Raw genomic sequence first — 64,975 nt, 5'->3', positions numbered from 1 at the left:
TCCACAATTATCTCATTCTACAAAATCTTGAGAATTTACAAAAATACAATTATTTATGATACGTACAAAAAAAGCATCAACAATAATTGAAACTAATTTATCCTTTTAAGTTTATTTTCATACGTTGCTTTAAATAATTGAATGTTCCTTTGGATATCTACTTGAAACTTGCATCATGGATGATAGTTGTTTTAAATATGATATAGTTGGCACAAGTATTATTTTTCAACATTTTACAAAAAACTAAACGAATTATTCACTCTGAGTAGAGGGTTGAGTTGGCAGAAGAAGTCGGAACAAATGATATTTTTCCTTTGAAAATAAATTGAACTAGCTTGGAAATGATTTGACTAAAGCTATATATTTTAATAGTTGCATTGTAGTTGGAAACACCCTTATAATTAGTCTTATAAAAAGTAAATACATTTAAAAAAATAAGCTACATGTATTTTGAACAAAAGAGGGAATCATTTAATTTTTTTAACTCTTAATGATATTTTTCCACAATTACACTGAATCCAATAATTTGGCAACCTAAAATTAATTAAAAATGTTGATCAATGATTAATTGAATAAAAACTCAAATTTTTGTGTGATTTGTAAAATACCTGGAATTTATTTGTTATGTACAGATACAAAACTTAAACTTTCATCCAATTTGCTATTATTTTTGAAGGTATACAATTTTTATCTAATATTAGTGTGAGTTCCGACAAATTTGAAATGCTATCTTCTAAAAAACTTTTCACTCCGTTTAGACCTGACCTTAGCCATTTACATTATATTAATATATGGTTTAATTGTTGGGTATGTATCTAATCCTAGAGATTTTATAGCATATTTTCATAAGATATGTCTTTTTATCTTATTATTTTGTCCATCCACTCTTCCTGAACTTTCATGTTTAAACGAAAAATCAAATAATATTTTTAGATATATAAACTGATTATCTTCTAATGTATACAATAATTACTCATCAGTTATTATTAGAATTAATATCAAATATTTCTAATAAGTATCTTATTTCTTCATATGGTTTAAAATAAAAAATTTGAAATTTGTACAATGCTTCTATTTTAATTTTGGGGTTAACAAGTATCAACATAAAGTGTGATACCATATTTTTACGTCTATGAACATTTGCCTTTAATAATTTGTTGAATCCATTTGTAATATTTAATATTAATAACTTCTTTGTCGTATCATTTGTCCTTACTAATTTGTTTGATTTTTATGTATAACTTTTACTAAATTATCTTATTAATATTTTTTGTAGTAGTTAATCATTATTTTAGTTGTTTAATATTTTACACATACTTTTTAAGTTAACATCACAAATATACGTTATATACTTTAATTTACCAATTTACAAGTAATCTATTACTATGGCTAAAATGTTAGACATTAGTTTATGATTACTCACTGTATAAGCGACTTTAAGGGAAGAAATTTCGGAGATGTTAATAGATCTATAATATATAAATATTAAAGTTTTTTTTTATGAGTTTCACATAGTAAATCAAGTATTCCTGAATTTGAAAATTTGACTACTTTTTATATTAACAGTTCTATTGATGCTTGTAATAAAGAAGATTATCATTTCAATAGCAAAATCAAGTGACATTCTGTCCTCCAAAACGTTTACTTTAATCAATAGTAATATATGTCTTGCTCCCGCGTTTTCCTCGTACTCGCTCGATGCTCAACCCTAATAATGAGTTACACGAATATAATATACCTACTTCTCTCCATTTTTCTCTTCTCTGTTCTAAGAAATTATTTAATGTGATTCTTCCTTGTGAGCCTGATTTTCTTTAAATTCGTTGTGAATTTTGTAGATATTGCAAGACAGTATTAAATCTCTTTCCCCCTGGATTTGTTGGACAGGTTTCTGAAGACTGATTTCTAGGGAAGGGAAAAGTGTACCATGTTCGGTTATGATTTTATTATCCCTCTCATTACTTAAATTTGGTTTACTGTGATAGATAAGTGTTTCAAACTCAAAAAGACCTCAGTTGTTTTATTGAAACGATTCCAGAGTGTTTCAGTAGTTTGTCTATACTATATTTTGCAATAATTTTCTTTTTATAATGCTTTCAATAGCTCTATTGGACCCATGGCGAGTATTTCTTCGATTTGGTATCCTGTATTTTCCTAAAAGTACTTTTGTATCTTTCTTGCCTAGAAATCCTGGCTCGTTCTTAGTTTCTTATACCAGAAGAAGTTTTGATATAACTTTCCTTGTCGATATTGTACAATTCAATTCCCCAAGTGGTTATTGAAGTCAGGAGTCTTGAATCTGCCGTTGATTTTATGGTAATTGTCTTTACATATTAATCGAAAAACCTGGATTTACCATGACTTGCAGACTTTCCTCAAATACTTTTTTATATTTATTGGGTCCTCTAAGAAGAATATTGTGAATATGTTTGCATATAGTAGTCATTTAGGGATTAAGTCTCAGTCCATGTATCTTTTAATAAATCTATTGGTGTAGATATCTTCTTGGTATCATGGTCAGTGTTAGTCTTTGATTTAATGTCACCATAAGTATTATAAATGAGTTATTTAAATGGGATATTATCGATAATCATTTTACTCAAATCAATCCCTTCTTTTTATGAATTAACTTTGATATACTTGAGATTATAAAGGATGGAGCACATCCTTTCCGAAAAATTTCTATACAAAATGACTAAATAAAATTAAACAATAAAATATTTCTACTTCTTGATATACATATATTTGCTTTTCAATAATGTTTTTGACATATTTGATAAACTATCTATCATGAATAAACAGTTTAAAGAAAATGAAAAATAAATCAATTTATCAATTGAAAATTGTTTTATTTTCACTTTAATATACTGAACTCATCGTTAATAGAATATAAAAAATACATGAACAAATATATGAAATATATATTTGAACAATTGACAAAACATTTTACAGAATCAAAATTTGTAAGTATTTTACTTGTATGAGTTTCCTCTGATTTGCCCTTATTGCATTCTAATAAAGCATTGTTTTAAAAGGAATACAATTAATGGTAATTAATGTTGTACAAAAATATATATAAATATAAATAATTATTTTTACAAAACTATTTTCATCTATTCTAAAGTTAAAATATGATTAGTCTTAGAGTTGTAAAAAACGGACCTAGATCTATGTGTGGGCGAGGGAACAGAAAAGAACGTGCTCACTCTGACAATTTGTAGGAGAAGAGCAGATTATCTATGAGAAGAAGTAAATACACACATACACACATTTTCTACTCCTTATCTTAAAAAAATAACAAGAATTACTCCAATGTGGATCCTCAATTGTAATCCGAGTCTATCAAGGACTTAGAAGTAAAACTCCCCAACATATCATTTCTGTTTCTCTCCGTCATTCAAGAGAAAACATACTTCATACTAAGATGAACTTTTCTTATTTTTCATAACTTTTGAGTTTACAGTTTTTTTTTTGTCTGTGGAATTATAACATCTAACGACAAGTTTGGATTTGAAAAATATCTTAATGACAATGAGTATGAAACCAACACCCATGATATTTCCATAAAAATATAGTATCCTTGAGAGATAGGCTATCTGCAGACAGGAATCACAATAAACATATTGCTATTGTGCTTGAATTCTCAAGATAGGGATCAATAAAGGTTAAGATAACTTTTTTGTGAATAAAGTAATCAATTTATGCAAGTTTTTCTATATGGACGTCTGTTATTTCAGTTTTGAAAGAAATATTAAAATAGAAAGAATTTGCTTAGAAAATGCTTCGGATGTCATATTTTAAGAAAAATATATAATAAAAAACCTGCTTGGAGACGCTCTGCACTTCATATTAAAAAAGAAATTGATACACATCTATTGTATTTAAGCAAAGTTTACTGAGGCTTAATGACTCCGAAAAATACCTGATACTCCCACTAGCTTATAACATATGGTCTGATAAATTGTTACGAGGAAACAAATTAGACTAAAAATTGTTATTTGGTGTTATTGACTGTAGACCAACTGAGAAATTAAATTTTAATCAAATATATAAATCTAACTTTATGTTTTGAGCCCTTAAAGCCAAAGAGGTTATTATTTGGATGAATTTTGATTATCAATAAATCGTAAACCAATGCAATGATAAGCAAGTATACATTAATATAAAGCTATGAGTAATTTAATTTGTAAAGTACTTTCTTTTTCTTATTTTGTATCTTCCTATAAATGCTATGTACAATGAAAGTTTTTTAAACTATATAGACGTATTTAGGATTTTTATTAATCTCATCATTATTTTTATTTCCATAATTTAGCCTTCAACGGTTTTTTTAAATTTTATAAGGGCTATTTTTTGATATAAGGGCTAAAAATAAAAAGTTAAAGTTAAAAACCTTAAAAAATTTAATGTCAAAAACTAAATTCATGCTTTAATTGTTTTCTTCGTAACAAACATAAGTAAAGCATATATTAAATGTTTAAGTTTTTTTGATAGTTTTCCAATCATATTTGCTACTGCCTTATCATTGCTTTGGTTTACGATACATCGCTAAACAAATTATCATCAAAATACTGACTTCTTTACCTTTAAGGGCTCAAAAAACTCAGAGTTGAATGGTTTTGAATTTTAATAAAGTTATACGAACTTATAGCAAAGTAATCCAAATAATATAAATAACAGTAACAACAATAAAAACTGACTGCAATATTACAAAAATATTTCACTTACAAAATAATTTTTACTGCTCAAATCAGTTTTAATCAATATCTTGAAGAAAAGTTGAAAGAAAATATATTATTTTTTTCTCAATAATTTATATTTGTAATGTAAAGTTTTTGGTCGAATCTTTTTTAACATATACAAAAAGTGTTTTTTTTTTTTTTCATTACTAATTATTTCCCTTTAAAATATAAAAATCAATACAAAAATCAAAACATATTTTAACACAATTTGTAAAAAACAATATGAGTTGAGAGATCCTGCTGTCCTTTAAAGGAAATAATTTTTTGGAAGAACAGACGAAAAAATCACTCACGCAATGAGGGACAATTATATAATATATTTGACAACCCAAACAAAACTAGAAAAGTGATATTTGTATTTACAATCCTGTAACTTCAGACGCGATACGATATATATTTCAGACCAAAATTTGTTTATAGGTATAACAACTAATTATAAATACATTTTTATCTTATTTTTGTATAATAAAAAATCAATCTGTACAATATTCTATTAAAAAAGTCATATTTTCAAAGTTATGTGAGTTAGTGTTTAAATACACCAATAAATAAAGTAATATAATTTTTTCCTAGATTTTTGTTCTCAATTTTCAATTGTTTGTTGCATTAGTTACTAATATTAAGGTAAAATTGAATTTACGTCCACCCTAAAAACCCTTTAATTTCTTAGTCCTAAGAGATAGGGTCACGTTATTCTGATTTATATAAAAAGGAAGACACGTGGTCAGATATATGTAGTATTTAAGAAGGGAACAGGTCGAGGGTTGTTATATTTTGACATTCAAAAATGAAAGACACCACTTTAATTGAAGTTTTTCTTTATTCATTATTTTGATTTAATCTGAAAGACGATTTTCAACTGCTTCTCCCAATTAAATCTGGACACTTGACTCTCTGGTTTTGACAGACGGCAGTTGGCCACCTTTATCACAGAATACTAAAGAGAAAGACTAGAGACCGTATCCATACAATGTTAACTACAGTCCTCCAATTCAATTTCTTTATTATTTTTCCTTCATTGATTTTTGTGTTTCCGTCATAAATTTCACTTTTATGACTTTACAAATAATAATGAGCAGTGAAAGAAAATAACTATAGTCAACAGCTGACTAGTTCTGTCTTCATTCTTTCAATTTATGATTCCTTTTTCTAGTTAAGAGCAGTTATATAATTACGAAGCAACACAAAGGGTTCTATGGAAAGCGACTCCCACGTACAATTGTGGAACGACCATGGATATTATTCATAAGAATCTTGGAAAGAAAACTTTTTAAGAATTTACGTGACCCTGTATCTTTACAAAGAGAGGCAATTACAAAAATCAGGTAACAATACACGATATTGGTATTCACTCAGTTTTTTTGTTTTTTTTCCCCCGGGAAGCTTACTTTTCCTCTCATTAGACATACCAAGCTACACAATGTGCCCGTTCCTTGGCATTTGAAAATGATATTTTTTCTAATTCAAAAGAGGTATCTGTGTTGTCTAGGTGTGATTTCAAATAGCCACATGATTTTTGTTTTTCACCACTCCCTGTAAGGATTGTGGTAAATTATTCAATATTATTAAATACATTTTTTGGAATGTCCACAATTACATTTTCTGAGATCATTTATTAGTTTAAATCTTATAGTCTGGAGGACAATAACGTTAATATAATAACAGCGATAATTTTATTCGGCGTGTCATCAAAAAAGAAATAAAGTACTCCTAAAGGTCGATAGAAATGGTTTATTAATTATAAAGAGTTACCTAGCTAAGAATATAAATGTAGGAGAACCCGTGGTTGTGGAGAATATTCGTGCTATTTTAATTTCGGCAGTGGCAAGATATGGAGCGTTCGAGTTGAAAATCCTATGGTTGATGAAAGGTGATTGGAACTGGGCCTCTGATATCCTTAAATATTATAGATCAGACGCATCAAGACATTTTTAAACTTTGCATAAGATACTAAAACTTTTAGAATGAGCAGAAAAAAACAAAAAAAAATCCGAGTAGTTAATGTTTTAAAAGCAAATTTGCTATTAATATTATGTTTGTATTTTATTGACTTTAGATACTTATGTTTTTATGTTTGTGGCCTTAACCTGGTGAAGAAATTTTGAACTATAATGTTTAATTTTTTTAAATGCATCGTCACCAGCAAATTTAGGATAGTTCTAATTTTTATAAATTATTTGTTGTCTAAATAAAGGTTTAAACAAAAATTACAAAAGACTATAATACAAATTTTAGGGGTAACAAAAAACGGATAACATAATTTGAGTTGACATTACAGTTTTATGCTTTGTTGCGATTCGATATTTTCATTCATTGTTGGATCACTTGCATTGGGGAACGTCTTTTGCATGGGTATACCGATTTTATCAAGAACCATTTGTTTTTTAAACTATAACAATTACATTGATATAAGTAAGATTTGAAAAAAAAGAGATACGACAAAATAAAATACCTCCTTGTTCATTATTATATAAATAAATGGATTCCAACATACTCCAGACTTTGCAAATTGGACTGGAAATACTGTATAAATAACTGGAACATCTCCTATAAATACTCTGTACATTGAAACGAAAGCATATGGAAACCAACAGACTTGAAAACATAGAACCATTAGTAACACCATTCGATTTATTCTAGCTTTTCTGTCTTGAGCATTCTTTCTTTTTGGAACTCGATGTTCTAACATTGTCTGAAATTGACAATGGTATTAATTATTATTTTCATGCAGATATATCTTTAATTTTTATTATAGAATGGATTTGTGAGTTGTTTAGAGATTCATACTAGTAATTGTGTGGATCAATATTATAGAATTATGAAGATATAAATAATTATCATTAAAATGTATTCATATTATTTTGCATAAATAATTAAAAAGTGGGTGCCTGATAAATTTTATACAACAGTTGTACTTAAGACTGGTTCTCAAATGTGTTTTTGTTTTTAAAAAGAGTTATTTTCCATATTTTGAGATAGCGCATAGCCCCTGAAATATCTAAATTTCATAATTTTTAGATGGTATAACATTTTTACCTGAAAATAATCAAATTAAGTAAAATCAGAGCTTTGAGTAGACAATTACTTTTTTGAACGAGTAAATAATCTTATAAAAGATTAAGCATATCTTTCTTTAAAGCGTTTTTTTTCTTATAAAATAGTTATATATTAAGTAAAATGTACCTAAATCATTCTTCATTAATTATTACAATATTTCGACCTTACTTAAGTGTATTATAAATCCATATATTGAGGGAAAAAGTGCAATATGCCCCCAATTTCATGCCTTTTCAGCAACTTCTTCTGTTTGCACAATTTGCAATCCTATATTATTTATTAAAGGTTGTTGTACTGAACAGAGTAGTAGGTATAAATATGATAAGGGGAAGAAGTAAGCAACTTAATTGAAATCCTTTAGACAAGTGTCCACAAGACCGACTACGTCAGGAAAACTAATAATCCTCAAATAATTGAGAGCCTTAGAGGCTCTAGCGTAGGAAAATATAAAGTTGACGTTGAAGGATAACAATGAACTCTTAATATTTTATATTAAGGAATAATACAAAGAGAAAAAAATTACTTTGCCAAAGAAATATAAAAGGATTTTATATAAATTGATCATTTCTAAATTTTCATTTGACATTGTCATTCATTTCACAGGTCCAATCACGGATACTTTTTCAGTAAAGAGATTAAATTTTGAAACTAATTTGGCCTCTGATGATTTGTAAATGTATAGTAGAGCTTGGATTTTGAATGAGCAACTTGTCACTTTTACAAGAGAATACTTTAAGCCTATTACATAGATATTAAATTTAAATCCTGATGACTTCTGCTCGTAGTCCATGAGAAGAGTAGATTTGAGAATTGAAAACAGGTGTTTTTGTGCCTACAAACAATTAAAACGACTGGGTCCAAATTCAGTACTTATATGGATAGACAGGTACTCCAAGGTTATTGATGGTTACTTCAACTACGTCGTAATTCAGGAAAACATTCTTTTTTGAAGTACTGTTGTCTAAATAATTCATTTGTAGTTTAAATAAGGACTATAAGGAGGATTTCGGTAAATATATGAAATTGAAAGACCTCAAGAACTTTTTTGGTCGCAGGGGGAATCGTTATTTTTCGATATAATATGATCTGAGATGTTGCAAAGATCGAGGATAAAGACAGTGGGGTTTCTCCTCCTCTGTATCAGACATCCAATTGAGGATGGATTAGCCTTTGAGTGTTATTTAGGCGGCCTATTATATTTAGTTTAAGATATTGATTAAGGTAATTTATCAATAATTTAACGAATTCAACAAGAGGAATAAAGAACGTGTTTGTTAACTTACATCACCATAGATTCACCCTCTCATATTAATTAAATTCATAGAAATTTACAATAACCACAGCAACTTAGTACTGGGTCGGAGCTTTTAGACATTCCCTTGAACGAGTGCAGTGTATTAAGGGACAAAAATCGGCTTCAGAGATGGTCTTGGTGGGGTCTCACCACCTGCGGAATGAAGACGCCTTTGATCTTCATTACCGAGGGTGTAAAGGGAATCAACATGTCTATCATCCCCCAAATACTTCTCTGGATCAAGGAACATCACTGGGCAGGGTTATACAGCTTCTATCAGGACGGAGTACATTCACATAATGTAAAGTATGTGCAAGAGTATTGCCAAAAAACTTTCAAGTACTTTTGGAGCAAGATTATGTTGAACCTTTCTTCCCAAGTCCTAAAAGTAATAGAATTCTCCATAATATAGTTTATTCTAGAGAGGGAGATTAATGTGATTTCCTACCGCAGGATCGACAACTTGGATGCCGCCATAGGGTACTCACGGGACAACTTGTCCGAGGAGACTATTTGTACAGCGTGTAAACCAGTTTTGAAGCGTCTGTGAGCTATAGTTGCCGCAAATAGTGACCATGTGGAATGAACTGAACTTATTTTAAAGGAAATTTCACGCTGATTGCAATGGTGTAAAAAGATGTTCCGAGAAATAAACTATTTTGGGAATGTATTGGCTGTTAAATTATCACCAAATTATTGGTCAACCTGTATATGTATATATAATCCAGGATGTTATGTGAATTAGTAATAAAGTGTACCTACAGTTATAAATAAATCACAATGGCTCAAGCTTCTTGGGGTTCATTCTTAGAATCATTACATTCACTTAGTTAAAATATAGAAACACATAACAAAAATTTTGTAATTTTAGATATGATTAAAAGTCATGGGTTTGATGCCACCTTTAAATGTAATAATTGAATAATTGTTTAATGAACTTTGGACCATAAAATAACATCGTCATATCGTTAGTTATCTCAAATATAATTAAAAGTCTCAAAATTGAACAAGAAAAATGTTTCAATGTAAATTTGCTCAAAATAAACATGATAGCAAACTCAAATCTTTAATCGGATTCAAAAATCTTAACACCAACTTCAGCACTATATTGACAAGTTGGTTAATGATTATAACAAATGTAAAAATCTCATTAATTTTTGTATTTTAATTACTTGTTTATTTGAATAAATGGTAAAAATAAATCTTGTGATTAATACAACTATTGTATAAGCCTTGGAAAGAATCCACTTCTGAATGCAGCTCTCTAACTCTTAAAATTGCATACTTCTGTCTTAAAAAATGAAGATAGTTAATTTGGTTGTACACTAAGTATTTATTCATATCTTTTTAACAATATAAACTGTTGAATTTTTTAAAATTCCTTTTAATACTCATTTACAATTTAAAAGATTGAGATTGCCGGTGAAACTCTGCCTCACCAAGTCTATTAACCAAATACAAGGTCATTTTCTTTAGATGGTCGGAGTTGACTTAAAAAACTTGTAATGTCATTTGTAAAGTGTTATTACATTTAGAGAAAGTATTTTTTACTATTTTACATAATCATAATTAAATTTATCTAATTATACTAAGTTTGCCTGAAACATGGAAAAAACTGACAAAGTCCAGGTAGTATATAAATAAATTAAGTTATTTTATTCTTTAAAACATCCATCACACGATTACTTTAATCATATATTCTATTTAATTAAATAACCATTCTACTAAACAAAATAGACTTCAGTTAAAAAAAAAAAGAGTGCATGTTAAATGTAAAGATTATTTTTTGTACAACTGCACCACTAATTATATTTCATTTTCTTAATAATATTAAATGAACACATGAGAGTATTCTAAACATTAATTGTGAATAGACAAATTAAATTTAAAAGAAATTGAAAAAAATAAACGAAATGTAGAAGACATCAACCCATGACAAAAATAATGATCTGAATAGACGTAAAGAAATGGAGGACCAGGACAAGGATTGTCAAGTACAAATATATTATAATATGTACATTATACATAGGTATATCCCTATTTATGTACATATTGTATATAAATGTACTTTTGCAGTGCAATTAATATAATAGAAAATATGGACTTTTAGAAGAGTGTCTAAAATTGTGTGATATTGAGCAAAGTTTATGGATAGAGACGTGAGTAAAAACTACATCGGTGTGTGTGTGAAAAAATATATAATTTATGTTAACAGATTCCTTATTCTAGAGTAGTGATTTTGTTGGAGCCTATATACTTCATAGATATTTCAAGGGCCCTGGGACGGATAGATTATCTAAATGACAAATAATTATTTATTATAAGGTAGGCTTAAGGCTCCACAGGGTACTAATAAATGATGACGAAGTCAAATTTAAATTACTCCGTAGAGTCATTTGGAGCTTAAGTTTTTCTCATTTCATTATGTTTTCAGTCACAATTATATTCTAAAATAATATTAATTTTCACCGTGATACCAGCGTTGTACATCTGCAAGCAAGTCGTGTTGGACGATTAACTGTCCTTAAGGGGTTTGATGTAAAAAAGTTTGAACTTATTATTGTAGAGAAAAATATGTTTAATTTTTTTCTTTTTCGGTGATCCATTACTCGAATCAAAGCCAACAAGAAAACCTACATACATTTATAGACAGAAAAGGCAGTGATCGGGAGTACACCTTTTTATACTTGAAAGTAACAATAAAAATGCATTGCCGTTATAGCCATTGTCTAACACTTTGATACGACTTGTCCACGGATACATTTTGCCAGTGTCATAGTTACTCAACACTTTGGATAAAACAAAAATTGAAATCAATTATGAACTAAATTTGATGTTGTTCTACTCCCGAATTAAGTATTTTCTATCTTTATTCGACAGTGACAGAGTAATTTGAACTTTTTCACGTAAATTCCGCTTTCTTTTTGTATTTAAATTTTTGGTATTCTATGAAGAATTGCAAATTGATTGAATAGAAGGCGTTCTATTGGCTATTATTGTTCATCAAAAAGTATCTATGTAAAAAAAAAAGAAAAAAAAAGACTAAGCGAAATGACACCATAGATAAAATTTTATAACACAAAATTATGACATTGTTTTGCTTTTTTTAAATACCTACCGATATTACTAATGATTCTAACCGTTTGTGTGGGAGTGTAATGCAAATTCCCAACTAAAATTTGATTATTATTTTACACAGTCTGGGAGAATTTTTTATTTAAGTATCTACTTATGCATACATAGGTACAAGTGTTGAGACTACTATTATGTCCAGCCTTATTTAAGACTGAATACTTCAATTTTTTCCAGTTCAGTTCAGACCCACAAGTTTGGTACTTAATTATGTCACTCAACTTTACTACTCATTTAAATCAGTTCTAGAATGGACAATCCTTAGCACAACACAGTTTTAAGGATCGATCCCAAAGACTGATAGGGTTGGTCATACGAATGGAGTAAACTAAACCGAATAAATAAGGACCGACATATCACTAGTTGAGACTCTGTCCGAACCCATTTTCTTCCCGTTTCGTTCTTAAGTGATTTTTTAGACCCGTATTTTGGTCCAGACTGTTGTTCGAAACCGTGGACCGATTTTTTTTGTGAAAAAAAGTCATACATAACTTTTTTTCTCAATTTTTTCCGAACCACTGCGAAGAATCCCTCACAACAAATTTTTGCAAAACAAATCATAAATATGTCAACAATATTAATTGACCAATAACCGTATCTTTCTCAAGTCAAAAATTAGGAAGATCTTTTAACTGAAAAATCTGTGCTAAATTTATTCAAATATTATCTATTGTTTGATTTTTGTATCAATTTACTATAGCATCAACGTCATTAAAATTTGTAAAATAACATCTAATAACTTTTTGGTCTATAAGTCTTCATTTATTTGGAAGGACCGATCAGGACCAAATCAGAAAAATTATATAATAATATTTAATGCTGTTCAAGAAAATAGGTTGAGTTAATTGTAACGAAATGAAAAATAAATATCTATCTAGATAATAAATGCGAATGTCTGTGTGTATGTATGTCCCTCAATAATGGCTGAAATGATGATTGGGGTTTCCTAATTAAATTATTGTAAGTTCTTATTACTCGAAAAACAGTTCTAGTAACATTTTGTTTGTCCTTTAGGATAATGACATCCTTAAAATAGCATTTTTTAGTACTCCAACCATACAACCTGAGGACTGGGTATATTTTGTATATTAGAAGGGTATTTTGATGTTCAGGGAAGCGGAAGAATTTAACCTGCCACAGGGATCAACAGCCCACATTCCGTGGGTGGGAGTGTATTATAGTCTATTAAAGGGGTTCTTGGTGCTTAGAAATACGGCGGCGGTGGTGCAGTTTAAACTGTCTTGAAACCCAGTACTTCACCTGCACAACTTGAAAGCCGGGTGTATTTCGGAATATTATAAGTTTTTTTTTTATGCTCGGGGAAGCACTGTGAGATTATCTATATAATCCCAATATATTACTATAATCTTACTTATAAAACAAACATGGGAATAATTCTTAAAATTTTACAAGTTATATATATATATATATATACACAAGAGTTCCCATTTAAGAAAAATGTTATAATGTCCCTGGCAACGGTGGACAAACCTTCTGTAGTTACTTATTTAACAAAAAAAAAATCCAATTAATTATATTTACTTTTGAACATTTTTCGCAACATTACATTATTTCAAATCTTGAATTTTGTTGTATAATGTGTTTAGTTACTTTTTCAAATACGTATCAATGTAGCAAAAAAATTATTAATTTACTAGATATTTTTATGAATTGACACTTTTTTTTGTTAACATAAAAAAGAGCATAAAAATCATGAACCTTTCATATTTTGCAATTTTTTTTTTGATTTGATATTAAATTTTATTTTCATCTACGAGTGTAAAGATTTTTTACCACAAGATAAGACTCAGAATATACTGTAACAAAAAAAATAATAATGAGGCTGTCAAGGCCAAACCTATGCATAATGAAGGTTTTAATAGTATTTTTCGTGTTTCTACGGATTAAATAACAATATTTAATGAAAGTCTCACTCGGTGTGCGCTCAAAGACCAGAATTTTATTGAATAGTGCTATGAACTGCGTTTTAAGAGTATAGTTACGATTCAGAGCTATATTTCTACGTGAAATAACTATAAATATAGGAAATCATGAAAGGTAATAATAATTGATAAATTGTATCATAATAATGACATATATTTATAGAGATTTTTTTTGTTTTACTCGTCCTACAAAAATCCTGTTCTTAGTCATTGTTATTCTATTTTTATTTTTTTGATCAAGGTTGCGTAAAAACATTAAAGCATTGTAAAATAATATATTTAGTAAGTTGTCTTGAATAGAGCTCCTATAAATCGTGTCTAATCATACAAAAATCAAGAAAATGAAAGATTATAATTAGAAACCAATATTGTTTACTTGTGTTTATAACAAAGGTACAACTAAGAAAAATAATCCGAATTATTACTTAAAAATATTTGCCCAAAAAAGAAATTGATTTGGATTGATATTTTTCCGTTACCCTTCAAATTTTTATGGAATATTTAATAAATAAACAAAAAAAAAGATTTCATGAAAATCTCTGAGAATAATAATGGGATAATGTAGCTCAATGGGCAGCATGCTCTGGAGAAATTGAACATTCTTGAACATGGTAGTTCCTAGAGAAGGAAATATACTTATGAATATGGACTTAAAAGACAGTTCCGAGGTCAGATTGAGTAAATATAAATGCAACTACATCCCACCAATTCAAGGAACATTAAAAAATAACTTAAATAAGTCGATAAATTACATAAATTTAATCAATAAATACTAATAAAGTACATTGGATAAGAAGCATATTAAAACCTACATTAATATTAATGTCTCGAAAGTATTAATTACTTATTAAAATTATTCAAGTAATTTAGCTAGTTATAGATAATTTTAAATCATTTTCATGCAACTTAAAAAATCTAGAAGGACACCCATTTATTACATTGTCGTCTTTTATACAATCAAAAAAGTTAAAAATACCACGAATGAAGTCACATACACAATTGCTTCTATTCGCTATAGGACAGCAAAATTTGCGGAAAAAGCGAGTTTGAGTAATATTAAGCTAAAATTGTCAGCCTTGTAACTTGGAGGGTTTTGTAAAAATATTTGTTAAACTTATGAAAACAACTTTTTTTAGTTCAACTGGACCGAACTGAACTGGTTTTTTTTAGTTTTAGATTAGATCCGTCAAAACTTTACCAAAAATGGGACTGTTAAAATGCTAATTCAAATAAATTATGATCAATGAATGATTTTTTTTTTTTTTAATATCATAAATTAAATTTTTGAGAAACAAATCTTCTAACCTTTTTCATACAACAAATGATACTGAAAGACGTGTACATGAAAATGAAGGAAGGAATTATGAAGCCCACAGTTAGAATATAGACCAAATACATCAGGTATTTTTCATCCTCCCATGATGGGGCGCATCTAGAAATAAAAAAAATATATTTTTATAATATGCAAATAATATAAATTCAATAAAATGTTTATTAAAAGTTTTGATTTAAAAAAAAAAAAAAATTGTCAAGAAACTGTTTGTACTCCTACTTCACATGCCTTTTTTTAGTGACATAAATTGTCGAATAAAAATTTACAAAAATGTCATATTTTGTAATTAGAGATAATAATTCATTCATAACGTATTACAGTTAAACCTGGTCTAACAGTCATCTGAATTAAACATTTCACTGCATTAAAGGTCCATAACAATTTACCACGCAGGAAGTTCATAAAATAAAAACTGTATTAAGCGCGTCCCTGCAATCCCAAGCCACTGGTGACACAAATTATTATCTAAGTACTGATAGGTTACTACATTAAATTGCTTTTAACATTCACTTTTTAAAACTTACATTGACTATTGAGTATAAAACAAAGATAGAGTGACTGGATATATACTTACATAGTCTTTCTTGACAAATTAATAAATAAAAAATGTAATCATGTATGTGCGATCTTCAACAAAAGATTTATGTTTACATGTTTTCTGAGAATAACATAAAATAATTACATTCCGTCTAGTTTAAATATTAAAAGTGTGAGCTTCCTTCATTGGTATACAATCCTGAATACCCACTCGAACGAATTTCAAACCGAGAATTCCCCTTTCAAAAAACAAGATCACTCAAGATATGGCAATGTGCGTCCATCTTAGTTCGAGCAAGGTAATCTTGAAACATAGATCGTACAAGTGAAGTCATTTTTTAAAATTCACAATATATCAAAAGGGTCAAATAAGTTGAACATTGTTATCTCCATTCTCCCTACTTACATAATTAGAGACTTTTGTAATTAGTAATTTTGATAACCTTAAAGATAATATTTTGAAGTACAGCATTTTTTCATTCAATGATAGTTGTAAGAACACTCCTGACCTCCTCTTAGATGGGTCAATACTAGCTGAGAAGATGATTACCCTTCTTAACAGTCTTTTCGATCCTACATTAATCCCTAATTTGAAAGACACGCTTACAAAAGAGATCATGATAAGATCAGTACCCATTTCTCTCATGGAAGTAGCACGATCCCATCCCAAATTAGGTCGAGAAGATTTTAGCGATGGGTTAAAATACTCGGCTAAATCTGTTTCAATTTCAAATTTAGATGTCAATTAAAACCAAGGTACAACGCATCATGAAAATCAAACTTCAGTATTTCTTAAAAGGAAAATATACAAAGACGAAAAAAAGAATAAAAAGGCTTGCATGCAACATATCAGCTATGGCATGGAAGCCAACACCTGTGTTGAGACCCTCATTATCTTTTTTTTAACTTCCTCTCAAAAAATTAATCAGTCCTCAGCTTTAAAGAGCTGATATAGCAAATTAAAAAAATTACTTGTTCTATATAGAATATAATCTATTTAAAATCCACTTCCTTGTCGATTCGGAAGTTTTTGTTTCTTTTATCTTTAATAACTCTACTCCTTATACTGTTAAATCTCCTGGGGCTTATGGAGGCCAAAGTATAATCCCTAACGGAACTGATTTTTTAATTTTACGCTTTAATTTTTTTAATTTTATATTCTTGACAAAGGATAGTACATTCTCTCCATATTTTCATAACACCAAAAATTTCGTATTGATTTAAGTAAGAAAAGCTTATTTAAAAGTTGAGAATATTTTTCAAATATATTCTAATTATAGCCACCTCACCCCCTTCTTCTTCTTATTGCAAGAGAGCACGCGTTTGAGTCCTTCCCTTTTCTCAGATTTTGGCTTACGTGTTCCCACCAAGAATTTAGTGGCTCAATGACAGTATTGTCCAAGGAACTGTGTTTCTTTTCTTTTTTTAATTTAGGAGACTCAGCGGTCTTAAATTATTTTTCTTAAATCGATATTACTGGGCTATTAAAATCCAAATTGATTCAACCACATTCTTCTTCGCTTTCGTTTACAATTAATGTCGTATAAAATAACTCCAGAGGTCATCGTCTATCTGAAGACTTCCGACAACTTAATCGAATGATGGAACTCACTCTATAATATGAGATACTTCTCCTAAAATCCGGGAGGATCTAAAATTTGTAGTAAATTGGATTATGCAAGGCCCACCGGATTCTGTGCTTATAACTCCATTTTTTTACAAAATATACAAATTATGACTTGGATAGTGAAGTCGTAACAATGGATTCGTGATATTGGTGTTTCCCTGTATCATTTATATTCATTATTTTTAGTATGCCTCCTTTTTGATATTTTTGTCGTTTTTTCTTATTATGTACACGAGCGAGTTGCAATTCTTTATATATAAATATATATATTACTCAGCCGTTTGTGTGTGTTTGAAGGTGGCATTGCAGAAGCTTGCAATTGAATTAAAAGTGATGGAATATTGCAAATAAGGAAACGGGTTGTTAATAAAAGTATAATCAATTTGTATCAGTGTCCTAATAATTGTATAGAACAACATTCACTCGATGGTCGTGTGTTGTTCAAGAAGAAAACTTTACAATACCCGTCAATTACATGTCAAGAATTTCGTTGTTTGTTTTAAATGTTAGAAAATGGGGCATTGTCTAAGCGACTGTTTATCAATTAATTCATATCAAAAGTGTAATGGTAGACAACATACCCTTCTCTATAGAACAGAAAAGGAAACAGGAATTGTTCCTTTAAGTTCAAGATCTAATGTTGGGCATATTTCTACTATTAAATCAACTTTGTTCATGACTACAACAACACATATTGTAGGCAATGATCGTAGTGAAGAGGTTCGTGTATTATTCGATCCTGGATCTCAGATAAGTTTAGTAACTTCTACGGTGGTCAAGTGTCATAAGTTAGGTGTAATCCCGGCAGAAATGTCTATTAGTGGTGTTGCTGATATGGAGTGTCCGATTAAAAAGTGTTTTCAACACAGTATCAGATTACAGACTCGTACTGGAAAATCAGTTCTAATCGAGGCCTTTGAAGTTAATCGTATTTCTGAATACTCGTTATCAACTCCAAAAATTGTTTATCTCATTCACATTTATGTGATTTAGATTTAGCTGATTCTGTAGATCTAACAGGAAAAATACAAATATTGATAGGAGCTAATATGATTTTAACATCTGTTCCAGATAGAATTGGGAAAAAGGATGAATCGTTTGCAAAACATACGAAACTTGGATGGGTTATTAGTGGGAATGTTGGTATCCCATTTAATCGGCATTATGTGTGTGTATCTCATCATCTATCAAACCAGCATTTCCTGATATTTCAAAATTTTGGAAACTAGAAGAAATTGGTACCTCAAATAAGAAATATATATCAAAAAATGAATTGAAGGTTGAGGAAGTTTTTCGTTGTAAAGTTAGAATGACAGACAATGGTCACATCGAGGATCCTTTACCTTTGATGGATGACTTTTTGGACATGTCGGAGTCAAAAGAAACTCCCTCTCAAACGTTTCAATAAACTAGAATCATCATTTCGTAGGAGGGCTGAATTTGGAAATGCATATCGGAATGCTATGTCAAAGTAATTTTGATTTGGGTTTCACTAAAGTGATACCGTATGATGAAGTAGCAATCAAAAATAATATGGTTTGTTATTTACCACATCATGGTGTGATAAAAGAAACGTCTACTACAACTAAATTACGTTTTTTTTTTTGACGCATCAATGAAAGTGAATCATGGTAAATCGTTTATTGATCAACTTTATGTAGGTCCAAAGATACAATTTGATCTTATAGATATTCTATACGTGTGGAGCTTTGTGCTTGTAGCTATTGTGGCTAACAAAACAAAAATGTACAATCAAGTTTATGTTTCAAGCAAGACCTTCTCCGTTTTTTTTAGAATAAAAATAAATTGCACTATCAAAGAGTGTCGCCATACGAGGCAGGTTTTTGGAACGGCAAGTGCTGTTCATTCGTGTATATCTGCTGTCAAAATGAATGCTCAGAAATTCAAAGCAGAATATCAAACTGCAGTGAGTACTATATATGTATAATGATATGTACGTGGATGACTTGGTCACTGGAGCAAGTGACATTATCGAAGCCAAACAAATGGTGGATCAACCTATTAAGATAAATTCTTATGGTCAATTTCAACTACGGAAGTGGTGCAGCAATATTCCGGAAGTGATTTCACATCTTCATAATAAATTACTCAATAACGAAGATATAACTCTATTACTTGATGAAACTAAGGCTCTCGGTTATTCTTGTAATCCAAAAGAAGATAGTATTTACCTTTTTATGGATTTTAACAAGGATTCAAAATCACTAACAATAGGGGTGTGTTATCTTCATCTTCGAGATATTTTGATCCTCAAGGTAGATTTGCAGCTGTTTTTTTCATAGCTAAACTCATATTTCAAGAAACATGGAGATAAAATGGGATGGCTTGTTGCCAAAAGATCTGGCTAAGAGAGGGTTACAATTGAAACGTGAGTTAAGACTTCTTAAATCCTTTTCAGTTCCTAGATATGTCATGAAACCCAATTTTAATCATAAAGATGCTGAGTTGTGTGTTTTTGGAGATGCTTCATCCAAGGGATGGAGTCAAGTGCTTAATGTCAGAGTTCGTGCATGGACAGATTCTGCGGTTGTTTTTCATTGGATTCAAAGTGAGGCATCGAATTGGAAAATCTACTTTGCCAATGGGATACAGATCATTCAAGATATTATAGGTCCATTATTTTGTAGTCATGTTTCTGGAGTACATAATCCTGCCGACCATGGATGCCGTGGATTGTCGGCCGCTCAATTTGTAAAAAATGATTTATGGTTCAATGGGCCTCACTGGCTTAGTTTAAAAGAAGAATATTGGCCAAAGAGTCATTACTGGCGAAGAAAATACTCAAATAGACTGTGAAAAAAAGAAATTTATTAATAATAAACTTATTGTTCGAGATATTCCCACTCCTTTATCTCAAACCCTAACTACATTTTCGTCTTTGATCAAGATTCAAAGATCTATAGCGTGGTTAAAACGACTACCGATATTGTTAAAGGGAAGTGTCCCCAAACCAGATTGTGCACTTTCTCTTGAAGACCTAGAAATTGCAATAAAATGTATTGTGCGGCTTGAACAAGAAATCTATTTTGACAATCAATTCAAGAGTAGTGTCAAGTCAAGGTGATTTGTTATCAAAAAAAGATAGTCGTGCAAGCTTAGAAATTGTCTATGATACTCCTGTGGAGGACGCCCTAATAATGTATTGAAATATTACAATCCTATATCCGACGTCCATGTTAGTTTCAAATCCATCACGTTTTGCTGTTCTTCTTATTGAACATGAACATGCAAGATTACTACACAGTGGTCCTGCTACAACTTTAGCATCAATCCGTTCTCGTCATTGTATTGTTCGAGGGAGACAATTAGTCAATTCAATAATACGCAAATGTGTTAGATGTCAACGTTCTTTAGCCAAGCCATCTCCTCAGAAAATGGGTGATTTACCTGTTTCAAGGGTAGATGATGTGGGTCCTCCATTTCCACAAACTGGAATTGACTATGGAGGTCCGATCAATTTTATACTTCAAAAAGAAAAACAAATCAAAAAAAGTCTTATATTTGTTTATTTACTGATTGATCTTTCAACTAAAGCTGTGCATCATCCAACTAGCAAAATCATTGAACACTGAGGATTTCGTCAACCCTCTTCGTCGGTTTGTGGGACGAAAAGGAACGTCCAGCGTCATTTGAAGCGATCATTGACGCAATTTTGTTGGATCTGCTAATATTCTAAGTTTTTACAGAAAGAAAAAGAATTTTTTGCCAAATAGTCATTTTCTAGAGGGATAGCATAGAAATTTATCCCACCTAGATCACCTCATTGTGGAGGAGCATGGGAAACAATGGTAAAATTTAAAAAAAAATATTATTCTTCGTCAATTTGGAAATGCACATATGACCGTCGAACAACTAAATACTACATTAATAAAGATCGAGGCTGTACTTAATACCTGTCCTTTGGTTCTTTTGTCTCAAAATGCTTCTGAAGATGCGATCACTCCTTCAATGCTCAATGCAATCCTTTTTTTTTTTTGATAGTATGTCTTCCTTTTTGATATTGTTGCCGTTTTTTCTTATTATGTACACAAGCGAGTTGCGCTCCTTTATAAATATATATATATTACTCAGTTGTTTGTGTGCCTCTAATAAAATCAGAATTACAGTCCACTAATTAATTTGTGTTGTGAATTAGGCCCATCCTTGCCTCTAAAATGAAAGAAAATGCTCGGGAGAGGTTTTATTCATGACTATAAAGTTGTATCGTTGCATATGTATTTTTTTGCTAACAATAGGCCAAAAGGTAAATATAGGCTTATTTCTCTTCACTTATAAGTGAACTAGAAAAAACAGAATTATAAAGTTATTGTACAAGCGTTAGGAAATATGTGTTAAGCCAGCACATACAACTGCATATATATTTGATCCTAAATACGACAAAACAAAATTATCTGGAGAAGAGATTAATATAGCTAACAATTTCATAACTACTATTGCAAGTCATTTGAGCCTAGATATAAGTATAGTATTTATCAGCTTGGCTAAATTTCTATTAAGTACAGGCCACTAGTAAGGTGATTGTATTTTGCAATCAATCCAGCAAATTTTCCCTTCTATAAGGTGGAAACAACTATGTGGATATGAAGTTTTAGCTCCAATAGCCTCTATTCTTATTCAAAATTACTTTAACATCATTTAACACCATTAGGTTTAATCTAGGACTCTTTAAACCTGAAGAAAACCCCTCAAGAATGGCACTGAATGAAGAAGTTAACTCAAAAGGTTGAAAAATATTTAATTGTAATTTGTGTTAATTGTGGACTTTCATAAAATTATTTGTAACTTTTATTGATGATGATTTTATAGAAAAAAAAAGTAAAATGATTTAAATAATTTAATTTGTATTTTCAGACAAATAGTACTTTTTTTATATCTTTAAAGTTAAAAAATTCCTGCTTTAATTTCGAAAGTTAATAGACAATGAATGTTCTAAGAACTTCAAGCCTCTCTCCTGACTTCATTATTACTTTTGAATATCTTTTCATTAAAAAAAGTTAAAGACAATCCTGTATTCTCAAAGATAATGTGAACCTCTGTTCTTGATACATGTATACAAGTTAATTTTGTTATTATATTCATATGTTATATTTCATAGGAACCATTATGTGAGAGAGAAAATATAAGTTATTTTTTTACTTCAATAGAATTTAATTGAAAAATGTGATTGTCATTACTATTTCAAAACTTAGTGAATTGCGAATGAATTGTTTTACTTAATTGATAATCACTAATTTTGAATATAACTCTCGTGAGGAAGTTGTATGTCCACAAAAATAATTAATTCACTGAATATACTTAAATTTCCCCCATAACAATTAGATTGTATTATAAGCTGTTATATTGAAGAAAATAATTAGAAATGTATAAAAATAAAACGATTTTTTAAGGATTTATTGGATAAAATATGATAAATTTTGGACCATAAATATATTAGTTAATAGGTAATAACACTTATGCAATATTCGTTTATTTTGTTCAATGAGTTTGATTATTTTGACTTTTTTTAGGTTTTGAACTGTTTTGTTATTATTGTGTTTGTATCTTTTACTAACATTCATAGAAGAGAGATTATGTGAGCCTTTCTATTCTAAGTTGTAAAGATATTATTGTATATAGTTACCGGGCTGTCAGAAAGTCTTGGAACATAATGACGTTGACAATTAATTAAACCTAGCGACTGTAATTTCAACTATAGATATCTTTTGAAAATTGGAACTTGTTAATAACTCATTAGAAAACTTTATGTATTAATGTATTGCTTCCACATTGATCGCCATTCTTTCTCAATTGATTGATTTAGGGACTAAATACTCCTTATCTACAGGCATTGCCTTCAATTTGCCATCAGAGGCTTTATTCAAGGGGATTCAAGTCGGGGTTCTGTGGTGGCCAGAAATACTTCGGTCAGAACTTCATTTTTTAGGTAATCTAATTATGCACAATATTTACCGTATGTTATAATAGTTGGACCTGTGATTGAGCAAAAATATAATATTTTTGCTTTGAAGCGTAAAAAAAATTGATAATAAATATAGACGAGAATGTTTGTAGAACTTGTTAAGATATAATTCATTTGTATTGAGTGTAATAGAATCTCAAATTTCTCCTATATGAGTAAGATATAAATTTTAATAAAATAATATCAATAGATACCAAAATAATCAACAGCTCGTATCATAAAAATTACTAAGAAAACAATGAACACCAGACAGGGTTATTCCAAAAACACTGTTTCTCTAAAAAATTACTCTTTTCAATGAAAATCAGTTTTTTTTTAATATTTCCAAGAAAGGTAGACAAATAATTATTGATTATTCCATATTAATCTGCATTATAACATATGCACAATTATAGTGTAAACTTCGTTGATGTAGTTTTTTGATGTTTGAGAAAAAACTATTTTGCAATTACCCCTGGTTTGCCCTTATATACTAATGATAAAATAACATACGACATTCCTGAAGATTCTGGAGCGTAAGTGGACCATCCAAATAATGGTGGAATTGATATTGATAAAGACAGTATCCATATAGTTGATGATATTATTATGTATTTTGATTCCACATATGAGACAAAAAACGGATGAAAAACACAAAAATAACGATGAACGGTGAGGTATGTGAGAGTAAAAATGCAAACCATGCCTATGAATAAGGGGAAAATGAATCAGAACCATCATAAATTGAGCCTTTAGGCTTACAATGCATAAAAATATATTTTCACTAATATTCAGCACTATATGATATTTTACAATGATCATACTTATATTTATTATAAAAGTTTTATATAAATATTAATATTTAGTATCAAAAATTTTCCCAGTTTGGTCTTAATTGATCCATCTCGTACCTCAAATAATTCATATGTTGGGAAACGAGTATCTAAAAATATTATTGTAAATTGTTTGAAAATATATGATTTACATGTCTACTTTTTGTCATAAATAAGCTACTTCAATTGTAACTACTTTTATGAATTATACGAATGTGTATTATTTATTTCATGAAACAAAAAAAATGAAGTCATGCAAAAAATGCAGCTTTTAAATAAATATTCTCTCGGATTAGTTGATACATTGATGTAATTCTGGTAAGTATATATATAAAAGTGTGTGTTGGTAATTTAGAAAATATTTGTGTTCCTATGAGCTATTCTTCGTTAATTAATCAATTATGTGTAATCAGGAAGCAAAGAGAAACATAATGATACTAGGTGTAAATTTAACTAGTAAACACTTTTTTAAAGTATTTATTAGACGTGCGATCAAATGCAATTCAAAAGCTCCTAAAACAAAAACTATTAACTTCTTAATATTATGTATTTACAAAAAAAAATATATATATTTCAAAGCATTTCAGACATATCTAACGAAATGTGTAAACATATCGTAGTCATGCGACTAGCAAATGCCATAGTTGATCAAATTTGTCACCACTGTTAATCGAACAAAACGAGGTTTTATGGAGGAAATGACTTTGAATGAACGACATAAATTAAGCCGATCAATAGTATAGGCGTTTCAAGGATTAACAACGGTTTTGAATACAATTAATACCATTCAATGTTTCTACTATATTGGCATAGTTAAAAAAATATGACCTTCCGATTTGCTAAAACAAAAAAGAAATTAAAACTTAATGTTATCACCCTGAAAATTTGAAAAATCTTTGGGAAAAGAACAGCTTAGCTGTTATGACGATTCATTAAACTAGCTTCAAGCTAAGAGGCGAAGGATATAAACACAAACCCCTCCTCTAGATAAGGCAATGATATAGGTAGGAATTACTTCGATGCCTTCATCAATTCTACTCAGAGTCCAAAACTTTAAACAGTCTACACTGCCCTCCAATATTTTTTTTATTTAATGTAATTAAAATGTACAACTAGAATGGGGACTCTATACAGCGAAAACCCCCACCTAAGAATGTTTACTTTAAAAAAATTATTTTTTTCTTCTTATTAAGCAAAAGTTTGCATTGTTAACAAATTGGAAAAAGTAATAAGTAGAACTATAGAAAAAGTCAGAAAAAAACAATTTTTATTAAAACTTTGTAAAAATTTTATCTATATATTAAATGCAAATGTCTTTGTGTTTGTATGTGATTGTGTGTGTTTGTCCGAGAATCAAGAACAAAACAACGAATGAATTTTGCTGAAAATTTTCATGTTGGCTTTTAAGGTTCAATAGATGGGATTGATAACAATTTTTTTAGCCTTCAAGGCTGTGCAGTCATACAAAGCATTTTTGAAAAAATGAATTTGATGAATAAAAAAAGACTATTTCAGATAATACAAAACATAAAGAACGTAAAGTTTAAATGTTCCGGGCAAACTTACTTTACTAAATGTTTACAGTAGAAAGCCATATGGTTTTAAAAAAAAATAGTTTTTTAAAATTATGTGTTACAAAAAAGTATATTCAGAGGAAATTTATTCATCTTCCAAATCATAGTATATTTTATCTAAACATTAATAGACGATTATTGCTTGTTTACCAACTATTATAAATTTTACTCAACTAAAAATACTGCACAGTATTTAAAAAAAATGTTGAATCAAAACTATTCTATCATGATATATATTCTATTTTTTCGTTACTTTCCTTCAAATCCTATCAAGATTACTTTCCTTGAGAGTTTAATTACCCCTAACTAAAATGGAAATTTGAACAATAAAAATTTATTTGCCCCCAGCAGTTGTCTTACTAAATTAATATTAATGAACAAATATAATATACTTTTATTATAATAAGTTATAGTTTGTTGGGTCGTAATGTAAAAAAGTATTTTTTGGTAGAGAATATTATATTTGGTAGACTGTTAAGAACAGATTATTTCTTGATTAATAAATTATTATGAAACAAGGGATATTCTATACAGAATAAAACATCTTCTAACCCCTTTCATGATCATTCTTATTTAGTTCTTTGTTGAATCTCGTAATTTTTATTTATTGAAACCTACAAAATAAATTTCGGAACTTGTTCATTACTTGGAAAGTATATCTTCCCATTATTAAAAATTTGGATACAGGAAGCATATAACGACCTTAGAATTTATATATAAAATTTAGTAAAATATGATTAACACAAGTTACCATAATGGTATTTATGGTTTTTGGGTGGATTACACATAAAAAAAGTAATGGAGGGTAGAAAAAAATGACAGAAAAGATTAAAAGATTTCTTTAAATTAAAAAAAAAATTGCTAATTTAATTTTCCAATTGTCATTCAATAAAATTTAATGTATCATATCTATAGAAATAATGATTACTGACCTGTCGTGGTTAGGATAAATCCAGTAATAATACAAAAAACTTTTCCGAATTTCCAACCATATGCAAAGGACGCAGCGAAGTCAACTGGAATTCCATATGCTGCTGATAAAAACTCAGCATATATTAAATTCATTAACACAAAGTTGAAAGGGGTTTGTAGCTGTAAAAATAAAGAAAATAATAGTTGTATATAAAAGCTAAAAATTATGTTATTTATTCAAGATAGATATAAAATAGAGTTGGTAATTTAAATTATTATTCTGATAATATGCTGAAGGTAGTTTAATACATTTAGTATGTGTGAACAACCTTGCCAATTATTTCAAAGAACTTATCTTTTTGAACTTTGTAAGTTTACTTACTGACAAAGAAAGAACAGTCCACATTGTTTCGTGAAGTTGTTAAGGCAGGGTACCAAAAATAGGTTGTAAAATTGGTTCTCCAGCTCAACAATGACCCAAAAAATACAACGAGCACTACAAAAGAATGGCTCAATAACGAGAAAATTAACTTACATAATCGGCAAGAGATCAAATACTTATTTCATCCACTTTATATACCTGTATAGTACACTCATGATATATGTGTAGATCTTACGGTAAAGAAAGGAACTTACATCTAACTTTACTCAAATTATGGAATGAATGAATTATTTATTGATAATATAAAGCAACTTCTTTACATAAAAAGACATTAGTATTGTCATCAAATTTATCATAAAACATTTAAGGCTCACACATTTCTAAGCTCTAAAATTTGTTGAAAGGTTAAAAGTACAAATAGAATAATTATTTAATAATAAAATGTAATTAATTGAGATAGGTGTAAAATGTGAGAATGTTGCACCTTTCAACGAAAGAAAAGAAAAACTGTTTTCTTGCCTCTTCTTCTTCTGCATATGTAGTTAAAAACAAAAAGATGGGAGTAATAATATTCTTGTCACTACGGATGTGTTAATCCACCCTTATTGTTTATGTAATATATGAAAGTCGAGCTGTCCTTTGACTCTTACTACTATTAAGATATTTATAATTCCTGAATTTTTTTTTAAACAAATAATTTTTTAAACAATTATTTTACTATATCAAATATCTTGTCTCGATCAGCACTAAAAATGTTCTCCTTGTTTATCTGTTAACTCATCGGAATATAGAAATTAGACTTTTGGATGTATGTCACTACGCAATATCCTTCTGATCAAAGTAATTAGGAAAAAAGGATAAAATAACACAAACCTGGCCTACACCTTTTCTAAGAAATCAGTCAAGTTAATAAAAATAAGGCTCAAATTTAATTGAAAGTGAGACAACTTTTTCTAATTATATAGAAAAAAAAATAATTGAAAGATGGGAAATTGTTCACAGCTCAACAACAGTTCATTAAAGTTAATCCAATCAACTTGTATAACATTAATGAGAAGCCTATGTATGTTTTTAAAATTGAAAGCTGACTAAAGAATACAATGTAAATTTTCTTGAATATTCTAGATAGTTACTATTCAGATAATTTATGAACATCATTAAAATAACAGAAATAAAAAAAATATCCATCCATATTTTGGATAAAATTTCAAATTTCTGAAAACTATCCTAATAGGCTGAAAAAGAAATATTACATGTGTGGTATTTAAAACTCAACCCAATAAAGACAAAATTCCTATTTCTAAATATATTTACTGTCCATAAAGACTTAAATACGCGTAGTAATAACAAGATTATGTAAGAAAATCTGAAGAAAAGAAAATTGTCTCATCTGTTTAATACGATATTATTTGAAATGTAAATAATTTTGTACATTCTGCAATATTGAGTTAAATTTTGATTTTCTATTGACAATGCTGTTTTTTATCGTGTTACTTTTGTTAGAAAAGTGGGCATTGTATTGAAAATTCCCCTTGTAAGAACGAGCTCCGTGTGCATCCAGAGTGTTTGTAATAGTTTATACACCCGCTTGGAGCTCAGTATCAATTCTGAGAGCGGATACGTTGACTAAAACATGTTTTTCGGGTTTCAATTAATAATTTTATAAACTCGTTTCCTGGACTTCAATATTTTGTGTGTTAAAATGGGTAAATATTGAGAGTTGGTCTAGTATATATAGAATATTCCTTGCCTTATTACTCCTTAGTATTTCAATGAAAATGTGAGCATCTTTAAGAGTGAGACGATAAAATTTGCTCTTCCAAGTTATAACTTGGATTCATAGAGTTGTAAAAAATATAAGCTGTCGGTACGCTAAAAAAACCCAAAAATTAATTTGGTAATGTTGGCAATTTAAAGAATATTTGTTATAATAACAACTTACGTATGATTACGTTTTCATAATGTTTACTGCTAGATGTTATGAATGAAAATAAACAGAAATCCCACTCCGTTTCTAGCAAGGACATAGTCAGTAATTATTCCAATGTATATCTTCAATTATTTTTGGAGTCCATCTTAAACTTATCCTCAACTGTGTTACTCTCTGTCTTTCATGAGCACACACACTTGTGATTATTTTATTTTTTCTCTTTTCAATAATAAAAGAATAATGATTGTAGCTTTTTTAACTAAATAAATCATAGTTCGTGTTAAAACTAGAAAAAGTATTCCACTCATCCAATGTCCATTTTCATTCAATATCTAGGGATATAAAAACTTGTAAAAGCAAATAAGATCATTGTATCCTTGCACGTTTAATAACCCGCATTTGTATAGTTCTACTATACAAATCTCCCTCTTTATCTCTCAAGCCGGCACAAGGCATAAAAAAGGACACAATTCAGTTCTAAATTTGTAAAAGCTTCTTTAAAAGTTTATTTGAATTGCAATTCTTTGTAATGTGGAGGTAAGCTGTTGTTAAAAATTTGTTTGAATTCGGGGATTTTCCGCTTATAAAACACGTAATGATTTTATTAAGACTCTCGTCTTTAAGTCCCGACAGCTGGTGATGATCGTATAGAATAGCTTTCTTTTCTATAGCAGTCTATTTGGGGATCCTGCACTTTTTATTCCTCTTAGTAGTGCTTCCACCTTTACGAATAGTTGTATTCCTTAGTAGCTTTATTGCATTTTTCTGCACTTTTCAAGGTTCTTTATAATAAGTGTGATAGCCTCAAAATGTTCTTGAGAATAAAGTTCCGTTACCGTTTCTACTCAATTCTAAAAAAATTACTTGAAATCTACTTAATAGGTTCTTGATGTGATAAAAAAAATGGATTTGTTGTTAGATTATCAAAATTTCCAATTATTTCTATGATAAATGTAAATATTGACTAATCATTCATAGATATATTTATAGATGTTAATAATACAAGTTTTGGTTTTTGTTCTACATAAATATCTAAAAAGCTTAATCGAATGATGAATAATTGATTCTTAATAAAGAAAGACACCTGATAAAATATATTGTAAAGGAGGGGAAACCCCTCAAAAAAGCTTTATTCTATTATCAGAAATTGTATTAACAATATAAAGAAAGGTTAACAAAATCAATTGTACTATTTCGAATATACAATATACAAAAATATATTCAATATTACATAAGCGTTGTTTACAAAACTATCCATTTTGGTGTCGTTACACGCCAAAATAATACAACTTACTTAATGATAACACTATATTGGATTATGAATTGAAAATCATAATTGTATCGGGGACAGGAGAAAAAAAAATTAAAAAAGTATTTCCTTTTAATTTATTTATATTCCCCCCTCCTCAAGCTTATAAAATAATAAAATATTTTGAAAACAATCAAAATTGTTTTTTTATTCTCTAATGAGTTAGTAACTTATTAATTTTATAAATTGTTAATTACTTTAATAAAACTATTAAAGGGAATGGGAACAACGATAAAGTAGAATGGTCTCCATTCATGGACTTTGGAATTGGTGGTCTATTAGAGGAATGTCAGAAGACAATTTCTGTAAGAAATACTCTGAATTCGGGAGGGAGTTATTGACGACTATAGACGTGTTTAGACATTTTAGTCATACCATTGAAGGCGAACTATGTGCTTCACTAATCAAAAAGCCTTTATTTATGTTTTGACAGTAAAAAAAAAACTAATTCCCCACAAAGTATTATTATTTTCAAGAATTAAGTGAAAAAACATCATATTCTAACCTATTTCAGGCAAAATAATGTTATTGCCGATTTTTTGTCAAGAATGAATATGCTGAAGTTAGATTTCATTGACTGGAGAGAATGGGAGGTTGAATAAACTAAACATAACATGACAGATGACATTCATCTTGCCATGCAAGTTGAGGTAGACGGTCAAAATATTTGGTTTGATATTCGAGCTAAGGCGGCTAGGCCAATAGTTCCAAAAGTATTAGTTCAGAAAATTCTCCAATCACACAGCGGAAAAAAAATACTAATAAAGAGATTCGAGGGTAATATTATTGGCATAAAATGTCTGTAGATATTAAAAATTTATTCAACAATTGTGAAATTTGTAAAAAATCTAAAAATATCCAATTATGGAATAAAATTACCTTTTTGTAAAATCAAATCACCCAACAAAAAAAATTATCATCTAATTCTATATTTAATTGTACCATTTGTAAATGTTATTGGCAATACAATGACCCCTACAGTAATAGAAAGGTGTACAAAATGGCTGGAAGTATTCCAAATTTTCTCTGCCAGCACTGGAATAATTTTGTAACAATTAGAGAGCGATTGGTAATTACAACTGATCGTGGAGGACAATTTGCGTCAATATTGTGGGAAAGACTGAGGCAAAACTTCAGCATCAATTACATCAAAACACTACGTATTATCTACAAAGTAATGAATGAATGGAGAGAGAGTAACTTACTTAAAGGAGGGCTATACGTTGTAAGATCCTTAAATCAGGTCAAAAATGAAGGATGTTCTTCCAAAAATATTATTAAACTTACATACAACTCTCAAATATGGCAACATCTTATCTTCTTCAAATTTTGTTATAAGGCAAAAGATCCGGTCTCCAGGAGTAATTTTAAAAATGTTAAAAATGTGAAGACAAAGGTATATATCACAATTTTTTAAAAAAGGAGTCGAAGAATGATCCTAAACTCAGTAGTCTGTTAAAATGTGACTAGGTCTATATTTTGACCACATCTATAAAAAAATGTTTTGAACCTTTCTATTCAGGCCTTTACAAGTTTTATGTAAATTAAGAAAAAAAATGATAATTCTAAAAAATGGCAACACAAACCTATATCAATTTACAATCTTAAGCTAAATTTATATGAGGGGTGAAGTGTTTAATTCAGAGAGGATGACTTCTATATGCACATTAACCCATTCATCATTTATTATTGTTCTGTTATTGTTTATTGTATTACTATTTAATAAGTATCTATTGTAATCAATAGTAACGTGTAGTTTGATCAATAAAGAATAATGTACAAAAGTGAAACTGAAATTAGTATTGGATCGAATAGTACACTTATTCGTACGTTTTATAATAATAATGAATAAGTAATCATGAAAATAGATTTAGAATTGAAAACACTGCTGAGATTAAAATTACCAAAAAGTAACAAACTTGTCTTCTTTGATAATATTTACAACTCTAATCATATCTCATTAGTATCTTTAAAAAGAATCCAAAGCAAATGGACAATGATTACATACAAAAATAATTTTATATGCTATATTTTTTATTCTAGTAGAAAACTTTCAAATTTATGAGTTGAGATTTTTCAAAGTGATAGGATTAGATAGGGGACCATTATTTAGAAATTTTGTAACCACATATTAGAAATAGTACTATTATATACTAAATGAAAGAGAAACGAAATATCTCGGTGAAAAATTAAAGAAGAAGTTTTAGACAAGTTACATATATAAATAAACAGTTTAGTTTATAATTAAACCCTAAACTAAAGTCAATACAACAATTAATTAGCACGGTTGAGTCAAAAGATAATTGAAACACTCCGTAGTCGTTTATCGCATTTCATAAAAATCATTAATAAAATTAGTAAAATAATCTGGTAGAAAACAAATGAATAAAAATAACTAAAAATCATACAACTAAAAAAAAGTAGGATGGAGACAAAAAGAACAATATTTAAGCATTAGATGAACAAAACTTTTTAAACCGTCTGTGGATGCGTATTAGACGGTGAAAAAACATATTATTGTCTTTCGAACCATTTGGGTAGTAGCGTATCAAATCCCCTGTGTATTTCACGCCAGATTAGAAGAATTCGGAATTTAAAAAAAGACAGAGTCCCAAAATCCACTCCCAACCCCTTAAATTTCTTTATAATGGAATCTCCAAGCTCTTTTAATACAGCAACGAATATTAGGGGGGGCTGAAGGACAACCTTGACGGCCACTTTTTCTTAAGGTAATTGGGTCGCTTTCTCCCTCTCCCATCAAAATAGTTCATGTGCCATTAAATAGAAGATCTCTAATGTGATTAAAGAAGTCTTTTGAAAGAAGTCTTTTAACTGCTTTCAAAATATGACTGTGTAGGACAGAATCAAATGCTTTGCTAAAATCCACAGCTATAATTAAACCAAAGACTCCCTTTTTACGTATAATTTCAACAGCAGACTGTACATTTCTGAAAATGTCTGAAATAATCCTTCTCTTTAGGAAGCCTTTTTGTTCTTTCCCAAGTTTGGAGTTCAAAATGGGTTCTATTTTACTAGCAAGAACATCCGAAAGAATGTGATAGCTGTCATTGGGTATCGTGATTGGTCTCCAATTGTTGATATCGGTAGCCACCCCCTTTTTTGGGATCATAACTATCCGGCCTCTTGTTATGGATTTTGTAAGCTTCCCCCGAATTTCCATAGACTTCCCCAGTTCAACAAAATAGGGAACAACCTCATCTTCCAACCAATGTCATCTGGACCAGAAGCTTTTCCATCCTTAAAATGCTTTGTTATGTCATTTGATATAACATTTTTTGTGAAGATTGAATGTTTTCCTAACTTAGAACGAGGAAAATTATCACTTTCACCCCCAACAAGCTTTTGGAAGCGCTTATGAAAGAGTTTCAAAATTTCCTGAGTGTCAGTGATAGTTTGGCCCTCGTCAATGATTTTCTTGATTAAGGTAGTTGATCGGCCTTTCGGGAACAATTTTTTTAATCTTTTAGAAGCGTTTGTTTCTGAAACAATTTTTCCCTTAAACTCCATTTCAACAATCTCCGAAGTACGATATAAATTGGCAGTATCTGCTGTAATTGAGCGTAAAAAGAGAGATCCGTTATTCAAAACATCTTCAAGATCCTTTTCAAATTATACTGCTCTCTTCCTTTTTCTTCTAATAAATCGTATTGTTGTGAATTTAACAGTAAAGGTCAACAAATTAGCCATTTTCATTGCATTAAAAGTAAAATTAAAACCATGAGTCAAATTTGACTTTAGTTCTTTGATAAAAATTTTATCCAACACTAACCACCTTGGGGTCTTAAAACGTTTCCTTGAATGATATTGTTGAATATCAATTTCAATCATTTTATGATCAGATCCAGGATGAGGGCGATAGAGTGCATTAGTTATTTTTGACCAGATAGAAGAAGAAGCAAGAGCTAAATCGATCCGTGAGGGCTTCTTCCCACTTCTCCAAGACACACTATCCTTTCGGTTAAAAAATCCAATGATATCACAAACGTCAATTTCCATCATAAGTTTGGTCAATATTTGAAGATTAGGGTATCGAAAATTTGATTTATCTGGATCTACATTAAGATCACCAATTATCAGGAGAGGATACAAGTCATTTTTGCAGACGTTAATGATTGCCTGAAAGAAGGTATAGCATTTAATATTCGGTCCATAAGCGTTGACTAAATAGAAACCACCACTTACTGTTGAAATAAATATTTTATGCCATTCCCCCCCCCCGTATTCAGTGACAGTATTTTACCGATTCCCATATTAATATTTTGATCCCTAGAAATAGGTGGCTTGAAGAAATCATCGATTTTGGTTTGCTTCTTAAAATACATTATTTTTATTATTTTTTATTTATAAAAATAAGGTAAAATTAATTTTTTAGAAGCTTATTTGGAGTTTGTTCTTTCTGTGGAGAGAGACCAGAAGTTGAAGAAGATCTTTTTGAAACCGAACCAGACCTTGTCGTAGAAAGTAAAATGAGGTAAGGATTTAGTTGTGTTTTTTTTTGGCTTGCATGCAATGGTTGATGAGCCCATATTATATTTCTTTGAATTTTGTATTCTGTCTTCCTTTTGAACACCCGAAGGTGCTATAATTTCTTCAATTGTATTCGCTGAGGCGGAGTTAATTGAGGCAATATTCTCTACCATTACCTCTGAGAGAACAATGTTATTTTTATTAAGTAAAGGACGATTTTCTTCAACAGTTGATCCTTTTTTAGGGTCCTCTTTAGTTTCTCCACTATTATCCTCCTCGCATATCATTTACGGTACCTCAGAGGGAACAACATTATTTTCCTAAAGTAAAGGACAGTTTTCTTCACAAGTAGATCCTTTTTTAGGGCCTTCCTTGGTTTCTGCACTAATATCTTCCTCACATGTCATTTCTGGGACATTATTAGAGTTTTCAATATACGTTTGTACTACTTTTTCGAGACATGATGATTCTTCTCTTGATTCTAATCCAACTGTTGCTTCAGAAATATTCTCCTCTTGAGGAACTTCTTCATCGGGAATAGGTGGTGAACTTAACAGGGAGTCATTTGCCTTGCTTCTTGCAATAGCATGTTTTAGCGCATTAGCGTACTCTGGAACATTTAACCTGGCGTTGCTACAGACATGTTTTGTATATCCAAGGCCAAAACAGTTTTGACACTGCAATTTAGGTCCTTTAAATTTCAACTTAATGAGGCATCCCTGCAATGGAACTATCTGTGGTAGTGTGACAGGGTCAGTAATAATTTCTACAACGTAATCACTGTCCCTACATACATCTTTGTATTCTTTGAATTTGCACTCAGCCTCTTCAACGGCTGGATTCTTCTTTGGGTAATGTTAAACTACTTCTCCAGGTTTTTTTAACCATTCAACTGCTCTAACTTCATCAACTCTTTTGAAGGTGTTAACTATTGTGATGATGACATTTCTTTTTTTAATAACATCAATTTTGGCAATTCCTTTTAATTTGATATTTACATAAACAAGGGTCCCCTCCATATTTTTAACTCTACATGAGTGCATTTTCTTAAGGTCTTCAAGCCTTCCTCTTACATCAATATGAAACTTTGTACAAAATCCGGCTTGATTTATCCCAAATTTCAGATTGGCTCCTGTAATTTCGTGCTCTTTGAATCCAAGGAGCATAGCCATATCATAAACATCAATGTGTTTTAATCTTTCTAGACGAATTGTTTATCTGCATCATCTTCAAGTAAAACAACAAATACCTCCCATTTATATCTTCCTTCCCAGTCAATAATCTTTTCTTCATGCGCCTTCAAATTATTTCCTTTCCTCACAGCTCTTGATGGGAGGAGTCTCCCCTTCAGATGGTCTATGAGGCGGGCGCCCTGACATTCTTAGCGTGATTCTTTTGAATATAGATCAAATTATAAGAACTTCTTCCCTCATCTTTTTTTTTTTTGAAGACGTATGATGTGATGCAATAGATCTTAGGGATCATAATTACCTTCTTATTTAATAATAAGATAATAGGATGCAACCCTCAAGATCCAACAAAGATGCAATGAGTTCTTATGCACACACTGTCACAAAAAAAAATCGAAATAATAACACTTAAACCACTTTAAGAAAATTATTTCAAAGAGCACTGAATATTGATGACCGCATAATTATTTTAATCTTTTTTATCCTTACTACGCCATCAGAAAACCTATGGAATACCAAAGCATACTAGTGTTGTAAAAGATTAAGGCTGAACTTGTGGGAAAATATATCTTGCCTTGGACAAGATTACAGGTAGAGGACTTGAACTGGGAACCAAAAAAAACCTGCCAAATGATGACTCGGGACCAGAAAGACACCCAGCATGATGACTCAGACTTAACCTAAACGCTGAAAAGATGGACTCAAATACAGCTCTGAATAATGGATCTTTACTCTTTTCTTTAATTTTATTTAGTATTTACTATTTAAAATTAGTAATTAATAATTATTTATGGAGTATGAAGATGATCTATGAAGATGAAAAATAACTTATGAGAATTATAAATATAGGTAGATACAAGTATAGTATTATATCTTAACACGTGGGTTTCTTATATTGATTATTTGATGTAGGTTTTATTGATGATAAACTCAAAGAAAATTGTAGAGGCCTCATTCATCAGTACACATTTAAGTTTAATATATTTCTGGCTTAGTCAAGAATACAGGTAGATATGAACATTACTTATTTTCCCATACACCTGGAGCTTGATGACTCGAACTTTGTCTGAACATTGAAAAGGTGTACTCAAATACAGTTCTGGATATTGGATCTAACAGATCTTTACTCTTTTTTTATTTATATTTACTACACGAACGATACAGTTTTTGACTGTATTTAGAATGAATAATTATATATGGAATATGAAGAGGACTAAATCAATATGCAAGATAATTAATGAAATTCACAAATATAAGTAGATACGTGTATAATATTAAAAATATATATATTAATATTTGATTTCTTATATTGATTTTAGAATGTAGGTTTCCTTGATGATAACCTTGACAAAATTGTAGCGGCCTCATTCATTATTAAATATTTAAGTTGTGCATACAAGCTTCACTATAAAAAAGGTATTCTTGAATAGATAACGTTATTGCTGTTGATTTAATGTTTGTATCACTTTTTTACGCATAACAGAAAGACTGAATTGAGGTACACGGTGTAGTAATCTATCGTTTTCGATCACCAGAATTAAGCAACAAAAATTTTACTATCTTAGTATTTTCGAAGTAAGTTGGAGAGAGCGTTGCTATTCTGCTTCAGTCATGAGCGAGACAAGTGACCTTCAATATCATTTTGAAATTTTGATTAAGGTTTTCAACTGATTTTATACAATAAGCTGTGCCATCGATAATGAAAACCTTTAGTCTCTTGCCACATAAATCTGAGCCAAAAATGTATTTAAGCCTTTTGACTTCTTCACATCTTTCGAGTTTATTAAATTAGAGCAACCTAACAATACCATACAGAGTAGCAATCAATCAACAACTTTACATAATGACTCAAATTATTTTGTGATAATCTAGCGACAAAGAATGGCATTGCAAGTATAAAGTTTCATAAATTTGACAAGATTTAGATGGCTATCAATGTGGAGTGAAACATTGCTGGAGACATGCATCCTATTCATATCTAAAATAAAATTAGAAGCATCAAGACTTGATTTGTTATATTCTTTGATTAAAGCTTCAAATAATTTTGTCAATACAGTTTTTCTTATACTGTTGAAATGAAATTTTACTAAAGTTTGGATCCCAAAAACTACAAACGCTACATGATAGCCTTTAAATAAATATATATTTTTTCTCCTTCTTTATTGGTGAAAAATGAATTTAAATTATATAAAACAATTATACAATGAAAATTAATGTTTTTTAATGTTAAATGTAAAATTGAAATTGTAGGTCCAATGCATCTCAGATTAAAACAAATTAAAAAAAATTAAACTACATAAAATATACGCTTGATATTTATATACATGGAAATGTCTTTAAATTATAACTTATATTAAGGAAAACATGCTATGAAATTAACATCAGTTTTTATTTTAAACTTGTTACAATTTTTATTTAATTTTTAATCAAAATTTGGATTCATTTAAAGAATTTGAGCTGTCTCTTTTGGGATTTTGATGATGACGATGGAGTTGTTCTTTAACGTCCAACAAAATATTGAATCGAATTCTTGGCAATAATAATTTTGTAATTAGAAAGATAATATGATTTTAATATTTATTTGTCATGACAGTTGAATATTTGTAATATCTCTAAGGTGGCACTTTTCTTTTATCCCTGGATTTAGAAAATGAAACACTAAAGATATTATTAGTCCCTATTCTACTTTTTTCTATTATCTCAGAAATTTATCTTGAATTGGCTATAATCAAGGGTCAAAATGAGTTAGAACTCTGAATCAGTTACCTGTATTACAGGATAACTGATGCAGATTTTAAAAATCTCCCTTTACACTTGGATTTATTTAGAGTTTAAAAATAAAAAAACAAAATACGTAGTTATGTAAACTCATGCATATAATATTTTATAAGGTGTCGATAAATAGCGATTCATAATAACTTACTTATATAATCCACTTACAAGAATTAGGTAATTATTTCCACTTAATCACTTTTCCGCTTTTTGTGTTGTCATTTTTTTTTTATAATTCGTCACTACAATGTCTTAAAAATTAATATGAATCATAACCATATCTTCAATATTGATTTTTCAAAATATTGAATGATACAATATTATTATACACATTGTGCGAATTTATGAAAATATATTATCCAATACGTTCATATGAAAGATTGATAAACATTAAAAAAAATAATGTTTAGTTTTTTGAAATTGTAAATCTCAATTTTGATCAATTCTTGAATAGTCTTGATCAAAAATGATGTGGTACTCGAACATTACTTCAAAAATGTATTTATTTTGTAAGAAACACAGATAAAAAAACTAGGCATTCATACAGTAGAGTAATTAGGAATTACAGAAATATAAAAGATCAAATAAATAGTCTTATTAATATTGTAAATCGGGTTCAAATATAGAGAGTACATGCATAAGTAGAGTTGTATAATATGGCATCACAGAAAGAAAAAAAGAAACAGAAAAATGACATAATCACCCTGACCTTTGAATAATATTTTGGAAAAGGAGTTGTTATAACGTGGAAAAAAGAAAATAAACTCAAATCCAACTCCGTATCTACCACGGAGAAACGAAGGAATTACTCGGATGTAGATACTAAATTTTACTCTGGGTTCAGGGGGCTTCCATTTTAAATTTAAAATTATCAAAGTAGTATGGTGTCCATATTTGGATTTATAAAAAATGAACATGTGACCCAACAAGTATTGGTTTAATAGGAAGAGAGTAAATCTTTTAAAATTAGTAATATTAAGGTTAAATTTTAATTCTGGTTTATTATCTTAGATTCTTCTTAGTAAAAAAATATATTTCACTCCTTATTATTTTTAGTTTATAAATATAAAGATCTTCTCTATTACATCTAAAAATAAGCAGATTCTCCGTTCCCCTTTATCATTCTCAAAATTGAATTAACCCATAAAAATTGGAAATTGAAAGAAATTTCCCCCGAGCACTCTGAATAGGATGTAAAAAGAGGAGAGAGCCAGCAGAATGAGAACGGTAAGTCAAGTAACATAAGCCAGCAAAAAAAAATACACGGATTGGCCTCTCCACTTTCAAAGACAATGGACAGGCCCAGAATTTAGTGACAAATAGTAGGAAGATAACTATCATGGAACGCCCTCTGTATGTGCAATGCCGACGGATAAATCACAATAGTTGGATAAAAAAATGGAAGATAATTGATTAGTCGAGAAATGCAAACGTTATCATACACATTTAATAAATAACTATTTATCCTAGCTTGCTTTTAGGTTAGTGGGCCTAAATTAAGCAAAAATATTTATTAGGCATTGTTAAATTAATCTACCTTACAGAATGATATTACAAGCATAATATTGCAGGTATTTAATTATTAGATCCATACATAAAGTATGTAACCTTTATCTCCTACCGCTTCATTACTATTTAGGATGTATACTTTTAGAAAATAGATAAAAACAATTTAATTTGACATTTAGATGTCATTATTGATTTGATATTTATTATATAGTCTTATTGTACATGTTCAATTAAAATAAATTGTGTTTTGGTATTTCTATATCTGTTTGTCATATATCAGTGCTCTTAGCCTTTTTATTTTCACTGTCCAATTTCAAAATCTCAATAAAGTCACTTTCCTCCTCTCCTTAGATGATCTTTTTTATAGAACATTTTTATTAGAGGCAATAATTTTTTTTGTATCTTACGCATTGATGTCATTGTTAATTATCCCTCTTCAATGATTAACCACCATTGCACATAAATCAATACAAAGTGTAAGATGTAATTTTTACCTACTTTTTTATTTGATTCGAGCATTAACTTATTAGTGAAAGAAAAATCAAAAGTGACTGCGCTAAAAGTTTCTATATTTAAAATATTGATTAGTAATAAATGTATACATTAAAAATTATTCATAATTGATCTATTTGGGACTTTTGTGTTCTTCCGGGTGTAAAATGAGTGGTTTTTTTTTACCAATCTTTAAAATGGATTATATTGACATTTGTACTGATGATTTTAAAATAAATTTAGTTAAATTAAATATACTTGATGGGAAAACAAAATCAATAAAATATATTTTAAAATTAATTAAGCTCTTATAAGTCACCAAATGTGTACTGTTTTTGATACTGGAAACAAAAAAGATAATGTCAATTTGGAAAATGATTTAGATACTGAATTTATGAAGAAATTCTGACAACAAAAACTATCATTTAGAATTCGTATTGAAACCTACATGTATCATAACGTTATTTTGGAAACATTTAAAACAGACTAAAACTGCTGAAATAAAGCAATAACAGCTCTACTAACTTGATTAAACTATTATAAACATTTATTTTTCAAAATAATTACTGAAATGAATGAATTTATTAACATAGTGTTGGACAAACTAACATTTATACCTTCAAAAAATTCTGAAACTTTATAGTAAACATTTTGTATTGTGCAAGAAAAGATAGATAGATAAAACTTTTGTTCTATGTATGGCTTGGATGTACCTTTATGTATACTAAACGATAAAAATTGCTAGTGAAAATAATACCTGTAAATTTTTTCGATAATTTATTTGAGATAGTGTTCGATAATTTTTTTAGAAAATGAGATCAGTTATAATATTTTATTGATATAAAAATGATCCTAAGGACCTCAAAATCAGCACTCAACAAAAATATTTTTGGATACATCATGGGGTTGAAAGGAATAAACGATGTTGCAATGTTGTATATATACTAATTCATGCCAGTCATCACCCTGATTAAATACAAATTGGTATAATTATCCATAAGATTATATGTAACCAAGGTAAGATATATTTTTTATAGACTGTTGGATTCCTTTTACATCAAGTTGACCCAGGTAGTATTTAATCTATAAAATTATTAGCCCAGCAAAATTTTTTACTTCAAATATTGTTAAAAATGGGATTCATATTGATTATTTAATGTAGAATACTTTGTATAATTTAGAATGTGACAAATGGAAACTACAATGAATTATTAACCCTTTTACGATCTAACAATCAATTTAATCCTTAAAATATTTAAATTTAATTTAAATTAAAAAAAATACTTATAAATATGACAAAGGAAACCTGCACAAAAACTGATATTGTAGCTACTTTGAAAGTGTAGTTTTCCTCATATTTCTATCCAACGATTCCTTTAGTATTCTTTTGAAATCATAAAAAATATAGTCTGCTTTTTATTTTTTTAATATAAGTTTACTTAAAGATATCTAAAAACTATTAAAAAATCTTAATATGGTTCGTTCTTTGAATAGGTACTAATTAATTAAGTAATAGGATATTTTTCTTTACTATAAACTATGATATGTTATATGACTATGAATTGTGAATAAATGATAAAGTTATTCAAAAAGTGTATTTTCTTATAAATTTTCAGCCTTTAAAAGAATGCAGTAAAAACATTTTAAAGATCCTTGAAAAAACTTTTAAATGAGCATGAATTTACTTTTAATTTGGTCATAGTCTTGGGAGTGAAAAAAAAATGACTATGAAAGATATACATCACAAATTATTATAAACACAATTATATCAGAAGCCAGAGGAGGAAGAGAAAAATTAAAATCAGTTTTGTATTTTGAGCTGAAAGATACATTTAATCCTAGGCTTATATACAATTTTAAAATTTGTGTTGCTCACTGTTATTTATAGTATGATAAATATGTTCCATAACATATTAATCAATCGACTTTTGAGACGTCTGAAGTACTGATATACATGCAATGACTTACGCATTAAGTATTCAATTATTTTTCTTTGGCTATTATGATTATTTATTTAATATTAGAAAAACAGTTTAACAGTACCTCACTTAGCAGACTGCTCATATAAAAACTGATCTCACCTGTTTTAACCAATGCAAATTAGCAAATTTGACTATAATTTTTTTTTATTACAAAAAAGTTTCAACAAACATTCTAAATTTATTTTTAATAAAATATAGTGAACATAAATCCAAACGATGCTTGTATAGCACATCTCTTCGTAGATTGATGGTATCAAAAATAAACCTACTTAAGTTTCAAAACTAATTTGTTAATTTTTGATACTATAATCTAGTTATGATTAAGCAAAAACTGTATTATACGAAACATTTAAGATATATGTATGGTGCTGAGATTGCATCTTACATTCAATTTTTGAGTATTATATAGTGTAAATTCGGTAAAATATTTGAACATGATACTTAGTTCTACAATATAAACATTGAATTTTAGCTAAATTGAACTGGGGCTTTAACAGAATATCAATATTTTTGTACACACAGTAATACTTATACTGATATATTGTACATATTTAATCGATGAACTACAAAAAAAAAACCCAATAACAACCATGAAATAATTTACCCTTCTCTATGATATCTTCAACACTTTCATCGAACAGTATCGATTCTTCTTTTTCTTTTCTTTTTTGCCTTACTAAACATATCAGCAGTAATTTTAATATTTATACGGTTGGACGTATATCCAACCCGTTGGTTGGTTGAAGGGCTTCAAAAAGCAAATCCAGCCTGTGTTTAAGGGATCTTATAAAGTCTTCTTGTTCTATAACCAACTTGGTTAGTCTATACTGTCGATTTAAAGGACTTGATCAAAGTTCCACTAGGATGATCTGGTGATCATAAAAGGAACATTTTTTTTTCTTAAATGCTTGGAGAAACTAAAGCAAATGTCCAATTTGAATTTCTCCAAGAAAAGATGTCACCAGAACTTAAACTTTAATACTATCAATAAGACTGAGTTCCCCTACAAGGTTAAGTATGATGTGTAAGCTATTATGTTTAAATCTTTTAACTATATCCCATTCATGTCACCTATAAGGATACATGGAAAGGAATCACACTTAACATAGTATAACATAGATTGGTAGAAAGCATGAGATCTTATATTTGGTCAATAAGCCTTAATTAAGGAAAACCTTAAGCCATTGTTATTAACTTCAACTATGTACCATTGACTCTTGAATGAATACTAATTGGAAAAAGAAAGCACGCCAGTTTCTTAGAAACCAGTGATAGAATGTTTCTAGAAGAGTCAAGCCTAGTAAAAATTAATCAAAATCATGAGAAAGATAGAACCCACAAGAACTTTTACAGGTCGAGGACACTTTAGTTCTTACGTCTTGTAAAAAAATGGTAGTAGGATTAAGTTTTTTCAAGTCTTTTAATTAAATACATGTCGGATGTTTATGTTTCTTCCGGCTCTTGTGTTTAGTGAAATTATTTGAATATTTCCATGATTGCAAATATCAATTCCTCTGTACTTTATTTGGTTTTCTCTTTTCTATGGGGAAAGTCTAGTATCAGGAGCAGATCTTTTTTGTAACTGATTTTGACATTGTACGTGAGATCATAGTGTTGTCTAGGTATAATTCCTCAAAAAAAAGCTACAAATACGTTAGCTTAATAGGTATTACATGAAAATTCGTGTTTTAAGGACGTATAGAGAGTAAAAATCATTACGATTTATATCAATTGTGACTGGAGAAGGAGTACCATAAAGTGTTCAAAGTAAATTTATCTGATATTAAAAACCTAAACATTGACAAATCTTTTTTTTTAACAACAACTCTATATAGGGTAAGTTACACATCTTCGTACCTTCCTAATCATGAGACACATCCAGATTACGTCTCAACGTTAATATTTCAACTTTGGATATAAAAATATATTGTTAACTAGTTCACACACATTTTTCAATAGTTTTTTTAAATTTGAATGCGACATTTTTTCTAATACAAAATTTATTATTCTTGGGTCTAATAATATGCACTTAAAATTCAACAGCTTTTAATTTTTGAGTATAAATATATTCTCCATTTGGTTTTGTTAGAACAACTTTACTCTTTTAAAGCTAAATTGGAATTTTGAGATAAGTATTTAATTTTGCTTCTGCATTTTTGTCTTTTTTTTTGGCAAATAATCTCTGCCTTATGACATGAAACAAATAATTGGGAATTTATATTATTCGGAAAGTGTCTGAAATTGTTGAATCAAACAAATTAAAGGTTGATATTTGTTTACAGCATAAAAAATTACACAAAAACCTAGAGCTGATAAATCAGATTTAACCATAACTAAGATATTACAGGTATTCACGGAATGAATGACTTAATTTCGTCCAACTGGATTCATTATTTTTGTTTTATTAGACGGAGTTGGAATCACGGATGTTTATTTCTTTCTTCTTCATCACACAAAATATAGAAGATTTTATATGAAAGAGTGCCAAATAATAAGAAAATCAGCTTATCTACGGTTCATTTTTAATTTTACCCATATAAGAGGAAAAACATTCAAAACAGCTGTTTCACACTAACTGTTTTTTTTTATGGTTTTACTTCTGTGGGGTTGCAATATTTAAAAAAATTGACATTCTAAATCAATTTTTAAATCCATAGAAACATATGTTTTTGATGTTCCAATGAAGATATATTATGAACACATCTTAATAACATGTTTGTTATGTTGTTTTTACAAAAAGCTCAAAAATAACACAAATATGTCTAGGTATATGAAGTACATCAATATAAAAAATTATTAGATATATTGGACCATGATGTGTAACTTACCATATTATTAAATCATTTAAAAAAAAATCATATTGAATTTTTTTACATCAATGTTTGGATAAACTTTTCTTTAACAGGTAAATATTAACCATTTATTAATAGGTAAATAAAACCTGATAGAGTTTGAAAAAATTAAGAAAGTTCTTGAAATAACATATACTTTCATCAACAAAGTGGAAAGAAGGGTATTTTTCGCCTTGATTCGTTTTTCTATATCTAAGCAGGAATATAAATTAACTACTGATTGATTTTATAGAAAGTTTTAAAAAAAGTTATATACATTAACAATAAGATGACTTGAAATTTTGAGATGTCATGGTCATAGGTGAATATATTATATGAAAATATTATTAACTGCCAGTATACCGAAAAAAAATGCCTTAAAGACTTAAGTCTATTTGATAAAAGAAATCATCCGTAAATGACGTCTTACCAGAAAAATAAATCAGGCGAACTAATGGGAAGCCGACTAGATCATATTCGTGTCTCATCAAACTTAGCCAAGTTCCTCACAGAATTCAGAACTCTTCCACCTTACATCTCCGATCACTCACCATTTATGGTAAACTCTTATCTCCCTAAGCTAAAACTTAAAACATATTGGAAATCAAATGTATTGCTCCAAGAGTTGGCAAAGTTAATGCAACTTAACTTAGATAAGTTAATAAACTTTTAAAATGACTTTTTAATTATTTAAGCAGCGATATTTTAGCTTCAACTTAACTTGTTAATTTTTAATTTATCAAAATTAACTTTTAATTTAACTTGTTAATTTTTAATTTATCAAAATTAACTTTTAACTTAACTTGTTAATTTTTAATTTATCAAAATTAACTTTTAACTTAACTTGTTAATTTTTAATTTATCAAAATTAACTTTTAACTTAACTTGTTAATTTTTTGAAACTGCATTATATTAATTTTATCTTAATTTGATTAAGTCTTATTAGTTAAAGTTAAAAATTTATTTTGTTATTCTAAGTTAAAATACTAAAAACTGTCTCTAAGTAACTGTTGATTCTCGAATAATTTATTTAAACACTGTGTCGATACTATTTGCTTTATTAAACTTTTCAACTGGGGCATTCTACATCAAATTGATAAAAAGGACATTTTCTCAGTGTCGTAAAAAATATCGTTTTTATATTATCTCTGATATTTTTATCATTTTATATATAGCTTAAAATTAGATAGCAACTAAAAAATCTAAAATTTTAGTTGTTTTAAACTTCCAGTAACTTGAATTTTTATTTTTTTTCCTTGATCGTTCAATTGGAAGTGGAGAAAATTTCAGTTAGACAGACCGACAGAATAATCTATATTAGAAAGCCTTGATAAATCTCTCAATGGAATAACTTAATTAGTTATTTTTAAATATCAAAATTAATTCTATCATAACAAAATGTTTGGTGGTTAATTTAACTTATATTATTCTAAAGTTAATTAAATTTAAATTAACTTGTTTATTTTCATAGAAATCGATAATAACTTTAGTCCCACTAGTTATAAAGAACTAAGATAATAATTAACTTTAACTAAACTAGTTCAAAAGATAAGTTAACTTGCCCATCACTGATCACTCATCAATGATTGTTCCCCTCGTAACAAAATGGAAAAAAATAATTTCCCCGTGATCAGCCCTCCGACATAAAGAAGAAAGGTCAAAGAACATTTTTGTCGGCAAGGCTGTAATCGCTGCATTCGAGCAAGTAAATGAAAGAACCCGTATTCAAGAGCTAAAAAAGATTATTGATAGTTGACTCAATATTCAAAAGGATTTGGATAACAATATTTGAAGTAAAAATGAAGGCAGAGCAATAAGATCTAAATCAGAGCTGATTTAAAAAAAACATCAATGGTCTAGTGCTCTTCTCTGCCGAAGAAAAAAATATTCAAAGTTGGATAAAAATTGTTGCTCTAAGATGGGAGAATGAGAGGAAACTCAAAACTCCACAAAAATTACAAAAGAAATTTTGTCGTTTTACTCGAATCTTTTTATATATAGCGACTGTAAAAAATAAAGTACCTGCTCCTTTTGTTTCATATGGAAAAAGTTCTCAGTAGAGGATTTAGAGATCAGCAAAAAAAAAAATGATTGTAACTGGCTCGATTCCCACATCTCATCCGAAGAAATAAAAAAATATATAAGAATTATAAATAAAAAAATTCACTCCGCAGTGTTATCTGACTTGCAATTTAAATTTTATAAGATATTTGTGAAGAAACAATGTGGCATCTTAGAAGCTTCTTACCAAGAGATTTGGAACTTAGGTTCTATTCCTAAGTTTATGAGTGAAGGGTTTTAACTCTGATACTAAAGAAAGACAAATTGAATATAGCAAATTATGGACCGATAAAGTTTCTAAATACCTCGTAAAAATTCTGACAGGAATTATCAACGATATAGTCCAGGCACTTCTATCAGATATATCAGAACCCCAAAAGAGCTTTATGAAAGGAAGACGAGCAGAAGACATTACAAGATAGAACCAGGACGCTATTGATACAGGTAAGGTGAATGGGAAGGACTTTTCAGTGATATTGGTGGACCTACATAAGTCCTTCGACTCCATCTCCCATAAATATATATTGTCGCAACTAAAAAGATTAGGATTATCCCTTAAAAGGATTCACATGTTGGCAGCACCATTAAGATTCTGTTTTTCTAAACTTAGCTCATTGTGGCGAGAAGATTATTTCGAGATAAATCGGGGATACAGGCAAGGAGAGCCTTTGTCTTCAACCTTTTTCATTATTTTATTGGACTATTTACTACGTTCTTTCTCTAAAAATGAAATGCCAACTATGGTTTTAATTTACATTGATGTCTTAACGGTTTACTGCATAGGATTTTCGTTTGGAGATCACTTCGTATATGAGAGCGATGTTTGGGACCACAGAAGCATTCTCCGAGCCCTAGGGTCTAGTGGTCAACACCAACAGAACGGAAGTTTTATCTTCACTGAAAGAACCTTTGAAGAGATGTTTTCCGTTATTGAAATGATGCAGTAGATGAGCTCTTCTTGGACTCTCAGTTACAAAAGAGGATGGAGCGATTGGCATCAACACTAACGCTGAGAGACTCCTAAAATCTATATTTAATACTACGTCGTGTTACGATAGGCACCATATTAATATATTAGATAGGGTAAAGATATGGAAAGCGGTCGCACTACTTTGAGTAATCAATTTACTTAGGTATACCCTTTATTCAGAGAAAATTAAAGACAAAATACACATCCTCCCGGAAAATTTAAATGGGGTTCAAAGTGAGCTATTCCTTCTAAGAGCCAACAGTATACTCCATTTTTATAATGGGGAATAGGTCTAAAAAATATAGAAACCGAGTGGAAATCTTAAAAATTTATCCTGATTACAATCAAAAGCTGTTCGGATTTCCGGGCAAAATGATTGAAATCCAATTTAAAAGGATACGGGGTTTTCATGCCACGAAATAATTTTCATAGATCAGAGTATATAGAATAAATTAATTATGTGGTTTAAAAAAAGAATAACATGGTCACCCTGAATATTTGGGAAAAGAGCAACATAACTGTAATTACGTATCATTACATATATGCTTGTAGCATTCAGATGTTTTAAATAACCACAAACTCAACTCTAAATTTAGCTATGATACAAGCAAAAATTACTCCGATGTCCATCCTCAATTCTACTCCGAGTGCATCAAAGAATTACACTTATAAATACTCAACAAATCGACAGTATTACTTTTCAACATTCGCAAATTTGGGATTACTTATACTTATAAATTATATGTTCTCTCTTCAAAAATATAAGTATAGTTACAACATTGGAAAATAAAATAAAAAATATACAGGTAGCATGTACAAAAACCCGGGTACTTTTACATTTAATATTATATTCACTATTGTTCCATTGATAGAAAAAAATAAAGAAATGCTGTAGTTTGTTAAAAAAATTGTGATCTGCATGTTTAATAAAAAATATATTGATGGCCTTATCATGTCAAAATATCAAATATCTACCATCAGATTTTGTCCTTCTTTCAATTCAGAAGAAGTTGAGAGCGGCGAATAAAAAAGCTAGTTGTTCCACGTGTTTGTACAACTCCATAGATATATCAAGTTTACAACGTGGTTTTGCGTAAGATAAATAAGTCAAAAATACTTGCTTAAATCGGAAATAAAAAGTGAATTGAAACTTTTATATTTTATTTTCTGACATATCTTAATAGGAAACATCGAAAATATGTTCAAGGAGAGTCATGTAATTTAAAAAACTAACTTACTTTTTATTGCATAATAAATAATGTTAAGTTTATATGTTTCATTCATATATCATCAAAAAAGTAACATTAAAAGGAAATTATTTTTAATATAAAAGTACATACAGCTATCATAAAAGATATTGAATGACATTGGTTATTATACTACATATGCTAGCTCATTTTCATTTGATTTCGAGTTGGTAGCTCTGAGGGACTACCTACTCATACAGTAGTAGGTCAAAATGTCAACAGACAAAACGCTGATCAACAAAATGACTAATGTACAAAAATTTGAATGGATAAAACATCGAATGGGCAAAACGTGGACCGGAAAATATTACATTTCAAAATATGAAAAAATGTTTCTACTACATTTCACTCCAGACATTTTCTGCACAAGGTATTTAGCCCAACACCCCTACATAAACAAACGAAAAGGAATCCTCACAAGACAACATTTATACCTTAAAATTTGGGACTATTTCGGGTACCACCGGCCTCAAAATGAGATGAAACCGACCACTTGTAATTAAATTACTTTTCAGGGTCCCTCTCAATACCCCAATTTATTTAACGCAAATTAATAGTTATAACGTTAATTCATGTGTCAAGTATTTAATGTTCAAATATCTACGGATTTTATTCTAGATTAATAATAATAACAAGAATAAAAAGGAGAAGTGATCAACTTGACAAAATCAAACTTCAAAAGTATCCCTCTTAGATTGAAAAAAAGAGTGGAATCACCATAGCCCAGATTACTTATACTTAATCAATGCAACTCCATCGAACCAATTAAAGGAACATTAAAAAAAAAAAAAAAAAAAAAAAAAAATCCTTCTCTTTTCTTTTTCTTATCGTCCAGTACAAAAGAAAATAAACAATAGATCACACAAACAATATAAACATAAAAACAACAGTAATTAATTTAAATTTATAAAATGAATATTGTACAGCGCACAGTTGGAGATTCTGGTAGGGTCCTGTCCATTCCAAAAATTTGGAGACCTTGCCGACTTTGGCGTCCAAGTCCAATTTTAAATAAAGATTGTATTTTCCCAGGATTTAAAAAGGACCCAAGAAGGTTGGAGAAAGAGATTCTCTGATTGGCTTATTTTTTAACAAAAACGAAGTCAGCCTTGCTCAGACGATTATTGAACGTTTCTCTCTGGGTTACTCGTGGGGGAGCGTGAGCCCCTTCTCCATCGTCACGAAGAAGTGTCCCACATGGGCATCTGCCTTAGGAATAGATCCAGAGCGACCATTAAGTAACTTAAGTAATTTATTTAGATCCATGATCCATTGGTACTGAATTCCTCAGTCCCCTCAAAACAACAGAAAAAATGAGATATAAACAAAGAGAGGAGAGAAAAAGTAGAAGGGGAAAAAAGATATATATATTATACAATTTTTCATAACATTAAGCCTCATGTCACAAACTATATACATAAATTAATTCAAGCTTCATGAACAAAAGATGACTCATAGCATACCCGTAGTGAGTGAGGAATTCCAAAAATGGGACATTCATGAGAGTCCTCCAAGTAAATCCTTTTTCTTTTTCTCTCTTTGTTTCTATCCTTTTTCTTTTTCTCTCTTTGTTTCTATCCCTTTTCTTTTTCTCTGTCTTTGTTTCTATCTCTTCTAGATGGGGGATACGAATACTTATGCACTTTTATTATGAGATCAATTCAAAAATGAGTTTTTTCCTTGAGATAAAGTCGTGGCCTTATTCTTAATTGACAATGATATAGAGCGTTTTTGGAGAGGCTCCTTCTTTAAAATTAAAGTTCATATTTTTAGCTATCCAATGCAATACTTTTAAGCTTTGTGAATCTTTTTGTCTTGAAGCTATGAGCCTCTGAATAAAGAGCACCTATTTTCCACTTTAGACCAGCATAGTTCTAGTTAAAAGTATGATGCAGACATTTTAAAAATAGTTTTAGAATTTTTTAACATTTGGCTTTAAAATATATTCATATAATTATCCTTATATTCAACACCAAGGGCTTAAAACAGCTTTGAACCATAAAAATACCCAAAAATAAAAAAGGTATGGTCTTTTTCTGAAGGCCACGAGATTATGAGAGAAAAAATAAGGCCATATTTGGAATCAGGATCAAACTGCAAGTAAAGTTCCTGAAACACACTTGAGACAAGGTTTAACTTTAAAATTTAACAATTTAGGGTCATGGAGTCTTTGATCTTCACTGACATCTTGAAGAAAATCGGGACTTAATTTGATGTTGTGGACATTTCTGTAAAGAATATCCGCGGTGGGGTTTAATTATCCTGAAACATGCTCAATCCTGCAATTGATTTCTGCAACATATGCAAATGTAAGGAATTTGCTTGGAGACAAAGAGGGATTGCGGATGTCGATTGCAGTCACTAAAGTTTTGTGGTCTGTGAATATACTCAATTTTTCAACATCTAAATGAAAATGTTTAATGATTTGCTTAATAGCTAGTAATTCCCCACCAAAAGTTGAATATTTCTTTTGCGTTTCAGATAAAACTTTAGACCAAAATGCTAGTCACCCATTCCATTTTTGTTCCAGAACAGCTCCCATTCCAGGATTAGACACATCTGTTGTAAGGGCTAAAGGAAGAAAGTTGTCCCAGAATTAAAGTTGATAACTGAGGATTAACGCAAAATCAAATTCAATTCTCCGGAACCAGTTCTCAACATCCATTGAACAGAACCTAGGAGTTCCGCAATGGCCATTGTTAAATTCGCCTCTTCCATTTTAATCGAGCATGCTTGTTTTTTTAAGTGAGACACAAGTGGTGAAGTTTGCCTTTGGGATATTTTTTGAATCACGTCGGGGTCACAATGTAAAGTATTTAATGTTCAAATATCTACTGATTATATTATAGATTAATAATAATAATAACAAGAAGAAAAAAGAGAAGTGATCTACTTGATCAAATCAAACTTCAACACATATTAAATATTCTTATTTATTCTATTATTTGCTCATACATATAAAATAGATATTATGACTAATTCAAAGTTTCTAAAGTATCCATATTTTCATATTTATTAAAGACATTCCATATTTTTTTATTAACATTGTCATACTTTTTGGATTTTCTGTTCAAGTCCAGTCCATTTTGAATTTGTTGTAGATACATTTCTGTTGAAGCTTGCTCAAGGATTATTTTCCTTAACAATTTTTCCTTTGTAGAATGATTCTCTTGCAAACCTATATGAAAAGCATTATGCCAGACCTTCACTGAATTATTCGTTCTTGGTAAATCATTTTTCCTTTGTTCGAATAAATTCCATAGATCGATTTGAAATGAAGGTTTTCGTACTTTCCCTTTGATTGAATGTAAATTCAAAATATTTGTAAGAAATCACCGAGCAATTCCTCAGTTTCCTCGTCAAGTGTGCTCATTTACCTTGTGAGTGTGACCATGTATCTTGTAAATGTGTTGTGCACATTGCCAGAGGAAGAAAAGGTAGGGCATGCAAATGCTTGATAATCAACTGACTGTTTTCATGATTATACCATTCCTAAAAACCAAAGATTTGAATTTTTTGTCATAAATATTGATCAAAATGGAAAAAACATCCTGAAACTTTAGTTTCTGGGGAAAAAATTTTAATTTGGTTAATCACAGCTATTTCTAAATCTACCGTTATTGATTAAGGGCTAAGGGGGATTGGGAGGGGCCCTTACTGGTAGTTTATATAGGAATGGTGCTGCTGGGTTGGTTTCAGGCGGGAAATGTCTTAATGGGATATATTGCAGCACCATTTGGAGTAACCCTTTGGTTTATATTCTACAATCGACCTTCTATCAGCAGACATCTTGTCTGGTCGATGTTTAGTCTATTCGACAGTTTGTCCATTCGATGTTTAGTCTATTCGACAGTTTGTCCATTCGATGTTTTGTCGGTGGATGTTTTGTCCACGCACCATATTTTACAATTTAGTTAACTCAGTTATTGAGATAAACTATATTCAAATTGACAAAGTCTTCTAAACTAGTTTATCTCAAATTAAGCAAAACAACTAGCTCGGACATATTAATAAAATAAATGTTTCGTGATATCAATACACTATTCAGTGAATTTGTATTCCATACATAAATGCTATTTATCTGACTCAAAGTATTAATGGTCAAATGAAAATTGTTTGCATATTTTGGCAGTTATTTTTTTTTTTCTTAGAACTATTAAGCTAACTTTTTTCTAACAAATCAAATCAAACAACGATCAATAACAAATGCAGGCTGATATAAACTTGATTTTTTTATATGACTAACTCAAAGTACTGACAGTTCAAATAATGAAAGTTAGCTTTTCTGTCGATACAATTTTGGTATTCTTCTAACCACTAATTAAATCAATTTTTATTAGTTCACTAATTAGCAGAACACCCATATCTGTTGTTTGGAATTGAGTCGAATAATACAGACTCGAGTCCACAAATCAGAAAAACAAAAAATAAAGTAGCTATGACTGCCCAGTACCCTTTTTTTTTAATATATATTTTAGTAACTGTAATATTGTGAAATTTGTTACAAGACAGTGATATATGAGTCTCCTCAATGATTAAGTAATCTAATATCTAATTAGAAGTTTACGAGAAATTGTGATTGATTATTAAATTATTTGACGACAGCGCCACAAACATCCAAATATTTCATGAGGTTTAATGACAAAAATTAACACTGAGATCAACTTGGGTATATACAAATTTGAAAATTATCTCATTGTTTGAATCAAATTAAAAAATCATGGAATAAAATTGCACCAAACAGATTCTATAATTTTTCAATTTGATCAACCCTAAAAGTTTACCAATATTTTGTTTAAAACAGTGCTTCTTTAGAGCTGGTTCACGACATAGATGGGAGATGTGAAAAGTTAATCAGAAATTTGGAATAATTGGTAACTCTCATCTATGGACTACCTCAACTTCGATAAAAACGAAAACTATTTAAAATTTTATTAGATGAATGTAGTACTTAGGGTGAACCGATGTAGAGTGTCGTCCGAATGTCAGAGCCAATCCGAAAGTTGGTCATTCCAAAATGAAAAATATTAGACTTTCATAAGTTAAAAAATATAATACACATGCGTCGCAGCAATGGAAAAAAGGTAAATTTAGTGCAAGATCTGTTGATTGGGTTCTTGGTGGTTGAAAATGGGTCGGTGGTAGATTTGAGCTTCATTTGAACCACCTACTACTGTGTTGTGTTTATAAAATTATCATTAATAAATATAAAATATTTATGTGCAAAAGAATACTCGACAATATACCTATACGATATCATATGACAGCATATGAACAATACCTATTTATCATAATATCATTTTATATTGAATCAAAATTTGCAATCGTATTTATCAATATATTTAATATAATTTTTAGGAAAAATGTCCGTTCGGCAAATTGTTCTTTTACAAAATGTAAATACAGCCAATTGTTCTTTGATAAAATGTACATTTGGTAAATTGTCCTTGGGCAAAATATCCGTTCGGCAAATTGTTCTTTTACATAATGTAAATTCTGCAAATTTTTCTTCGACAGAATGTACATTGGGTAAATCGTCCTTTGGCAAAGTTTCCGTTCGGCAAGTTGTTCTTTTGCAAAATGTAAATTAGGCAAATTGTTCTTTGACATAATATACATTCGGCAAATTGTCCTTTGGCAAAATTGTTTTCTGCTGAATTTGTTTTTTTCTTTTTTTGTTAGATAGCCTTTTCAAACTTGCACCAGTTGGAAAAAATGGAATCAATCGACGAATTTTTTGGTCCTAAATATTTGGAAAAGGCACAGAACCCTAATTGGAATCTGCGCATACAAAATAATAATATCAAATATCTTATAATATTAATTTGCTTTGTACAAATCAAATCAAATTTTAAATAGTTATGAATTATATTTGTAATATATCAAATAATCTACTCATCGGCAATGGATCTTTTCATTGTTTCAATCCTGATATCTCATTCCCAAGAAAGGAGTCCACTCTACACCCTTGTTAGGTCTGGTAGTTTTCCTCGATGAATTTTCACCCCGTAGTCCCTTGTGGAATTTGGAATCCAAATATTTCTTGCGATAGATAATCAAGTTAGAAGTATATTCCTTCTTATTGTGAATATATTTAAATTTTATGGCAATAGCTCGTGTATAAAAATCAGGGTCTTATAATACTCTATTTCTTATATTATTATATTTACATATCCCACATCAAATGTTTTATTTTATTCAATTTGAATAGTAGTGTCTTGAAGAGGAGGTAAGACTTGACATTGACAAAATCAACATTTCTATGTTATCATAGTTAATAAATATAACGCTTTTCCTTATGTAAATCCTCTTTAGTAGCTACATTTTGAGTGAAATGTAGGAAAATATATCATGTAAGATAGGAATATCTAAGATAAACGAATAGCAAGACAGAATGTTATTTTAAATGAGTATAGTTATTCGAATATGTATATATTTTTATTACACAATATACATCTTTCAAAATTGCAGAGACTGGATAATTGACTTTCTAGAGAAGATTCAAATGTTGTTAACGGAGTTCGATAAAATGAGGAACAGGTTTTCTTAATAAGCTTGACATTAACGAAAATTGTATACACGTCAAATGAAATTGTAATTTAACTCATATCTTAGAAGTAGCACTAGATACAATAAATACACATAATACTTAATTTATTTAAATGTTGTATCACATTAAGAAATATATATTTACTTTCAAAAAAAAATTTTGATTTGACCTTTTTAAAAACTTTTTCTTCAGATTTAATCCAAAGTTAGAGATGAGTAATTACAAATAAGAAACGCAAATTATGATTGTTTTTAATGAAGAAGATATTTTTGGGTTGTAACTTATAGAAGACTGAGTATACAAGTCAATAGAGAACTGACTGAGAAAAAAGTCATTCTGATAATCTGCAAAATAAGCTATTTCTATTGTAGAGATGTAACTAAACAAAATAATAAATTTACTGTTGCCGTTTGCGACGATTTCTTGCCTCAAAAACTTCATGCGTGCAAAAAAAAAATCAATGAAAAGATGCAAATTCTTTACTTAAAAACTCTCAGTTCTTCCTGATCGATAAAAGACTCAAGCCGCGTAATTTTTTTAATAAAAATTACAGGTGTAATTTTGGAGATGCTATATGGATAAAATCATTGATTTTTTTAAAATCAGGAAAAACAGACTGTCCGTTACTTTGAATTAGAATCTAAATTTTTAACCCAAAATACGAAAATTTAAATATTTAAAAAATCAAAAATTTTCGACTTGCCCCATATAAAAGCGCAATCACTTGTGTTTTTGGAAATGAAAGAGAACTATTATATTTTTTTAACCTTAAATTAAACTAAAAATTCACAACGGAGTATGAAAATGGATATTTAATTACGTACAGTAAATTCGTCAATTTTTAAAATAGTAGTTTATAGCAAAAAAGTTCAATTAGTAGTTATCTAAATTATTATTATAGTTAAAAATTGATTTAATTATTAATTATTCTTCGTTTTGAAATACTAATTTCATAAACCATATTTTATCTAAAAAATATCTTAAATTTGACCTCAAAATATTTGTTTGAAATCAATGGAGATAAACTACTAGTTTTTGTAGTATTGTATGAAACCAATTACTAGATGAGTAATTTATTAATCATATACATGATGTTTAAATCAAATTTGTATCGGACTACCACATAACTTAAAAAAGTCATCAAAAATTTGTAAATTTTTTTTCTCTCATGAAAACTGGATTCAAAGGTAAGATTGGTGGAGCAAAAGCTATATAGTGTTTGAATAGTAGAAAATACAACAATATTCTAATGAAATCACAAGTATGATAATATAGGGATATAATTTTTTTGTAATTGTTCTGTATTTTGATAACAACTGTTTTAAACAAATATTATTTTATAGAAATAAATCCATTTAAACAAATTTTTAACTTAAAAATTTCACAAATTTAAAACATATTAGGATATTCCCAACTTTGACCCACGTGACCTCATTATATAGTATCACAGTTAGGAATGACTGTTATTGTCTTTTCTTTCCATAATTTATTATATTTATAGACCTAGTGTGGAGTTAATAGGCCATCAATTCTTAAAATTATTTTATAGATGATGTCTTTAACAATGTCTTTCTGTTATCATTTTTTGGATAAACTACGGTTACAAAGTCAGTATTCATAAAGATCATTACCGAAGCGCATCTGCATTCTCTCTCCCTGGTTTTAAATGGCTTTACCACTATCGTTGAGACACTGATCGATGTAACAATTGTAGTGAAGATAGTAGTGTGGCTTTTGCTTACTACTATAGTAATTTGAAAATAATGCCGAAATTGCGATATGAAACAACGTAGCTCAATGGACAACGAGCTCGGGAGAAATTAATCTCTTGAACTTAATGTAACATTTGTACAAATATGTGTATTGTACATATAAACAATACTAGCGATTGTACCCGGCATAACTCGGAGTTATTAGGCGCAGACGAACAGACAATATCAAATACACAATTTGTTTTTATAATACAGATTTGCTTAATTAAAATAGAAAAGGACTACCCAAAAAATCATCTGTGTTACTCAACGTTTTTAATGAGCCCACTAACACATAGTTACTCAATATTTGGATGTTCTATCCTCAATTATAAAATAATAATGATAAAACTTTGGGAAAAAATAATTGTCGTTGTGTTGTTTGGCTGTAGCATAATCTTCCCACGCTAAAAAATTTTTACGCTTTAAAAACTAAAATATAAATGCAAACCCCAATTGTCCAGGAAAAAATGAGAAGGGTTGTCAAAGGTGGTCTCAAATTGAAGGTTTATAAATACACTTAAAGGTCATATTCTTATTGACTCGATTGAATTAGTCCAGCTACAGAAATCAAAGTAACTGTTGAAACCTCTTAAAACAATACAAAAAAAAAATCATATTCTTTAGCAACAATTAAAAAGGGCCTGTACATAACACTCCCAACGATTTATTCCTGGCCATGATAAATTCGAGATTCTTTATGTGTCTATACTATCAAATTTAAAACATCTATTATGACTTTGGGTGTCATTGGCAATAATGAAAATGTTATATCTCTATTGTTAATCTAGATAAAAAGCTTGTCGGTGCCGAGTCACAATACATTTTTTTTAAATCGCACGAGATACCCTGGATGAGGGTCTATAGTAGGATAAAAGTTATTCCAAAACCAGCTCCTACACATGCAACTAAAAAGACAAAAACGTCTTTATGGAGGAAAATATAGATTTTTCGCACCTGGAGACCTGAATCTCTCTCTCTCCCTCTTGACTTAAATACTTTGGACTTCTATTTCTATAATGTGTTAGAGATTAATATGTACTCTAAGCATCATAATAGCCTTTATATTTTTGTATAAATTTGTATATTATAAATATTTTTTTAGGTCTCTATTTGTTTGGCTGCTACAATAATTTCAACTTGTTTCGAATTTAAGTTTATCACTCTGTATTAGATGATTAAAATTGAAATAATTACATAAGAAACTATTTATAGATCTGTTATTCAATATTATTATTGAGAAAAAAATATTATCGATAAATGAAATATTGATTTGTTCTTTTCAAAAATAATTTTTTTATTATTAATTAAATTCAAACATTACATGATATCTCATTATGAGATTATATAAGTTAGTATGTTAAATAGGACTGAAAAAAGCCAAATATATAGAATAACTTAGATCGGGACAACTTTTGTAAACTTCTTCTAGAGGTATTAATATTTACTTTTTTTAATCTCGTAAAAATTTTATCAAAAATAAACCTTCCCCAGAAAAAATACCTAAATTACGTATAAGTTTTAATCCGGAGGAAAGGCTTTCACACCTTTCAAAAATTATTCGTTACAGTAAAATATAAGTTAATGTTTACTTTAGCAGGAGTCAAATTAAGTATCATGAGTCAAATGAGACCAATACTAGACTCTAAGAAACAATTTTTTTAGTTTCTTAAACAATCCCGGAAGTATAAAAATATGGAGCTCATAATTTATCAAAACCAATCGTTGATGAATTAATATATTAGAACTGTGGAATATTTCTAATTTTGAGATGTTTTTTGTTCAAGATTTCTTTTGTAATAAGGACCAAACAGTGACACTTTTTTTGTAATTTAATCAACTAACCTTTTTTCTACTATTATATAGAGTAATACTATAACCATTTCCGAGTATTCCAACAACTCCAATGATCCCAAGATAGCAGCACGAAATATTATATACCATAGGATCTACCTCTTTGGGAGCGTAGGCCCTGGACCAAATATCATCATCATCAGTATTAGGTCCGAGTGTAATAGATGAGGATGTGTTAAAGAATTCTGTCTCATCACCTCCTTTGGCTAGAGACATGTTATTAGACACACAATCTGAAAGTAACTGTTGAGTGAATTACTATTCAGTTAGTTCTATATATTTTTGCATTTACCTTGTATTAGTGAATTGTTTTTTATTTTCTACGACCGCCTACTCTCTCCTCCTCTTTCTCTTTAACTCTTTCTTTCTCTATCTGGCATTATCCACATTTATCGCATGATGACTACATACATTCCCAATAACAAATATATTCGAGATGCCCGTTTCTCTTAGTTAGTGAGCCTCCAATGTTCCCTTAATATGGAAACGGAGATACATTGGAGAATAAAGGTGCTTGAACATAACGTCAACCGTCAAAACTTTGACCGACAGAACGTCGACCAACAAAACGTCAAAAGGACAAGACATCAAATAGACAAAACGTCGACCGTAGAATATAAAATAAGGGGTTCCTCCAAATAGTGTTGCAATTTATCCCATTCAGACATTTCCAGCCTGAAAGATAGTGCCACAACTACTCCTATATAAAATACCAAACCCCTTATACAACCCCAATTGTGGGGCTGTTTTCGAGTACGCCCTGGCTCAAAAATGGGATTAACCCCACTGCCACTATTTAAGCAACCACTAGGAACCCTTACAAACCTATTAACCCCCCCCCCCAACTTGGGATTAAACCATCTGAGACTGTTTCAGATGTCCTCTTGTTTTGGGAGCAGGTGGTACCCGAAAGCAGCCCCAATTTCCTGGATATAAATTGAAGTTTTGGAAGAGGTCTTCGAAGGTAACTTATCTAACGTTGGTGGGTTTCATCCCTTTTTTGGGACAAAGCGATACACGAAAATACCCCAACTTTCAGGGTATAAATGTGGGGGATAGAGGGTTCCTCACTATTAGTTTATGTAGATATGGTGGGGCAAATATCTTGGATGGGAAATGTCTGGAGTAAAATGTCGTAGGGAACCCTTTTTCATATTTTGATTTTTCCGGTCTACTTTCTATGCATCGACGTTTTGCACGGTTGAAGTTTGTCTATTCGACAATTTTTCTAGTCGAGTCGATGTTTTGTTGTTCGATGTTCTGTTGGTCGACGTTTTATCTGTCGACTTATTTACCTACTACCAGAATATAAGTAATATATAGTAAAGTATAGTATATTTGTCACTTTACCAACTGATTTTCCATGAGATTGATGTCGGCCAGGTTCATAAAGAGATTAATGAACTTCTTCTTGTTTCATTTTTTTGGAAATATTCCTTTAATTGGTTAGATAGAGTTACACTAATTAAGTATGAGTACACAAACAACATTTTTCATCAGGACAATGATGACCTAAATTAACTTAATGAACAAATTGTTTTGATATCCAAATATATTGCGACATTATATCTAAAATAACAAGATCAGATCTACTGTGATCTTACGAATGAAAGTAATGTACTACTGTCAATGGCATCACTAAAGAAACATGAGACATCGTCTCTAATGAACATTATTCAAATCAAGTATTTACATGCACTGGCTGTTCAGGACCAATATTGGATGTATCATTGATTTATTCACAATATAATAATGAGTGATGATTTGTATGACATTTATCGACCTCACATCTGCCTTGACATGTCCCCTGCGCATAAAATTCCTCAAAACGTTAAAAAAATGATTTAAACTTTTTGGATTATTTCCCACTGAAAAATAAATGGATCATAGATACATCGTGTACATTTTTTTAAATATCATGAGCTAACTTCTATTGCTTTTCAGCTATAAAAGGTTTATCTCATATAAGGTGATAATTATCGGGATACACGTATCCATAAATGGCGATGCTATATGATATATGTATTAATACATATGCGATATTTTTCTGAGAGCAACTTTTCTCCCGAGATTATTTATATATATTAGTGTGTACCTTAAGGATATAAGGGGTATTTTAATCTCCATATATTTTTTAATGTACATTTTATTCCATTATTTTTATATTCTATAAGTTTGATATTTTTATTCTCTGTAATTTTTTTTTTTTTGATAAAACTAATCACTTGACTTTGAGGAAATACTAATGAGATAAAAGGCTCAGTGGCGTTTTACAAGTCCTTCATATTAATAATTGAAGTTATTGTGTTAAAGATTCTCGGAACCTAGTTCTCAAATGAGCAATCCCTGAAACTATCAAATCGGAAGTTGTTGTTTTTGTACAGTTTATATGGTATTGCCTATGATAAGAACGTGGAATGGAACGCGGAATAGAAGGGAAATAATGGCTGCACGAGGAACAGAGAGAAAAAATAAACGGAACGCCAAAATATCGGAACTCTTACGAGACTTATATTAGTGATTTATCAAATTATTGTATTTCTTTTGTTTTCTAAATTATTCATTGATACGTATTTAACACATAGTTAAACATAACTTTATTTCTTATTTTGATGAAGTAATCAAAAAATTAAGTTAATTGCATTTGCAAGGATAATATATTTGTCTCCAATTATTCTACTTTTCTCTTTTCCTAATCGATCAAAAACCAAAATGGATTCTACAAATATAGTCAATTCATTAAAAATAATCTACGTATTACATATCACTATCTATAATTGCCATATTACATTTCACTATTTATGATTGCCATCAACATTATTCAATGCAAGTATTAAGTTTTTCGTATTAACAAAGATCATTAATGAAGTTTGTCGAGGTTTTCCTTAAAATCTTTCATTTGATATATTAAAAAATACATCCACTCTAAAACCTCAACATGAAGTCGCTAGGTTTATTTCATTTGATTTTTTTTTTAAATACGTCCACTCTGAGAACTTCAACAAAGCTACACTTCAGTGTATGATGTAGTTTAAAACTTCAGTGAAAATGGTTTCTTACTATTCTAAAATAATGACTTATAAAAAAACTGATTACTTTATAACAATTTTGCTAAAAAAAGTATTATCACTTCTTTTTTCATTATAAAATTTAGTTTATCTTCTTCGCTGGTACGGGTTTTCATATTTATCTTTTATCATTTTTTAACTTACGGCCTTAATGGCTCAAGTATTATCTTTATTTTTTCTTCTTCAGCAAGATATTTACTCCATTATTTTATAAATAACACATATTATTAAATATATCAATGCATATGGAATTTGTTGTATATTATAAAATAAATAGAGTGTATGAATTTATTTTGAAGTGAATGAAGTGCTGTAACATAGGATTTTTTTAAATCAGTGTGTTTGTTATAAAGTGACAAATTTAATTATTTAATTTCAAATAATTCAATACTCAACGCTTGTATATAGCTTTTGATAACTAGTTTATTCATATCTATATTATAGTGTTAAAACACTGAGTACTAAACTATATGCAACTATATAAAAATTGAATACCGAATATATAAAAAATAATAGTACAATTAAGAATCAACTCATGGCTAAAAAAATACCATTTTAAAACTGTTAGAATAATTAGTAAACATATTAGCTCAAAGATAAAATTGTGTTCCTCTTTATTCCTTATGGCTCTTATAGTTGTAAAAGTATTTTTACTAATTAACAACACTTTATTTGAATTCAACGAATAAGAAGGAATAACAGACAAATTTACGGCTAGGAAAATACTAACATTAACACTTTTACTTCCATGAGTGCTTATCTACCCAAGTTAATAAATATAGTTTTAGTTTCTAGTCTGTTTGATATTACTGCTGTATTTTTATTTTATTATTCAGTTATCATATACTTTCTACACCCAATTATTTTTAATGGGAATTTAATTAGTTCTTTGAGCTATTAACAAGTTATGGAATTAATTAACCAGGTCTCAAAGAATAGCGTAATTATTACTTATCTTCCCCAACGGTGAATATGATAATGCAGATAGAAGGGTAGTATTATTATCTATAGAACATATTTTGTTCAAAAAAATAATCTATCAAACATGACATCCTCTACAGTTTACAAAACTTGATATTATTTTTTCTTACTACTATTTGATATAAAGAATTCATAGGTGTAATATATCTTCGTAAAAACTATTCAATTTGTTCAAGGAGTCTTATTGTAGGTATCATATGTAACAAATACTAAGAGTAAGTAAAAGTATTGTTTTGCTAAAATATACATGACCTGTAATATTGCACGTGATACTTCCGTTAGAGTTTAAGACAAGTAATGGAGACTAAAGCTCAAAAAAATTCCAAACTGTCGGTTTTGTCTCTTACATAACTAAAAATGACAACAATTAATGTAATGTTTTTCTTAAAAACACTTTCAGATTTATATTCGTCAAAAAAAGTATTTAATATTAATGTACTAATATACTTATTTTTGTCAGATGTGTCAACATTTTATTTTTGGTAAATACTTATCACAGCATATTATGAGTATGTAAGTGTCGTAAACTTTTTATCTCTACTCTGTACTATTTATTTCTAAGCAAAATATGTTCTAATGTCAATAAAAAGTAATGACAAGAAAAGTTTTATTAAGATGGGATTTGGGTCCTACAAAGGAAATTCATTTTCTGAAATAGTTATATT

General features: G+C 29.4%; 1 protein-coding gene and 1 long non-coding RNA gene across 2 annotated transcripts; one reads left to right on the top strand and one right to left on the bottom strand.

Annotated features, from left to right (window-relative positions):
* Window positions 1–5,886: 5,886 nt before the first annotated feature.
* LOC121116962 (rhodopsin) lies at window positions 5,887–60,535 on the bottom strand. Its single transcript, XM_040711282.2, has 6 exons — window positions 60,253–60,535; window positions 26,964–27,123; window positions 24,138–24,330; window positions 15,474–15,600; window positions 7,195–7,434; window positions 5,887–7,131 (listed from the first exon to the last, which is right to left on the bottom strand). Exons 1-6 carry the CDS (start codon window positions 60,475–60,477, stop codon window positions 7,015–7,017), a joined length of 1,062 nt encoding a protein of 353 aa, XP_040567216.1. The 5' UTR covers window positions 60,478–60,535; the 3' UTR covers window positions 5,887–7,014.
* Window positions 17,947–21,800, top strand: LOC121116963 (uncharacterized). Its single transcript, XR_005864003.2, has 2 exons — window positions 17,947–20,054; window positions 20,124–21,800. It is a non-coding gene; the product is annotated as an uncharacterized lncRNA (long non-coding RNA).
* Window positions 60,536–64,975: the final 4,440 nt, after the last annotated feature.

The sequence above is a fragment of the Lepeophtheirus salmonis genome, chromosome 4, assembly GCF_016086655.4.
Source record: "Lepeophtheirus salmonis chromosome 4, UVic_Lsal_1.4, whole genome shotgun sequence".
NCBI classification, from domain to species: Eukaryota; Metazoa; Arthropoda; class Copepoda; order Siphonostomatoida; family Caligidae; genus Lepeophtheirus; species Lepeophtheirus salmonis.
The sequence above is the reverse complement of the archived record's forward strand: the minus strand, read 5'-3'. Positions and strand labels throughout refer to the sequence as shown.

Excerpts from the sequence above, each read along its gene's own strand:
- LOC121116962 (XM_040711282.2), bottom strand. The coding sequence starts at position 60,477 with ATGTCTCTAGCCAAAGGAGGTGATGAGACAGAATTCTTTAACACATCC. Across the intron at positions 24,331-26,963 it reads ATTTATCCTAACCACGACAG|GCATGGTTTGCATTTTTACT; the intron begins GTCAGTAATCAT and ends CCTTATTCATAG. Across the intron at positions 7,132-7,194 it reads ATATAATAATGAACAAGGAG|TTTAAAAAACAAATGGTTCT; the intron begins GTATTTTATTTT and ends TAATTGTTATAG.